The 60,948-nt window shown below is 34.3% G+C and overlaps 3 protein-coding genes and 1 long non-coding RNA gene across 6 annotated transcripts; 3 read left to right on the top strand and 1 right to left on the bottom strand.

Annotated features, from left to right (window-relative positions):
• Positions 1-8,696: 8,696 nt before the first annotated feature.
• On the top strand, positions 8,697-9,362 carry LOC148194022 (uncharacterized). Its single transcript, XM_088097092.1, has one exon. The coding sequence runs from the start codon at positions 8,697-8,699 to the stop codon at positions 9,360-9,362; it is 666 nt and encodes a 221-aa protein (XP_087953218.1).
• Positions 9,363-34,520: 25,158 nt separating this feature from the next.
• On the top strand, positions 34,521-35,590 carry LOC148194021 (uncharacterized). Its single transcript, XR_015781362.1, has 2 exons — positions 34,521-34,962; positions 35,118-35,590. It is a non-coding gene; the product is annotated as an uncharacterized LOC148194021 (long non-coding RNA).
• Positions 35,591-41,167: 5,577 nt separating this feature from the next.
• LOC124831328 (uncharacterized) lies at positions 41,168-42,741 on the top strand. The gene is made up of 3 exons (XM_047305284.2): positions 41,168-41,379; positions 41,535-42,121; positions 42,206-42,741. Exons 2-3 carry the CDS (start codon positions 41,539-41,541, stop codon positions 42,595-42,597), a joined length of 975 nt encoding a protein of 324 aa, XP_047161240.1. The 5' UTR covers positions 41,168-41,379; positions 41,535-41,538; the 3' UTR covers positions 42,598-42,741.
• A 2,454-nt stretch (positions 42,742-45,195) lies between these two features.
• On the bottom strand, positions 45,196-48,147 carry LOC124831323 (histone-lysine N-methyltransferase, H3 lysine-9 specific SUVH5-like). 3 transcript variants are annotated; one of them, XM_047305278.2, is made up of 3 exons: positions 48,035-48,147; positions 45,907-47,250; positions 45,196-45,833 (listed from the first exon to the last, which is right to left on the bottom strand). In XM_047305278.2, the coding sequence occupies exons 2-3, from the start codon at positions 47,246-47,248 to the stop codon at positions 45,562-45,564; spliced, it is 1,614 nt and encodes a 537-aa protein (XP_047161234.2). In that variant the 5' UTR covers positions 47,249-47,250; positions 48,035-48,147; the 3' UTR covers positions 45,196-45,561. The 3 variants fall into 3 exon arrangements, with proteins under 3 accessions (XP_047161234.2, XP_087952295.1, XP_087952296.1); XM_088096169.1 differs by lacking the exon at positions 48,035-48,147 and adding an exon at positions 47,914-47,999; XM_088096170.1 differs by lacking the exon at positions 48,035-48,147 and adding an exon at positions 47,956-47,999.
• Between the last annotated feature and the right edge of the window lie 12,801 nt (positions 48,148-60,948).

Below are 60,948 nucleotides of genomic sequence, written 5' to 3'. Positions count from 1 at the left end.
CCACCTACTTTTAGTGGGAGGACAAGTCCGGACGAGCCTGATCTATGGATAAGAAATATGGAAAAGATTTTTGATGCGAAAAATTGTTCATAAGAAACTAGGTTGGCATACTCCGAGTATCAGGTGTGTGGAGAAGTAGTACACTGGTAGGACAACATGAAGCTAGTATTAAAGGAAGGTGGTGAGATTATTACCTGGGAAGTTTTTAAGAATAAGTTTTATGCTGAGTACTTTTCGGACAGTGTAAGATATGCAAAAGAGGTGGAGTTCTTGCAGCTCGTGCAAGGTAACAAGTCGGTAGCTGAGTATGCAGACAAGTTCAAACATTTGAGACGTTTCTACACCCAACCAGCAAATGAAGAATGGAGGTGTAGGAAATTTAAAAATTGATTGAGAGCAGACATACAATTAGTCGTGAACCCTTTAGCTATTAAAGAGTTTTCTGCTTTAGTGGAACATGCCAAAGTTGCGGAAAGGTTAACGAGTGAGATTGAAGTTCAGTAGAAGTCATAAAGGGTGGGAGGACCATCTGGGTCACGACTTGGACAGAATGTAAGGATCCGACCTTATGAAAGATCGCAACCTCAGAGGAATTCTCATCAGCAACAACCCCAACAGAAAATAATCCGATGTTACGTTTGCGGAGGACCTCATCTGAAGAGCGTTTGTCCACAAGTTACTATGCGGAACAAATGTTTTCTTTGCGGAGCAGAAGGACATTTTGCTAGAGATTGTCCCTCTAACAGAAGAGAAACAACTCAACCTCAACAACCGCCTCAGTAGGGAAGGACTGACAATAGGCCACAAGCGACTGGAAGAGTCTATGCTTTAACGGGAGCAGAAGCTTCCAAATCAGGTAACCTCATCATTGGATGTTGTATTATAGCTGGTAGAGACTTGAATGTGTTGTTTGATTCTGGAGCGACACACTCCTTTTTGTTTGAAACTCTTATTCAAGAGTTGAACCTACCCGTGAAAGAGCTGCAGTATGATCTTATAGTATCTACACCGGCCTCTAAATTGATAAAAACATCGAGGATGTGTCCTCAATGTCCAATAGTTGTAGAAGGACGTAGGTTCAAAGTACATCTTATATCTTTATCTCTACAAGGTTTAGATGTAATCTTAGGAATGGATTGATTATCTGCCAATCATATCCTTATAGACTGTAACAAGAAGGAGTTGATTTTCCCTGATCCTGAAGAATCAGAGTTGTTGTCATTACAACAAGTGTTAAAAGAAGTAAAAGAAGGGTCTTCGTGTTTCATTATCTTGACTCATGTGGAAGTTGAGAAAAATGAACAAACTCTTGATATTCCCATAGTTAATGAGTTTAGTGATGTGTTCCCAGAAGAAGTACCAGCATTGCCACCTCAACGAGAAGTGGAATTCTCCATCGATTTAATACCTGGAGCTGGACCAGTATCGATAGCTCCATATCGAATGGCCCCAGCAGAGTTGGCAGAGCTAAAGAAGCAAATTGAAGAGCTGTTAGAAAAACAATTCATCCGACCAATCGTATCACCATGGGGGGCACCGGTACTGCTAGTGAAGAAGAAAGATGGTAGTTCTAGATTGTGTGTCGACTACAGGCAGTTGAACAAGCTAACTATCAAGTACCCTTTGCCTATGATTGACGATTTGATGGATCAGTTGAATGGAGCTCAAGTATTTTCAAAGATAGATCTAAGGTCTGGATATCATCAAATTTTGGTTAAAGCTGAAGATGTACAGAAGACTGCTTTTAGATCGAGATACGGGCATTACGAGTATGTAGTTATGTCATTCGGGGTAACTAATGCTCCAGCTTTGTTCATGGATTACATGAACAGAATCTTTCGCCCCTTCTTATATAAGTTTGTCGTAGTCTTTATAGATGAACTTGAGATTTAAAACAAAGAAAAAAAGGTTCTAAAGGGCTTAGAAGACCCTTCTCAGTTCTATTATTTATATAGATAAAAATCCGATACAATAGATAGATGGAAGATGAAGAGATTGCACTAGACTGCTAGGAACAATCATTATAGATAATCCAACACACAACTACCTACTTTAGGCCCTGTTATACTAATCATAGGTAGACTTAATAATTATTCTAACACTCCCCCTCAAGCTGGAGCATACAGATTGTATGTACCAAGCTTGGAACAAATAAATTCAATTCGAGGTCCCCTTAATGACTTAGTCAACACATCTGCGAGTTGGTCATTTGATCCAACAAACTCAGTACATATTTCTTTTGACAATAATTTTTCCCGAACAAAATGACAATCAATTTCTATATGTTTGGTTCTCTCGTGAAACACTGTATTTGATGCAATGTGAAGAGCATCTTGGTTATCACAATACATCTTCATACTTTGGATGTCACAGAAGTTAAGCTCTTGAAGGAACTGCTTCACCCATATAAGTTCGCATGTTAATGAAGCCATTGCCCTATATTCAGCTTCAACTGTTGATCGAGCCACTACATTTTGTTTCTTACTTTTCCATGAGATAATGTTTCCTCCAAGGAAAACACAATATCCAATACTAGATCGTCTATCAATAGGAGAACCTGCCCAATCAGCATCACAATATCCTGATACCTGACGACTTTCTTTTTCTTCATATAACAGCCCTTGCCCGGGAGCTTTTTTCACATAGCTTAGAATGCGAATGATAGCATTCCAATGGCCAACACATGGAGCTTGCATAAACTGACTAACCACTCCAACTGCAAAAGATAGATCTGACCTCGTAATAGTGAGATGGATTAGTTTTCCAACTAGCCTCCTATATCTCTCCGGGTCGGAGAATAATTCACCTTCTTCTGTTGTTAATTTTTGATTTGGATCCATAGGGCTATCAACCGGTCTGCAATCAATCATGCCTGTTTCTTGCAAAATATCCAGAGCATACTTCCTTTGGGAGATTACAACTCCATCTTTTGACTAAGCTACTTCAATGCGTAGGAAGTATTTGAGGCTCCCAAGATCCTTGGTTTGGAAATGTCTACACAAGTACTCCTACAATTGAGATATTCCAACAATATCATTTCCTGTAATAACTATATCATCAACATATACTATAAGTAAACACATTTCCCGGGAGACAAATGATAATAAAAGACTGAATGATCTGTTTCACGGCGTTTTAGCCCAAATTTTTGAACAATGGAGCTAAACTTTCCAAACCAAGCACGTGGTGATTGCTTGAGCCCATATAGAGATCGGTTCAATTTACAAACCATACCAGACTCCCCCTGAGCAACAAACCCTAAAGGTTGCTCCATATAAACTTCTTCCTCAAGATCACCATGGAGAAAGGCATTTTTGATATCCAACTGATGAAGTGGCCAATGACGAATGGCTGCCATTGGCCACGAGAGAAAAGGTGTCACAATAATCAAGACCATAAACCTGAGCGTACCCTTTTGAAACCAGCTGGGCTTTGAGCCTATCAATGTCACCATTAGGGCTGACTTTAATTGCATATACCCATCGACAACCAACAGTCTTTTTGCCCGGGGGAAGTGGCACAAGCTCCCAAGTATGACTGTGGTCAAGAACCTGCATTTCTTCAATCATGGCTTGTCGCCATCCAGGATGATCAAGTGCTTCTTTCACATTTTTAGGAATAACCACAGGAGATACTGAGGATAAAAGGGAAAAAAAGGAGGGCGACACTTTGTGATAACTAAGAAAATTATAAATGGGATCCATGAGGCGTGACAGGAGATGGTGACGGAGAAGAATCTGAAGGAGGAGATCCACCATTTTTTGGAAGAGGATTACTCACCGGGGTACTATGTCAAAGGATATTAGTATGTGGAGAGGAAGGTTTGGGAGGACCTTGGGCATGACTTGGATTGACTGAGGCATTGGAGATATTAGACTCAACCACTGGAAGAGGAAGGATTTGGTGGAGGATATGAACATCTTGAACAGAGGGAGAGAAGAAAGGTGTATGTTCAAAGAAGGTAACATTGGTAGACATGTAGTACTTTTTGGTTTCAAGAGAGTAACACCGATACCCTTTTTGAAGCCGAGAATAGCCCAAAAAGACACATTTGATCGCACGAGCAGAGAGCTTGTCGAGCCCCAGAGACATGTCGTGAACAAAACAAACACAACCAAAGACTCGAGGAGAGGTGTGAAATAGAGGATCATTGGGAAAGAGAATGGAGAAAGGGACTTTATTATTGTGAGAGGAGGAGGCCATCCTATTAATAAGAAAACATGCAGTTAAGATGACATCCCCCTAGTGATGAACAGAAATATGAGCACCAAGCAAAAGGGTACGAGCCGTTTCAACCAAGTGTCTATTTTTTCTTTCGGCTATACCATTTTGCTGGGGTGTATGAGGATAAGTGGACTGATGCAAAATACCATGGGAGCTAAGAAGTGAAGAAAAAGTTGATGAGAAATACTCTTTAGCATTATCACTTCTTAAGACTTTAATTACGTGACCAAATTGGTTCTTGATTTCATTAAAAAAGGATGTGAAAATGGGTAAAACTTGTTGAAGAATTTCTTTGGCAAGTGCACCAAATCGTTCTAAGTAATAAACCGGTAAGACCGGATGTCGTATCCTAAGGAACTCGTATAATACTCTACAATTGTATACTTATTTAACTAATTTAGACTAAAGAATATTCCTTTTTGATATGGTTTTAGTACAACAAAATTTAACTTCATATATACGTGATAATTTGAACTTCTTGGGGACAAAACAATTGAAAGTGGATTAATGAAAGATGATATAATATGGATTAGAGATGTTGGAGAATGACTGTAATTACTACACTCTCATGCAAATGCACATTACTACTTCTACAATTAATTGCTCATGTTAACCTGCCGACAATACTCAAACCCAATCCCTTGGTAGAAAGAGCCTAAACTCACTCGTTCAGTTCCAATCCCTTGGTAACCTAGAAAGTTCATCTGCATTAAGAATAGGGGTTTAAGACAACAAAAGGGTCAAGCTCTATCCCTAGAAACAATTTCCTTTTGGTGTTTATTCCAGTTCAAGATTCACATAATACTTCCCAATATCAAGCAAACCTAAGATTCATGCTATGGTTGATCAATCCACAACAAGCTTTAAGAGAAGGAAATAAACACTCACAATAAGTGAAAGAAGCTTAAATTCAATGAACACAAGTGCATTTACATGAAAGTTTCATAGTTACATCATTCCCCAACAAATTGAATTTAGCTCTCCGTAGTCATGGAGAGCTTGAGCTTACAATGGAGAAAAATGGAAGAGATGGAGACCCAAGGAAGAAGAATGGAGAGTTCCCACTGCCCAAAACCAGCTCCCAGAGGTCCAAGAATGGTCTTTCTAGCTTCAGCCGCCAAGAAGATCCACCCTCAGTTCACGAATGCCTTAAATAGGTCTAGCCCCCCCTTCCTCAGGGGCGCCTAGGCGCGAAACTCTCGCATAAAGTTGCGCCCGGCGCCCTCTCTGTTGCGCCCGGGCATGAGCCTCTCGTAGAAAGTGGCGCTCCACGCCCTGTATGTGGCGCCCGGGCGCGGGGTACCTTCCCTGCTCCTTTAGACTCCTGCTTTTGTACATTTTCCTTGGCTCCCACTCTTGGTAGTTACAATACTTCTCCAACGCACGCAAATTTCCTACAAATTTGAGGAATTAATGCTGAAAACTTGTATGTAAAGCTTAAGCTAAACTTCTTCTCAAACTTAGATAAAAAGAGAGGATTAAACATGTTTCAAGCTTCAAAAGGGTCGATTTGGTACGAAAATTGGTTCAAAGATAATGGTAAGAATTACTGTTATCACAACCCCAAACTTAAAACCTTGCTTGTCCTCAAGCAGAAAAAATGAAATGGCTCGAACAAATAACTCAAATCTAATGATTCAACACCCAAGAAGAGTATAATTCAATCATGTTTGCTCATCATATAAGACTTGATTTTTGAGAGCATGATTTTTTTTTACATGAGAAGTAAAGCCATCAATCATGGTACTCACAGAATTACATAACATCTGCTATGTTCTATGAGGGACCAACAAACATGGAAAAAGTATTCTCTTTACTTACATGGAACCTTTCCTCTGCAAAGAAACTGTTTCTCTCACTTTCAAAGGTGTATAAGGATGTGCGTATCTCACTCAATCATCACAAAATCACACAATTCAACTTTGCCTTTCATTTCTCCTACAATGAACATATTTATCTATACATTTGCATTACAAGGACTTTCAAGGCTTGTATTTTGGCTGGGTTAAGACAGAGTTTTGGTTTTTCTAAATAAAAAGTACCTTTAATTAAGAGAGCATTCTCTTCAGCACAAGATAACGAGGTCGTCTCTTATACTTGAATCGATTGTACCCAAATCTCAATTCTTTTTCACTTTGTCATATTTTGATTCTTGTTCTTGTTCCTTTTTCTTTTCATTTTTCTTTTCACTCTTCTTGTCATTTTTCTCTTCCCTCAATCACCCCAAACTTGAACCATTTTCTTGTACCAAATTTGAATGCTCAACTTAACTCAAGGTAGAGGGGTTACAGATTTTTCACATTGATTTTAAGGTTCATGGATGGGCTTCATATGATTACAATAGGCATTGGGTTCAAAAACTCAAGACAAGATGGGAGAACAATACAACCTTGATCAGTGTAGTATGCAAGCAAATGATTCAAATAGAGAAAATCAGGCAAAACTCAACTGTGCTTCTAAAGTGATCTCATTCAACAAGAATTCTGGGGCACAACATCTCATTAGGTTACTCAAAGTTCCATATTTGTTTTCGAACACAATGCCATGCAACCACACTAACTTCACATCTCAATCTTATTTTCTCAATATCTCACGAAGAAAGAGCAAACACAAAAGACTTCTAATCACATACAATCGATGTCAAAACATTTTCATCAACTTATTTATTCAGCAAAATTCAAAATTTAAACAGAGTTAACTAGAAATTAAAAACTGAAATTAAAGCATAAAAGAAAAAGTAGAAACTATAGTTCCCCAATTTGTAATGTCCTCGTCAAGAATCACTATCGTCTGTTTCCTCATCCTCAGCTTCCTCCTCTTCTTCTTCATCATCGGATTGATCTTCCTCCATTGCCTGATTCCTCAAGAATCACTATCGTCCGTTTCCTCATCCTCAGCTTCCTCCTCTTCTTCTTCATCATCGGATTGATCTTCCTCCATTGCCTGATTCCTCAAGAATCAGTATCGTCCGTTTCCTCATCCTCAGCTTCCTCCTCTTCTTCTTCATCATCGGATTGATCTTCTTCCATTGCCTGATTCCTCAAGAATCACTATCGTCTGTTTCCTCATCCTCAGCTTCCTCCTCTTCTTCTTCATCATCGGATTGATCTTCCTCCATTGCCTGATTTCCGAAAGATGTGCCTTCACCTCCACTGTAGTGGGTCTGGTCCCTAGGCCAAGCTACTCTAGCAGTGTACTCTTCTAGAGTCATGAAGCCGCCTGGATGGGAGGATGCATATAAGGCTATAAGGCTCAGCCTGTTCCCATTCTCCTTGGGAGGTAATGCTAATATGTGGTTGAATTCTTTCCCTGAAAAATAGTTTCACTGCTTGGGAGGATGTGGTGACCAAATTCCTCAACAAATTCTTCCCTCAGTCCAAAGTAAACAAAGGGAAACAGGAGATCTCATCTTTTCAGCAGGATGTCAATGAGACTTTGAGTAAAGTCTGGGATAGATTCAAAGGACTATTGACAAAGACACCCACTCACGGGTTTAATGAACCTACAGTTCTAAATATGTTTTTGGGAGGATTGAGATCCCAGACCAAATTGATGCTGGATGCCTCGGCTGGAGGAAATATCCGATGGAAGACACCAGAAGAAGCCCATGAGCTAATAGAAAACATGGCTGCAAATGGCAGTAAATTGCAGAATGAAAGGGCTCAACAAAAAGGTGTTTTTCAATTGCAATCTTAGGACGCCTTGTTAGCTCAAAACAAGATAATGACTCAACAGCTTGAAGCTCTCATGAAACAACTCTCACAGTTGCCAAAAGTGCTCCAGAATGTGTCACATGCCCAACATCGAGGTTGTGAGTTGTGTGGTGGAGAACATGCAAATGGTCAGTGTGCTATGCAGGTCAATACCCATGAAGATGTGAATTATATGAGCAATCAGAACAGGCAAAGTCATTATAACCAAGGTTGGAGACCACACCCAAGCATGGGACAAGGACAAGCTGGACCCTCAATCAGATCACCACAACAACAATACCAACCACACCCCTCTCTATCAGACAGGACATCTAATTTGGAGGACACTCTCCAACAATTCATGCAAGTGTCCATCTCCAACCACAAAAGCACCGAATCCTCCATCAGAAATTTAGAAATTCAAGTTGGACAACTGGCAAAGAAACTAGAAGAAAAGTCCGAAAAGAGTTTTGGAGCCAACACGGAGGCTAACCCAAAGGAAGAATGTAAGGTGATCACCACAAGAAGTGGTAAGTTGTTGGTGAGTGGAGAGAAAAAAGAACTTAGAAGAGGATGTTGAAAGTGAAAATGAAAATGAGAAAAAAATTGAGAATGAGAAAAAAAAAAGAATGAGGAAAAAAAAAAGATAGTGTCGGAGAAGAGAAAAAGAAAGATGAGGAGGATGAGAGAAGAAAAAGAAAAGAAAAAGAAGTTGAGAAGCCTCTTCCCTATCCACAAATATACTCAAGAAAGGAGAAGGAGAAGCAATATGGGCGGTTCATGGATATCTTCAAGCAATTGGAGATAAAAATACCCTTCTCAGAAGCACTACAACAAATGTCGGCCTATGCAAAATTCATGAAGGAACTCCTCACTAAAAAGAGGAAATACATTGAGGAAGAGACCATTGAAGTACAAGGCAACTGCAGTGCCATTATTAAGAAGATCCTCCCCCCTAAATTCAAGGATCCGGGTAGCTTCACCATTTCCTGCACTATAGGGAAGCTAGCTATTGGTAAAGCTTTGATTGACTTGGGCGCTAGCATCAATTTAATGCCTCTTTCTTTATTTAAAAATATAGGAGAGCTAGAACTCAAACCCACTCAAATGACTCTACAATTGGTTGACAGATCCATCAATTATCCACTTGGTGTGGTGAAGGATGTTTTAGTTAGAGTGGATAAATTTGTTTTCCCGGTGGATTTTGTTATCATGGAAATGGAAGCGGATGTGGATGTACCCCTTATTCTTGGAAGGCCGTTTATGAAGACAGCTAGAGTGCTTATTGATGTTGATGATGGTAAGCTCAAGGTGAGGGTACAAGATGAAGAGGCAAATTTTAATGTTTTTGAAGCCATGTCCCATCTCACTGATGAGGGAGCTTGCTTTCAAGTTGATGTGCTGGATGAAGCTTCCATGAATGTGGAAAAGGAAATACATGTATAATTCCCTCTTATAAAGACCCTCATTGATGCACGTGAGTCTCTCAATGAAGAAGAAGAGAGAATGATTGAAGAACGTTTAACAGATTTGGATGTGCTGAAGGAGATTCCATCTCATGAGGTGAAGATTGAAGATATGAAGACTGATGCCATTATAGAAGAGAAGAAATTGGAACTGAAGATGTTACCCTCTCATTTAAAGTATGTTTTTCTAGAAGAAGGCGGCAACAAACCTGTGATTATCAGCAGCTCCTTATCCTCTTTTGAAGACAAGAACTTAATGGCAGTTTTAAGAAGTAACAAAAGAGCTGTATGATGGTCTATTTTTGATCTAAAGGGGATAAGTCCCACTTATTGCATGCACCGAATATTCATGGAGGAAGACTTTAAACCAGAAGCCCAACCTCAAAGAAGACTCAATCACGTCATGAAAGAGGAGGTGAGAAAAGAGGTTCTCAAGCTTCTTGAGGCAGGGATCATTTATCCTATCTCTGATAGCACTTGGGTGAGTCCTGTGCAAGTGGTGCCCAAGAAGGGTGGCATGACAGTGATATGTAATGAGAAGAATGAGTTTATCCCTACACGAACTGTCACCGGTTGGAGAATGTGCATTGACTACCGGAAGCTAAATAAGGCCACTAGAAAAGATCATTTCCCTCTCCCCTTCATGGATCAAATGCTAGAGATATTGGCAAGGAAAGCCTTCTACTGCTTCTTGGACGGTTACTCTGGTTATAATCAAATAGCTGTAGATCCAAAAGATCAAGAGAAGACCGCATTCACATGCCCCTTCGGTATATTTGCCTATAGAAAGATGCCTTTTGGGCTTTGCAACGCCCCAACCACTCTTCAAAGATGTATGCAAGCCATATTCTCTGACCTTGTCGAGAAATGTATGGAAGTCTTCATGGACGACTTCTCAGTGTTTGGGAGCTCATTTGATCTATGTCTGGCAAATTTGGAAACAGTGTTGAAGAGATGCATCCAAACCAACCTTATCCTTAATTGGAAGAAATGTCACTTCATGGTGACGGAAGGTATTGTCTTAGGACATAAAATTTCATCTAAGGGAATTGAAGTGGACAAAGCTAAAGTTGAGGTTATTGAAAAGCTTCCACCGCCGACCAATGTAAAGGGAATTCGAAGTTTTCTTGGTCATGCTGGTTTTTACAAAAGATTCATTTAGGACTTTTCCAAGATTGCTAAGCCTTTAAGCAACCTCCTTGTAAAGGATACACCGTTTGAAATGAATGACGAATGTTTGAAGGCATTTGATATTCTGAAAACCAAGCTAATTTCTGCTCTAGTGATTATAGCCCCTAATTGGAATAAAGACTTCGAACTAATGTGTGACGCAAGTGACTATGCCATAGGTGCAGTCCTTGGGCAGAGAAGAGAGAAAGTGTTTCACACAATCTACTATGCAAGCAAAGTCTTGAATGGAGCCCAACTAAATTATGCCACTACAGAAAAGGAGTTTCTTGCTATATTGTATGCTTTGGAGAAATTTAGGCCCTATCTCATTAGGTCTAAGGTGATTATATATACTGACCATGCTGCCATCAAGTACTTGCTAACCAAGCTTGATTCCAAACCGCGCTTGATCATATGGGTGCTCTTGCTACAGGAATTTGATGTGCAGATTCATGACAAGAAAGGCAGTGAGAATGTAATTGCTGACCATCTATCCCGGCTCATCAACGATGAAGTCACAAGCAAAGAAGAAGAGATCTGGGAATCCTTTTCAGACGAGGCTCTTTTGCACATTCAACAGAGGCCATGGTTTGCTGACATGGCTAATTTCAAGGCAGCAGGAGTTATCCTAGAAAACCTATCTTGGTATCAGAAAAAGAAGTTTTTTCATGAGGCAAAACAATTTATCTGGGATGATCCTTTCTTATTCAAGATTGGGGCTGACAACCTTTTGAGGCACTCTGTAACTAATGAAGAAGCAGCAGGAATCCTTTGGCATTGTCATAACTCACCATATGGAGGACACTTCAATGGAGAAAGAACAACTGCAAAAGTCCTTCAGTCTGGATTCTATTGGCCCACTTTGTTTAAGGATGCGCACAATCATGACAAAAGCTGTGATAAATGTCAGAGGACTGGGAGCATCTCAAGAAGGCATGAAATGCCACTTCAAGCCATATTGGAGGTTGAAGTCTTTGACTGCTGGGGCATAGACTTTGTTGGCCCCCTTCCTCCATCTTTCAACAATGAGTATATTTTGGTGGCTGTTGATTATTTGAGTAAATGGGTGGAAGCAGCAACATGCTAGAAAAATGACGCCAAAACTGTCATTAAATTTCTGAAAAGGAATATTTTCTCAAGGTTTGGGGTGCCTAGAATTCTTATCAGTGATGGAGGATCTCATTTCTGCAACTCTTAGCTAGAAAAGATTCTAAACCACTATGAAGTGAGGCACAAGGTCGCATCCCCATACCATCCTCAGACCAATGGCCAAACCGAGGTTTCAAACAGAGAAATTAAGAGGATTCTTGACAAAACAATCTCTTCTTCAAAGAAAGACTGGTCGACAAAGTTAGATGATTCCTTATGGGCCTACAGAACTGCATTGAAGACACCTGTGGGAATGACGCCATTCCAACTAGTTTATGGAAAAGCCTGTCATCTGCAAGTGGAGATGGAACATAAAGCTTATTGGGCTTTAAAGTTCCTAAATTTTAATCCTGCCTTGTCTGCAGAGAAGAGGAAGCTGCAACTGCAAGAGTTGGAAGAGATAAGACTAACAGCTTATAACAACTCCAAGAAATACAAAGAGAAGGTCAAGCTGTACCATGACAAGATGCTTCTAAATAGAGAATTTCAACCTGGTCAACAAGTTTTACTCTTCAATTCTCGATTCAAAATCTTTCAAGGCAAGTTGAAGTCAAAGTGGTATGGACCGTTCACCATCAAAGAGGTAAAGCCTCACGGAGCCATTGAATTAGTAGACCCTACCTCAAATGATCCAAAGAGAAGCTGGATGGTGAATGGACAGCGATTAAAACATTATTTGGGTGGTTACATTCAACGTCTCACCACAATTATTCATCTCTTTGACCCTTGAGCACAATGTTGTCAAGCTAATGACATTAAACAAGCGCTTACTGGGAGGCAACCCAGCTTTCAAACCTTTTCTTAGTGTTATTTTGTTGTTTGAGTGTGATTTTGAACATCTTAATTTTGCTTTATACTATGTTAGTAATTTGGTTTTTGAAGCATGCTAGTATGTGTTATAGTTTATGTGAGGATACTAGTGTGTTAGGGTAATGTCTAGTGTTGTGATTGCTTGTTTTGGAGAATTTTGAACGCTTTGGAATTGTGCACCTAAGTTTTCATTCTTGAATTGAATTTCACTTATTGGGGATTTGAGCAAGTTTGTTTAGTGAAAACAATGTGTTCTGGGCTGTTTTGAGAGCCAACAAACATCAAAATCAGAAAATCTTAGAGTGAGTTGTGAAATTTTGCACTCTGCTTTAATCTGGAGAGCTCACGCCCAGCCCCCCTGACCAGGGGCGCTCAAGCGCGACTTAACTTAACGCTGCGCTGGGCCGAAAAAATCGTGAAGAACCTGAAAACCCTAGAGGGTTTTCTTAAAGGGGAGCTTCTGGACACACCAAAGTAAGATTTTTAGGGTCAAAACGGACAGAGGAGCAGAGGGCGACAACTGTGGAGGTGACGCGGTGACTTTCCGATGAGCAGAGGGCGACACGTGGACAGCACGCGCCTGTTTGCAGCGCACAACGAGGCTGCGCGTGGCGGAGCGTAGAGGAGAATCAGGCGAGCCCACCGGTGGGGTTGGCTGTCGCGTGAAGAGGCGAACCAGATTCAGTGGTCGCCGGATGGAACAATGACGGCGACCGGCGACGGACAGCGGTGGATAGATGCGAGATGGCGGACAACCAAATTGAAGAAATTCAAACTGCAGTTGAAAGCTATAAATAGTGGCGAGACGGTCGCGGACAACGACAAACGACACCAGACAGGTGCAAACAACAGTGACTGTGCTGGTGGACAACCCAGGACGGAAACCAGAGCAGGATGAACCTGCTCTGATACCAACTTGAGATTTAAAATAGAGACAGAAAGGTTCTAAAGGGCTTAGAAGACCCTTCTCAGTTCTATTATTTATATAGATAAAAATCTGATACAATAGATAGATGGAAGATGAAGAGATTATACTAGACTGCTAGGAACAATCATTATAGATAACCCAACACACAACTACCTACTTTAGGCCCTGTTATACTAATCATAGGTAGACTTAATAATTATTGTAACAGATGACATACTCATTTATTCCAAAAGTAGAGAAGAACATGGTGGGCATTTAAGAATTGTGCTTGGGATCTTGAGAGAAAAGAAACTATATGCAAAGTTGTCAAAGTGTGAGTTCTGGATACAGAAGGTGCAATTCTTGGGACATGTTATATCAGCTCAAGGCATAGCGGTGGATCCAACCAAAGTGGAAGCAGTGCTATGGTGGGAGAGACCAAAGACTATAACGGAAATACGGAGCTTTATGGGCTTAGCCAGATACTATAGAAGATTTATAGAAGGTTTTTCTAAAATAGTGGCGCCTTTAACACAACTAACTCGCAAAGATCAACCGTTTGTTTGGACGAATAAATGTGAGAAAAGCTTCCTGGAATTGAAGCAAAGGTTGACAAGTGCACCAATATTGATTATCCCAAATCCAAGTAAGTCTTTTGAGATTTATTGTGATGCTTCACACCAGGGGTTAGGTTGTGTGCTCATGCAAGAAAAGAAGGTAGTGGCTTATGCTTCAAGACAATTAAAGGTTCATGAGAAGAATTATCCTACTCATGATCTAAAATTGATAGCAGTGGTGTTTTCTCTGAAGATTTGGCGACACTATCTTTATGGTGTCCAATTTCAAGTATTCAGCAATCACAAAAGTTTGAAGTACTTATTTGACCAGAAAGAGCTAAATATGAGGCAAAGGCGGTGGATGGAATTTTTAAAGGATTATGACTTTGAACTTTTGTATCATCCGGAAAAGGCGAATGTAGTAGTTGATGCTTTGAGTAGGAAGACGATACATGTTTCCTATATGATGATCAAAGAATTATATTTCATTAGATGTAGTAGTCTGACTATATCTAGTGACTTTCTAAGTTTAATCAAGGAGAAACAATTGGTGGACTCTAACCTGAAAAAGATAGCAGAATTAATCGAAACAAAACCAACTAAAGAATTTAGGTTAGGACCTGATGGTGTATTAAAATTTAGAAGTAGAGTGTGTACCAGACAATGCAGAGATAAAAAGATTAATCCTTGAAGAAGGACACAAGAGTCGTTTTAGCATGCATCTCGGCATGACTAAAATGTATCAAGATCTTAAGGAGTCCTTTTGGTGGCCTGGAATGAAGAAGGAAGTAACGCAGTTTGTAGCGGCTTGTTTAACTTGTCAAAAGGAAAAAGTGGACCACCAAAGGCCTGGAGGAATGTTACAACAGTTAGACATACCAGAGTGGAAATGGGATAACATTGCTATGGATTTTGTTACCCATTTACCACGAACAATGAGAGGTAATGATGTCGTCTGGGTCATCATTGATCGATTGACAAAAAGTGCTCACTTCTTAGCAATAAATCTGAGAATGTCAATGACTAAGTTGACATAATTGTACATAAAAGAAACAGTGAGATTGCACGGCGTACCTTCTAGCATTGTGTTAGATAGAGACCCAATATTTACTTCTAGATTCTGGAAAACCCTACAGGAAGCTATGGGCAGCAAATTACGAATGAGTTCCGCGTATCATCCCCAAACTGATGGACAATCTGAAAGAACTATCCAGTCATTAGAAGACCTATTGAGAACTTGTGTATTATATCATCTTGGTAATTGGGATGAAATACTTCCTCTTGTGGAATTTACCTATAACAATAGTTTCCAAGCAAGCATAGGTATGACACCTTATGAGGCTCTGTATGGCAGACAATGTCAAACTCCGTTGTGTTGGTATCAGGATGGTGAATCCGTTTTAATAGGACCTGAGCTACTACAACAAACCACCAATAAAGTAAAATTGATACGGGAAAGGAGACAAAAATCATATGCAGATAAAAGGAGGAGACCGTTAGAGTTTGCGGTTGGGAATCATGTTTTCCTGCGAGTAACTTCAACCACGGGTGTTGGAAGAGCCCTTCGCTCGAGGAAACTTTCTCCTAAGTTCATTGGTCCATACCAAATTTTGAGACGAATTGGGCCAGTCGCTTACGAGATTGCGTTACCCCCTAAGTTGGACAATCTTCATTCAGTTTTTCATGTTTCCCAACTAAGAAAGTATGTACCTGATCCTTCTCACATTTTAGAAATAGAGGAGATTCAAATCCGAGAGGATCTCTCAGTGGAAGTACAACCTATTTGTATAGAAGACACTAAAACAAAGGAACTTAGAGGAAAAACTATCAATTTAGTCAGGGTGATTTAGGATAAGAGAACAGGTGACTCTACATGGGAACTAGAGGAAGAAATGAAGCAATTATACCCTCAACTATTTTCTTGAAGTATAGAATTTTCGAGGTCGAAAATTTTTGTTGTTGGGGGAGAATGTAAGACCCATGAAAAATATCTACAAGAGTAAATTTTAGCATTTTATTAGTAATAATAATTTTAATGGATTGAAAATATAATAAAATAGAAAATTATGGTAGAAAAATTAAAATTTTTGATATAAAATTATAGTAATTTCAGAAACAAGGGTTCGAAGTTTTGAGAACCTATTTTAGAAGGCTTTGTTAAAAAAAAATTAAAAAAAAATAGTGATAATGGATAAGCACTCAACATTTGAAGTCATTTATTGAGGGATCAAATATGTCATTAATATAATAATATTAAAATAATAAATAATATTAAAAAATTGTTAAATAATAAAATTTTTGGACTATAAATAGCCATGAGAGGGAAGGTTATTCTGCACAAAGAGAGGAAGAATCAAGTGAGAAATCTAGAGAAATAGAGAAGAAAGAGTTAGGAAGAAATTTTTAGTTGCAAGAAGAATATAAGTTCTTGAGGGTTTTCGGGGAAACAAATTCTGAGCAAGAGATTAAGTCTGGAATAAAGGTAGGGAAGCTAACCTTTCTAAGCTTTTATATTATGATTTAGTATTGTTTTATTACTATTCATGTCTTGAAATTCTGTGTAAATATTGTTAATGAAAAACATAGGTGTTTGTTGTATTGAATTTCTGTGTCAATATTATATGTTGTTGTTTTGAATCTGTAAATAAGAAATTTGTTAAAAACTAGTTGATGAACACTTTGGCTAAGGAAAGACTTCGTACTTAACTTGTCCATTGTGACACACCTCTCTTTCCTGGAAGTCTACTCGACAAGTTTTTAACTTAAATCTTATTGAACAGATTATGTACTGTTAAATTATTGTGCAATATATCTTGTTGGAATGAAAATTTCTGATGAATTCATGTTATTGTAGTGGATATGGAATTATGAATTTGAGCATGGTATGAGTTGATGAATATGAACATGACATGAGTCTCGTGGAGAGATTCCGTAATGATATGGTATTAGTGTATATGTTGATGTTGAGGGTCCTGTTGTTGGAGGTTATCCTGATACTCTAACAATCATCCATTCTCAAGTAGAGAAGGATGAATAATGTTGTGAGAGGGGCAGGAGGTCCTGGTCTATGTGCTGGTTTTTGACATAGTGTTGAGGACTAACCTTGTGGATGATATGGAGTATTTTGGAAGTGTATTTGTAAGAAGAAGTAGAAGTCATCATAAGTGCATAACCTCCCGTGACCGCTCATCAACGTATCATCCGAATGAGTGTCTATTGGGTATTGTGGAATGAGTGTCTATTGGGTATTGTGGAATGAGTGTCTATTGAGTATTATGGGATGAGTGTTTATTGGGTATTGTGGGATGAGTGTCTATTAGGAATTGTGGTATGATGGGATGAGTATCTATGGTGCGATTGTTATATGATGGTATGAGGGTGTCTGACAAAATTATTATATGATGTTTGTTGAGTGTATCAAAGTAATTATGCATGTTTTATAAATGATTTGTTGCATGTTAGCTCACCCTACATGTTTGTGTTTGTGTTTGTGCGATGATCGTATAATTCGTTATACGGGAGCAGATGAATGAATGTCGTCTGATTCAGTGCCAATGAAGAAAGATATAGATGAATAAATTAGAAGAATTCGAGTTATATTTATGAGTTTGTAGTTGAAATCTGAGTTTAAAACATATATACATATCAACTATGAATTATCAAGTGTGAGATTATGGGATGTTACCTTAAATGTAATGCTACAATATATCAATTATGAATTATCAAGTGTGAGATTATGAGATGTTACAATGAACGTGTAAGCACTGAGCGTATGATAAACAATATCAATTACTAAGTTAAAGAGCTATAAAATATGTTTATCACATATCTAACTTAAACCTTTTGCACTTGAAAGTAAAATCTAACATGATAATACAATGAATGAAATATAATAGTAAATGAGATAAAATTATAAATGAAGTATGACAAAAATTAAAGAATAAAGTGTTGGATGATCTTTTGTACTAAAATTTCAATTTGGTTATTATATTTTAAGTAGTTTCAATTGGGTTTTGTTTTTGAAAATATGATGTAATTTGATATTTTTGGTTAATACACTACTAACTCAATACCATGTGTCATTCTTATTTTTATTGTTTTTTAATTTATTTTCAATTCTTGTTTTTTTTTAAAAAACTGTCATGTGTTAAATGAGAATCCTGGCATCTAGTAGAGATAGTTTGACTTGACAATGAAAATTCACTAGTAATGGCAACTAGTCGGGTTAGGTATGGATAGTGCCTACCGGCTATCCGATCCGCAAAAAAAAAATTCATCCACTACTAGTGCAGATACTCGTCTAAAAAATATCTACAAGTATTTTAAAATCCACGAATGTCCGTTAATATCCACAAATATTTAAAAAAGTATATTTTATAATATTTTAAAGGCTTTTAATATCATTGTTAGTACCAATTTTTGTCAACTTTGTTCGAAATGATCCTCATTTTTTTTAGAATGATCAATGTAGTCTCTTATATCGTAATTTATGTTGAATTTAGTCATTTTGACAAACGATATTTAAATCGTTAATGACATTGTGTCAAAGTCAACAATAAGTAAATGATGTAATCTATTTTATCTAAGGTGACTGCATTTCGTCATTTTCATCCTAACCACTTCATCATCTTCCATATTTTAGAATCTGGGAACCTTGGCTCAATATCATTATACAACTACATAAAAGTTAAATTTGATCTAAATTTGGTGAGAGATGGAATTGTTTCAACTTTAAAAAAAATCAGGACTGAATTAAAACAAAATACAAATAAAAAGACTAAATTAAAAATTTTCACTTGACAACTTTCTCAAAAGTGACACGTGATACTATTATTGTTACTTCACACTATTTACGTCACATGATAATATTCTCATTCACGTGACAATTTTTTTTAATTAAAAAATAATTTTTAAAAAAAACAAAAAAAAACCACAAACTCACACATGACACTAGGTTAACATCGGTAGTACTGACTGACCAAACTGCATCGTCTAAAAATAATAGACAAAAATTACTACAACAATGCAAACCTTATCCAATATTAAACAATTTGAAGCTAAATTTAAAGATACGAGGATTTTGAAAATGGTATAAGCAATTGGATGTAACCTCTTTTTAGAGTAAAAGGTGTAAATTTATGTATTTTCTTCTTGCTCATTCTCTTTTATCTTTTGTTATACTTGTAAATTATATTTACTGTTTTAAAGTATAATGAATACTAATTAAGTATTGCAAAAATAAAAATGTTTGGACTACTCCTTGGTTTAATTGATTCATAGAAAAATGTTTATTCTTTTTTGGTTAAAAAATTCCACTTTGGGTAGAACAGAGCCTTAGATTCTTTTTTTTAGCAACTCTACACTAAGTCATCTATTAAGAATATGAAACATACATCCGATCTTTTATAAGTCTTCATCACAAAAGTAAGTACATTTTACTCTTTAAACATCTTTACTAATATAGGAAAGTCTTCGGTTAAAAAAAATGTTTTTTTTGCCACTTTCAGAATAGATATTGATGTAGATGATATATAAAGTTTTTAGTTTCTAGAAATTTGTTTAGACTACAAATATTATGTACTTGAATTGCACAGTTTGAAATATATATTTTATTATGAAAATTTTGTTATATTTCAGATTTTGATTTCATGATTAAAAAATTAAAATTAAAAAAAATAATAAATTTAATTCGTTCATTTTTATTTATAAATATATAAAGGTCTAAGTGTGTTGGATAAAAAGATTTAAAATTTAAGTCTTATGATCAACAACACATTTAAAATTTAAATCTGTTGATTAATAACAGATTTAAAATTTACTATTCTCGAATCTAAGTCTTTTGTAAAACAGATTTAAAAAGTTTCAAATAACATATTTTTTAAGTCTATTTTGTACTAGTGTTTATATTGATTCTAAAATTTATATAAAAACTTTGCACTATTTTATGATGGTTCTAAACTCGATAGAGAAAATCCACTTAGGTAGAGAAAAATATGTAATAAAAATGACCTTTTTATTATAAAAAGTAAAACCCAGATCCCAGTTTCATGCAAGGAAGCAATAGATAAATATAGAAACATAAGAGGTGAAAGTGAGATTGCCTCAGCTTTCTGTGAGGGTGGTAGGTTCACGTATCCTTTTTGAGGCCAAAATAGTTTTCCTATGTTCATTGTCAACATCCAACACCAATCTTTAACTCAAACACAGATAAATAAGTAAATAAGTACAAACAAATAAAAAACATATTTGCATTTTATCTTATTAGATTAAATAAATTTTGTTCATTCACATAATTTAGATCAAACAAAATTAAACTCAATAATTCCTTTTAAACAACTCAATTACAATGAAATTAGGTAAACTATAAAGGTAAATTACACAAAGTAAAATTAGCCACAAACAAAATCAGAAAAATACAATAGTAATTGTGTTGTATAATGAAGCAAACATTCAAAGCTAACCGTCAGACAAATAACGTCTTAATCAAGTGTTTTATTTAAACAAAGAATAGGGCATAAAAAATAGAGATTGAGGCTTAAAGCTGACTTACTATGTCGGTTTTAGGTGTAACTTGTATAAAAAATATTTTAATTTATTAAAAATTGTTATCGCTCTAATATTTTATATCAATTCTGGACACGAAGTAGAAAATCTTTTAATTAATTACCAAAATGTTATTTACCTACTTTTTTATATTAATTTTAATAATAATCAGTATAGAAATTCTTTAATATAATTACACTGTACCACATATCACTTATTATATTATTTATATATATATATATTAATTATAATTGACATAATAAATCATAATAAAATTATAAAGTTAAACATATCCTAAAACTTTATTTTAAACTCAAATAAATTGTTAGATATACCTTCTTTTTATTCAAGTAAAGCACATATCCTAAATCTAAGTTATTAAACTGTGATAGTTGCAAAATCAGCACACAAATATTGTGATTTTGAGTAATGGACGATAATTGTAGTCGTGGTTTTCTTAGGATGATATTTTATATATTTATAAAACTTTCGCATATATTAATTAGTAATTAAAATTCTGACGTCTGTGAAGGAGGATTAAAAATTGTAAGTGTAATTTCATACTATAATTAATTTGTTTCTCAGTAATAAAAAATAATATTTTGATCATGTGGCTGATTTTTAGTTAAGGACCTAAAAGCTTTTGAAAAATCAAGTGTTTAAAACTAGTGAGAAGAAATATTTCTTGACATTATTATAGCTAAGACTATAAAATCAATTTGCAGTACAAATTATACTGCAATAAACACAAATAGGACACTGAAAATGAGTGAGTATATATATACAAAGAGTTACTCGCTCTTGAAAGAATATCGAAAACTATAAAAAGAGTTTGCATTTATTGGCTAATTACAATGATCACTGGCGAGCTTCCAGTGGTGTGAGGAACTATAGTATCTGCAAATATAAAAATAAATGTTAGTTTTCATTTAGGGAAAACAATATTTCTTAAAAGACATTAACTACAATATTTAATTATTAAACAAAAATATTATTAAACAATGTTTTTAGATATTATTTAGAACTACTTTTGATAGTTAAGCCTTTTTTTTAGTAAAAAATGTTCAAAATTTTAGTTTGGTATGAAAGCTTCAAAATAAAATTTAGTTTATTACTAACTATTTAACCAACCTTTTCCTAATAATTAAGAGGGTATATTTAGTTTCTAGGATTATACATATATATATATATATTAAGAAAACATTTTTCTTGTGAATGAACTTTTGTTTTATTGTACCTTAGATATTACAATGAACCCTAAAACTAGGATGACAATTTTACTCGCGGGTAAAATCCGCGGCGGATAGTAACTATCGGAAGATCTTTATTATCCGCAGGTAACGGGTAGCGGGTATTTTAATACCCGCTTCTAAATGGGTTGGATACGGATAGTATACTATCTGTCCTGCGGGTACCCGTTACCGACAAAAAATTAAAAAATAAATAATTTATATATTTTTTAATTAAATTTAATTAAAAATAAAATAAAATTATATTTTATTAGTTTAAATTTAATTAAAATTAAATTTTAATTTTAATTTAATTTAATTTATATTATATATACATATATTTGTATATACATATATTTGTATATTTTTATTTAAATTTTATTTTTTGCGGGTATCCGCAGATACTTGCGGATGTTTTTTAAACGGATACCCGATGGGTAGCAGATCGGGTAGGGGTTACGATTTTGTTCGGCAGGTCAGATTGCGGATAAACACTACCCGTGCCCGACCCGTTGCCATCCCTACCTAAAACCCTAATTGGGTTAACATACAAAAATAGTATAACAATAGCGATGAAAAGAAAAAAGCAAAATGAATGTAAATTAAATACAATAAAACTTTAAAAGAAACTAAAGAAATCGAAATTTAAGAAGTTGAAATATGTTAAGAAAAAAAGAGATGAAAGAAAAAGTGTAAACCTGTGATGTGATTCCTCTTGTGTACGTATGTTAAAAGTATAGCAAAATGAAGTCAGAAGGTATATATACGAAAATGTGGTTTTGGAATTAAATTTTTGAGAGCGAAAGAAGTTTTGAAGCTGCATCTTCTTCCTGCCATATCCATGAACATAGAGACAGTAAAAAAGTGCAGAAAAAAGAGAGATGCAGTGTGAAAAAGAAGAGAAATTTAGGGTAAAAACGAACGAGTGGAATGTCAAAGAGGCTTCTTCTGCGTTTTCTTGTCTCAAAAGCACTTATTCTGAGAAAGTACTTTTGTGCATGACTTGCAACTTGTGTTGGAGTCTTTGTTCTCACATAGTTCTTTGAGATCTCTTTCCAATTCCCTTTTCCAACATTCTTCAAACCACACAAGAAGTATCTGTGCTCTTGCTCCGTCCATGGTTTCCCTTAAATAACAAATCACGGGATAAAATAATTATATATGCAATTCTTTTTGTTATAAAATAATTTAGTATCTTATTTATACGGATAAAACTTAACACAATCTATTCTTTTAAACTATATTAAAATGAAATTTACTTGATAATTATTTTATTAAAATTCCAATAGATGTAATTTGATATTTTCTTTATATATATAGAAATAGATTTTATCTGTACACATTTTGTTTTAATTTACGTTTTAGTATTTTTTAAATTAAATAATTATTTAACTTATCTTTTTGAAATTTAACTGTTTTTTTTTCAATTTGATTATTTTATTCTAAAATTTTAACTATCTTTTTTCAAATAAAAATAACTATTTATAATAAAAAATTATCTACCATACAATTATAAAAAAAATATTTAAATCTATTTTTATAATTATAATAATAATAATTTTAATATTTTCATTATCACAAAAAAATAACACGCATACGTTTTCATATATTTATCTATTTATAATATATATATATATATATATATATATATATATATATATATATAATATTTGAAATCAAAATTCAATAAAAGAAATATATATATATATATATATATATATATATATATATATATATATATATATATATATATATATATATAAGAATCTTATTTGAGATAAATTCTAAACAAATAGAATTTACAAAAGTTATGAATAAATTTATATACAAGAAGTTTAGTTATTGATAAATGGTAAGATTGTGAAGATATTGATTTGTGTTTGTGATGTGAAAAAATAAAGAAGAAACATAATGAAAAATGCACCTTTGTTCTTCTTATCAGAGAAGGATTGTCGTCGTTGAAGAAACATATCAGACCGATATCCACCTTTGCATGTTTCTTTCAATGACCAATTCAACATCGATTCTCTTCGTGCATCAAATTTTATCGGTTCATCCATCATCATAGTATTTCGACCAACATTTATGTTTGATCTTATAATTTCAGGATGATTCCTTAAATAATCAATATAAAAATCTTTATGATTTTTGCTGTTTTCATAGTTCTCTTTCTCTTCATAATTCAAGTTTACCATTGTTGAAAATTGGAAATCACCAACTCTTGGAGTTTTTCCTGAAAAATCACACACTTCATAATTTCAATTATCATTATGCAAATATCAAAATATAAACTTCAAACGTGAAATTGGATTTATTAAATATAGTAGTATAATTGTTCAACAAAAATCATAAAAGTTTAACTTATTCTTTTTTTTCTTAAATAAGTCTTTATTTGATCTAAAATAAGTTAATGTATTACATTTTTTTTTAAAATTTGTTAACAAAATTTAAAATAAGTTAATGTGTTAATTTTTTTTTTTGAAATTATATTAACAAAATTTAGAAGATGATCACATGTGAGTAAATTTAGAATTTTCCAATTCTTTACTCTCTCTTCACAGTTGTTTCTGAAAAGAATAAAATATAGTGAATAAAAACAAAAAAGAGTAAAATCTTAAAAAAAATCAGAGTCTTAAACAAAAAATCATTTAAACCTAAAAATAAACATAATACACAAATATAAACAAAAAAATAAATATAACCATAAACAATAATCACAACGTAATATTTAAAATCCTACAATTTTGTAACATAATACTCAAACTGAAACATAATGTCTACTAAAAGACTTTTATATTATACATAAAGATGAATTCTCAATATAACAATCAAAGAACTAATCAACACGTAAGGAGTTTCTTATTTAAACTAGTAATATAAGATAAGTTTATGCATAGGATGTGTTAAACTTAAACTCAATTTACTAGTAACAACCATGATAACATTACTCAATATTTATAAAACATATGCATTGTGTTGTTAATAGAAGAAATCAATATGCAAAAATGTAATTACATACCTATAGTATTGTTGTGATCAAGTTCTTCATACAAGTCTTCATCTTTGGAAAAAATGTCTTTATTATGAATGTTGTTCTCTTGGTGGCAATAACTTAGAGATTGAGGATCAGAAGTAATAGGTTTCCTTGGAAGAATGTTGACACCAAACAACCTCAAACAAGTAATAGGTTTCATTGGTTGTTCATTCACCATCCTTTTTTCTCTATCAAAAACCTCTTCACTTGCAAAACCTCTCTGCCTCTGTCTCTATATATAAACCTTTTGGATTTTATCTTTTTACTGTTTCCCTTTTTCTAGATTGGTGGGATGAAAAAGTCCATTTTATGAAACAATGCTTTTATTTCCTAATTCTCAATCTTTTTTTATCTATTATCCTGGGCAAATATTTGGTCAACAATCTAATTATGGCATCAAATTTCATAATTTATTTCACTCATTTATTGTTTCTTTTATTCATGTAACTGAAATTTCACTTTTTCTGGATTTCGTTCGTTTTCACTTCAGAGGATTTCTGGGATCTGATTTATTTTAGATTTGTAATAAGGTAATCTTTGATATAAACTATATATATATATATATACATATCGGAATCAAATTTTGTGAAAATAAAGTTCAAAGTTTATTAAGTACTTATATTTTCTTTATTTTTTAATTTCTTAAAGATAAATATATTACAAGAAAAAACGGATATGATAACATTAATTTGATGTTATTATTATTAAAAAGTGAAACGAAAAGGAAACAAATTAACATTATCTTTTGATAGAATATATATTTTACTAACACGTGTGTTAGTAATACTTGTCTTATTTTAATAAATGTTGCTATAAAATATATATGTTTTTATTTTATATTGTAATCTCACTTATTTGATGAACAATTAATTAGAAAAGAAACAGTAAAAAACGATACCAATCTCTACATTTAAGATTTGTAACCTTATCTTAATATATCTAAATTTACCATACTGTATTCTTTAGGAGATTTTCTCTCTCTTGTATTCTATCTTTAATTAATAATTAAAGATAAGTTTTTTATAATTATTTTTATGGCATATTTTTATTTTCTTATTTATTATGATATGTTAAGATTCTTTTTGAGAAAAATAATGTTCATAATCATACTAATAATATACTAATATATAATATCACATAAATTAAATATTTTAAATAATATTTTAGATTTCAATATATAATACATTTACATTTTTAAAAATTCTAAGAGAAAAATTTATAACATACAAATTGTAACAACCGATAATTTATAAAGAAAATTGGGGAAAGACAAGTATATGCACTGGATTCGACCAATCGGTTTTGTAAGTGGTATATAAATGAAAGTTTCAAATTTTGTTCCATTCTCTGCATGCACTATCTCTCTCCAAAATTCTGATATTCTATTTTCTCCTCTTTCTCTCTAAAAATCTCTCATCTTACTTCATCTGATTTCCAATGAGACCAAGTTTAAAGTAATTTTGAAGTCAAAAACATCCTTTTCTACCGATCAAAGTCTTGTTTAGAGCTGGTAAGTCTCGATTCCTTGAGCTCTTGTGAGATTCCAAAACTTTTTGACACATGCAAGTCAAGTTTCTGGTTGCATATGTTGATCAACTTCCTCTCCCCATTTCTAATCATATATCTGGTCTTTTGGTGGGTCTATTCTTATCAATTGGTGAATTTTAGGTTCTTAGGAACTTCTGGTGGTGAGCGAATTCTGCAGTGGTTGAGAGTTCGGTTCGGTCAAAGAGGTAAGGGAAGCTAGTTAATTTAATTGCTTGGTTTATGATGAACGAAAATGTTGTTTGATGATGATGCATGTGTGTGAAACTGAATGATTGTGTGTTTGATATTGTTACTGAAGATTATTAAGTGCTGAATTCATGTTGATTGTGATCTCGCATACTTTTGGTTCAATGGTCGAGTGAATTGTGAGGAAGTGTGATGGTGAAATTGGAAAATTTGTTTTCGGTGTGAGTTTGGTTTGTATAGAAAATTTGGGCAAGTTATTTAGGACTCGTTGAGATTCTTAAGTCACTCAAAATTGTACTAAAACACAGAAATCTGGTTCTCGGTCCTTGAGTTCATGATTCTGCAAAATTGACTCTCAAATCTGAGATGAAACTCTTTAAATAATATGAGGAATGTTTAGATGTTCTTAGAGAAGTGTATAGGTCTGTATAATATAAATTGGAAGGATTAGAAGTTGGGAAGAATGAAGGAAATTGGTAAAAATTGCCTATTTAATTAAACACGAAGGTTGGCGTTAAGCATCAAGGCCCTAACACTGAGTAATGACGTGTTGATGTATCAAAAATTACTTATTTAATTAACTTCTCTCGAAGGAAACCAAGTTTTTGATGATTTGGAAGTATGTTTCACTCAGAAGAGAGCTGAGAGGTCTCTTAGGGTTCATTGGAACACTCCTTTTTGCCGCTTGGCTTCTCCATCTTTTTTCATGGTCATTTTGTAAGTTTGAGAATCTCCATGCTAAACCCATATTATTAGGGACATTTGTAGTCAGTAAAAACTCTCTTGTACCTTATTATGTTTATATTCCACATTGCATGACTATAAGTAAAATTTGATCAGGTTCACACGATGAACTCACAAAGGATTCCGAAGAAGCCTATAGCAAGCTCACCAGACTACAAGAAATTAAGAAGAATAGAACACATAAGATAGATAAAAACGAAAGTGTATATCACAGTCTGAACTACATTAACGTAAAAGGTCTCCTTTGTTATGATTTATAAGCTTAGAGTCATTGGAAGTTGGAAACTGTGGTCATTGTTCACTCTCAGCATCATTTGGTGTGCACATATCTGTCTGTTGGCTTTATAGAACCCGTGGTGCTCTCATGATACTTTTTGTACATATATGCTATGAATGATTATTTGTCCCATGGCATAGTTTTGAACTAGTCTTCCTTTTCTTTATGCTTTTTAGTCAGTCATGTATTTGATCTCCTGTAGCCTTTATTATTGAAGTAATTGAACATTGAGAGTATACAAATGTTGTGAATTTTTATATACATTAATATATTTTGTTGAATGCTAAAGGAAATATTTTAAAAATTAAAATTTATTGTTATCCTTCAATTTAAATTAAACATCTATCTATTAAGGGAGGGATTGAAAAGTCTCAATTGTTAACTTTTACTGTTTACAAAGAAATTGGGTCATCTCCTCTCTATTGGTTTGATTTGTATCAATTACATATGAATATATATCCGTCGTAATCACGAACATATTTATTTGTAAATAATTATCTACAAATTTATTCAGAAATAATTAAATATGAATTTAATTTCGAATTTATCTGTTTGTAATTATCTAGGATTTATTTATATGTAATTACTTACAAATATTTATATATAATTTATCTAAAAATAAATCTATAAGGAACTTTTTCTACAACTATTTTATCAATTTTTATAACTTTTTTAGATTATTTATGGATTTTAGCTTTAAAAGATGGACTTTTCCTTGTAATAGTTTCCACTATCTTTGAATATGACATCAATCCAATTTTCTAAGGTAGCACCAAACCAGTCATTTGACTGTTCATGAACTATGTATGTTGATTAGAAACTCTTAGTAGCCAAACAGTTTAATTTAATAAATCTATAAGAAACGTGTTTATGATAAATTCAAATTTCCGAAAAAACAAAGATTCAGCATGAATATATGTTACTTGGATTTCTTAATTGATTGTAACACACACACACACACACACTATATATATATATATATATATATATATATATATATATATATATATATATATATATATATATATATATATATATATATATATATAATATAATATAAAATAAAAGATAAGATAAGAAAAATGATAAAAGTGATTAAATAATTTATCAGAAAAAAAGAAAATAAATGAATTATTCGTCTGTCGGGGTTTAAATTTAAACCTTAATTTTTTCAGGGAAAAGATGGGAAGATATATTGTGAAGAGGTGAAGAAATTGAACAGAGTTGATGATGGCAATGATTGAGGGCTACCTCCACATTCTCACTATAGTTGCTTAACCATTTTGTACAAAGCCTTCCCTAATGGATTTGGAAGATGGAACATGGAAGGCGATTCCACAAAAATATAATCTTATTTTTATATTATATTTTTTCAAAACTTATTAATAGTCTTAAATTCCTGCCTTTTTGATATGTTTTATTTCTACAAGGTTAAAAATAAAAATAATAAAAGTATCTAAAATTAGATTATAATATGATTTTATAACAAAATAAATAAATTATTTAAGAAAATTATTCAATTAATAATTATATTTAATTTTTAAAATAATTATTACTTTTAATTTTATTACATTATAAATATTAATTTTTATATTACATTTGTAAATAATATACTTTTATGTTCATAAGATATATTTAAAAAAGGTAAATACATTTGTTTATTTTATATTATATTATATCATAAAATATACACGTCTACAATTTTATATGTAAAATATAAAACAACATAATTTACAATATGCAATAAAATAAAAAGCATTATATTCTTTAATATTATTTTAAAGGACATGAAAAATTGATATTTGCTTCAAATTTATATAAATTCAATATTAAACATGAAAAATATGCAGAGGTGAATGAAATAGGTAACAATCATAAACCTTAGGTAATTTACAAAATGGTACAGAAATAATTGACATTATTAGTTTCATAAATATTCTAAAGGCATATATATATATATATATATATATATATATATATATATATATATATATATATATATATATATATATATATATATATATATATATATATATATATATATATTCAAGGAGATGTAAGAAATGCCATCGCAATCCAAAGGACACTGGAAGATAATTTTTTTCACAACTTTATTCCTCCTCTACTGGGTAAGTTCTATACCTCAAAATGTTAATCCTTTTTGTTAAATAAGAGCAGAAAAGAAAAAAAAAAGAGAAGAAAGAAAGAAGAAACTTTCGTTAGGATTTTCTCCAGCTTCGTTGGTACATATTTCTTTGAATATTTCTATTCTTTTCTAATATGATTATATTCTATTTCTTTGTTTCTGGAATATTTTCCGGTGTGTCTTTGTTGTTTCCAAATTTCTGGGACGCTTGTTTCTCCTCAATTGTTGTCATTCGTGCTCTTTCAACTCGTAGTACTCATCTACTTTCGCCAACGGAGGGGGATGTACCTGCGAAGATACTCCGGCGTTCAAGTCAGACGTGAGTTATGGAGCCTCAGCTCTCAAGAAAGTGATTATATTATCACTGTAGAATATTATCTAGAGTCCATCTGGCGTAAGGGGAACCTACCTAGCGTTTAACTCTGTCGTTGTATTTATAAGTGTAAAATAAAAACAACCTTACCTGAAAATCTGGTTAGTTACTCATAAATATCTTAACCGCTTAAAATATCTAAGATATTTTATCCAATAAATATCTTACTATACATAATGCCCCCCAAGTCCAAGTTAACCGTTCGGTTTTATGGACGGCTTAACTATAGGACTTGTGAGTTTGAGGGAGGCTATATTCGCTGTGTTAGGGAGCGTGTTTTCGGTCGTTGCTCATCTGTGGACTGAACGACGGGCTTTATGGGTTTTGTCTTTGCCATAGGCCAAGCGGTTGAACGTTTTAACACCTGAGGCCAAGGATGACTGAGCGGTGGAGGTCGAAGGACCAAAAACATGTGAGGTCGAAGGCCAAAAGCTGGAAAGCTTGAGGCCGCAAAAGGCCGAACGGTTGAAAGTTTGAACACATGAGGCCATGTATGGCCGAGCGGTAGAGGCCGAGTGGCTGAATGCTAGAACGCTTGAGGCCACGGGTGGCCGAGCGGTAGAGGCCGAGTGGCCGAATGCTGTAATGCTTGTGGCCATGGATGGCCGAACGGTGGAGCCAAAGGGCGAATACCTTTAAGGTCAAACGGCTGAATGCTTGAACACTTGAAGCCATGGATGACCGAGCAGTTGAAGCCAAAGGGCGAATACCTTTGAGGTCGAACGACCGAATGCTTGGACACTTGAGGCCATGGATGGCCGAGCGGTTGAAGCCAAAGGGCGAATACCTTTAAGGTCGAACGACCGAATGCTTGGACACTTGAGGCACCGAAAGACCGAACGATTGAGGCCGAAGGACCGACAACATGTGAGGCCGAACGGCCAAGTGCTGGAACGCTTGTGGTCATGGATGGTCGAGCGGTAGAGGCCGAGTGGCCGAATGCTAGAACGCTTGTGGCCATGGATGGCCGAACGGTGGAGCCAAAGGGCAAATACCTTTGAGGCTAAACGGCGAATGCTTGAACACTTGAGGTCATGGATGGCCGAGCGGTTGAAGCCAAAGGGCGAATACCTTTGAGGTTGAACGGCCGAATGCTTGGACACTTGAGGCCAGGGATGGTCGAGCGGTTGAAGCCAAAGGGCGAATACCTTTGAGGTCGAACGGCCGAATGCTTGGTCACTTGAGGCCCCGAAAGGCCGAACAATTGAGGCCGAAGGACCGACAACATGTGAGGCCGAACGGTCGAGTGCTGGAACGCTTGTGGTCACGGATGGCCGAGCGGTAGAGGCCGAGTGGCCGAACGTCAATGAGGCCGAATGGCCGAATGCTGGAACGCTTGTGGCGATCAATGGCCGAACGGTGGAGCCAAAGGGAAAATACCTTTGAGGCCGAACGACCGAATGCTTGAACACTTGAGGCCATGGATGGCTAAGCGGTTGAAGCCAAAGGGCGAATACCTTTGAGGTCGAACGACCGAATGCTTGGACACTTGAGGCCATGAATGGCCGAGCGGTTGAAGCCAAAGGGCGAATATCTTTGAGGTCGAACGGCCGAATGCTTGGACACTTGAGGCCCCGAAAGGTCGAACGATTGAGGCCGAAGGACCGACAACATGTGAGGCTGAACGGCTGAGTGCTGGAACGCTTGTGGTTATGGAAGGCCGGAGAATTGAGGGCGAGTTGACGAAAACCTACCAAGTTCCATAATAGGTAGATTGCCTTTATACTGGCGTGCGCTAGGTGTTCTTGGGCGAACATAACCTAGGCTAGGGGATGGTCCACTAAGTTTGATGTTCTTGTTGTTCTAGGGCGAACATTTACCAGAGAGAGTGTATCCCTATACGCAATAAGTTGGGTGTTCTAGGACGAACAGCTACCAGGTATGGGAGTGTTTCGCCGATTTTGAGTTCTTTAGCATGAACAGCTCTTTGGCGTTCGTCTTTGTATACAAGATGTGCTTATCTGTACTTTAGAATAAGAAAAAAAGTAGCCAAACAAACTAATATATTTACAATATTTAGACAATTAATATTAAAAATAGACTATGTTATAAGACCGATCGATTCAGAAAGTAAGACTCTGGAGTAAGACTGGTTGATCTTCGATTAATTATCTGGAGACCAAAATTTGAAATTCATGATGAACTCGTATTTACTTTAGCGCCTTGTGATAATATCAAAAATCGAGACCAGACGTAACTTCTTTAAACTTTTGTGACCATTCTGACTATTTGACGTGTAGATGTCAAGATCTTAACTAAAGACACTCAATAGAAGAAAATCTTTCCTTCAAACGTGCTTTTGAGTCCAAACCTGTATTTGAATGCATATATAATAATATAATGTCGAATATATGGTAATTTTCGAATGGAAAATGTTATTTGGACAACAAAAGTTTGACACAATTTTGACAACGGCGACGTGGCAGCTGTGCATTGGCTCAGTGAATTGAAAACAAACCAGAAAAAACCCAAAATACCCCTCACCCCGGTTCACTGAGCCAATGCACAGCTGCCACGTCGCCGTTGTCAAAATTGTGTCAAACTTTTGTTGTCCAAATAACATTTTCCTTTTCGAATACATATGAATGCGTGTATATTATGGAATGGTAATTTCCAAAGCGCTGTAGCTTTGTGACTTTGTACTAAAAGTATTATATATGTTAATGGAAATGGTAAGGACACTTGTCACCCGACATTTAGAATTGATCTTAAAGGGTAACACGCTATCCACGGCACCTGGGGACATTCCCCTACAAAGCCCCAAGCAAGCTGACGGACGGCGCGGCAGATGACGCGGAACGGCTGTATTGATCAAGAATCGTGACACTGTTGCTGGGACATTCACCGGCAACGCTTGTTGTGTCCGGAGTGAGGCATATGAGCCAAACGCGAGCACAATTACAGCCTCGCTCTCGCGAGGCCACCACGGCTTGACCCTATATTCCTGCATTAAAAACATTAACTTTGTCTGATAGTGAAATCTTCACTACTTCGCAATAGAAGACCCTGCTCTTGTCGACGAAGAAACTGAGGTTTCCAGCGAGGAAGCCTTGACGGCCCAGATGTGTGGTGGCTGGCGAGAAGGGAACCGTATCTTCAAACCTGCTTTTTCTTTTGGCGCCGTCTGTGGGGACAGAGACTCTGCTTTGCGATGGTTCACCGGTGAGGCAGAGCGACAATCTTTGGCGGCGTCAGAACACGCCGGAGTGCTTCGACTTGCACCGTTCGTTGTTGCCCTGTGTTTCTTCTCCGCCCTCAATCTTGAGTAACATGATATTGGGCCAAAGAAATCGCGGCGTGAGCGATATTGAGTTCAAAAACTTGTTCACAGCGGGTTCGAAGGCGAGGGCGGTGGAGATGAAACCACTTAACGGTTCTTTCGAGATTGAGATTCATAGCGTTGTCGTAACCGTTGTCGGCTTGGCACTGATTGAGCATGAAGTCGGTGCTGGGTAAAGCCAGCCTTGAAGCGGGAACGGAGAAGCCGCTAGTGATGTTGTAGGTGGCCTGAACGCCTATTTTAATTATGGGAAGCGCGAACTCGTCAATCGGAGAAAACCCATTGACTGCTGTGCTGCTCCTGATGAGCCCTGATTGTGGAGGACGGGTACGCCATCTCCCCGGGAGCGGTGGAGAAATGAACATAGTAGTGGTGATCGTTGGGCTTGCAGGAGATCCCACCCACCAGTCGTCTTTTTCTTTTTCGCTATTTCCCCAATCTTGATGAGGCTTGGTAGTACTGCACTATAAGAAATGAGATAAAATGTACGTTAATTGTGAAATAAAATAAAAGCTTCGGACTTTTTTATGGCATATCAATGAAACAATGCTCTTGCGTCCCATTATATTGTTTCGTCAGGGGTTCAAGTAATTCTTTTTGATCCTGACGATTGAACGAAGCCTTCTCTGATGTATCACTCTAAGAAATCTCAATAATAATATAAACAGTTGGCATTTTATCCGATATGCATTAGTCACGGATGCATTTATATGTTGAGATGATAATAGTATTCCAAATAGTTTATAAAGATTATAAAATAAATAATAAAATGAATAGTTATCTCTAAAGCCGCAGAAATTGGTTGATGTTGATGGTATTAATCCGAATTAGCGAGACCGAACGTTCGTCTTGGCTCCTTGTAGTATCAATGGGATGACGTTCGATCGCACGGTGGGTGTCAAAATGTTTCGGTACGAATGTTTTCCAGTCAAACGTGATTTATGAACCTTAACATTCAAGAAAGTGATTATATTATCATTGTAAAATATTATATAGAGTCCATCGTAAGGGAAAACTACCTGCGTTTGATTCTGCGTTGTATTTATAAATGTAAAATAAAACAACTTTAAAAATCTAGTTAGTTACTCGTAAATATCTTAATCGCTTAAAATATCTAAGATATTTTATCCAATAAATATCTTACTATACATTTTGATTCTGTTCTATTTCTTTGTTTCTAAACAGTAATGTTTCCTTTTCTTGAATGTTTTCTTTCTGCAGTTGTTTGAGGAACGGCATGTTCAACCAGTTTATACAATTCCATGGTGTATGATTTTATATATAGTGCAGAGGCAGTTCCAAGATGCAAGAAACTCGTGTGGCTTGCATTCAAGGAGAAACTACCCGTGAGATCTTTGTTGTTTGCAAAAGAGATTGTCAAAAACGACAAGTGTCCATGTTGCGGCAAAGACAGTGAGACAGCCATGCATGCTTTGCTGCAGTGTGAGGAAGCGAAGTGCGTTTGGTTTGGGTTGTGCGACGGCCTGCTCCATGTTCTTTCCAGATGAATGGATTCCACCTCCTTATCCCCATGTTAAGGCCAATTTTTCTGCTTCTGTTCTAGACAGAGTTGGAACTGCAATGGTAGTAGTTTTTAGAAACTCTGCCGGTGTACCTCAAGCATCTGGTACAAATTTTCTTTCTCTTTTTTCTTCTGTATTCAACATATTGAAATGAAAACATGTTAGTTATATATGTGTAATGCAGATGCCCTAATAAGTGAAAAGAACAAATTTTGATCACTGGGTATAGTACTTAACATGTTTTGGATGAATACTGCAGCTACAAAATTGATGGAAGAGTGTTTTGAGGAGGAGATTGCTGAGGCAATGTGCTATAGGTGGGCTTTAGAGCGAGCACGGGAGCTATGTTTTTCTGATGTTATTTTCGAAACTGATTGCCAACAGTTATAGGAACCGATTGATACGAGAAAAAGTGAACACTGATGATTGCTTCCTTGATTCACTTCTAAAAGATTGCAGAACGATGCTTGGGAGAACGAGATTGTGTCTCACATTGGTGGGTCGTGGAGGCAACAAAGTGGCGCGGTGTAGAGCTTCGAAAGCTTTTGTTTATGGTGAACGAGTTTGGACTGAGAAGGCCATGGATGAAGCAACCCAGTTTGTACTTCATGATGTTCTTGCTCCGTCTCGTTCGGATTATTCTAATTTTGCTTCTTTTGATGATTTTTGAGACAAGAAAATAAAGTTCTGGGAGTTTTTAAGTATAAATGAATTGTTGTATAATTCTTTTAATTTCTTTCTTATAATTTGGCTCAGGAAAAAAGAATTGGTCAAACAAGAAAAATATTACATTTTCTTAAAGGATCCACCATTCACTAAATTGTGGTCATGATTATTCTTATATTCATTCTTTGTTGGGATTTTTAGATTTTCCATGTTCTGTTATTATGTATGGGGATTAGAATTTGGTTGATGCTCTGTTGCAAATGTTGTGTATCCTTAATATCTCAAAAAAGTGTTTGAGAAAATGTCTTTAACCAAAACTAACGTGTTAAAAGAACTCATTTTTAATCTTTATTATTAGTTATTACTTTTTAAGTTTTGTTTTTGCAAAAATAATAATTGAATTTCTTTATGGGTTCTGTAATACATTACTTGCATTTTAATTCTTATTTTTATGTTCTACGGTTGACACAAAAGTATTTGGTGCCATGTGTATGTTATTAACAAGATTTACATTGTCTTTCATTAATATAAGAACATAGAAGCTAATTTTTACTTAAATTGTCTACTCACAGTTTCCTACCCTCACATACGCACAACAAATTTAAAAGAGTCCGAATATATATAAATCAGTTTCGGTTTAAGTTTAATTATTTTTGAGGTCTTGCAAAAACGTCTCAAAAATGGGTCCTTTTATTATTCATTGTCTGAATTATGTTTCTATTCGTGTAAAATTGATTCAATTGCACTCTTGTAATCAATTTGAGTAAACGACGTTAAGATTGCATTCACGTAGCAAACTCACTTTGCAAATCTGAACCATGTGGCAGAGTTAGGTCGCATTACGTGGCATAATACGTTTTATTTGGTGACATTATTTGAGTTTAGTTATTTTAAGTTTTAAAAACCTAAAATTTGATTAAAATAAAATATTTTATGCTAAATTAGGGATTATTTAGGGATTTTTTTTTTTGCATAGAATCAAGTAACGAAAGAAGGGTTTGATGGAGGATTTTATCGTCATCTATCAAATGTTGTTCACTAGAATCGCGAAGTTGTTGGAGGTAAATCATGTGAAAGGTTAGTAAATGCGGTTTTGATTGGAAACAAATTGACGGCGTAATTAAAGGAAACGTGATTTGCTTCGATTGAGTCTTGTACATGCTTACGACACTACCCAAATCGCAAAGCTGCCGGAGAGCATCGCTGCAATTCACCCAACCTTCATGAAATCGCGAGAAATCGCACAAGCAACCACACCTCCAACCACATATCGTCATCTTTGCGTCTACACAGCCAAATACTCGGGGAGATGTATGAAAGAAAGGATCATTAGGAAATAGAATGGAGAAAGAGACTTTGTTATCAAGAGAGGAGGAGGGCATCCTATTAATAAGATAACATACAGTTAAGATGACATCCCTAGTGATGGACAAAAATATGGGCACCAAGGAAAAGGGTACGAGCAGTTTCAACAAGTGTCTATTTTTTCATTCTACTATACTATTTTGCTGCGGTGTATAAGGACAAGTAGACTGATGTAAGATACCATGAGAGCTTAAGATGGTAGAAAAGAAGGATGAGAAATACTCTTTTGAATTATCACTTCTTAATATTTTGATTACTTGACCAAATTGATTCTTGATTTCATTCAAAAAGGATGTAAAGATAGCTAACAATTCAAAACGATTTTTCATAAAATAAACCCAAGTACATCTTGAATATTCATCAATGAAGGTAACAAAATATCTAAAACCAAAGGAGGAAATACGACTTGGTCCCCATATATCATAATGGATGATGGAAAAACTAGAATTACATATTGATTGACACCTTTTAAGAAAGGAAGATTTAACATGTTTTTCTTATTGACATGACTCACATTCTATAAGATTTGGACGAGATCCAAAATGGTATAATCTTCCAGTTTCATATCATTCTCCAATCTGTCTCCCCGAACCACATTCTTGTATAACAAAAGATTTACGATCAAATTTTATTGAACAATTTAACATTTTGGTCAATTGGCTTAAGGAAATTAAATTAAAAGGACAATTAGGGACAAAAAGGACATAGTTGAGATTGAGAAAGGGAGACAAGGAAACATGACCGACTCCTTTGGAAGAAGTTTTAGATCCATTTGCAAGGATTATGAAATGAGGTTTTTCTCAAAAGGAAATAGATGAGAACAAATAGGTACTGTGATCAGAAACACCTGAGTCAATTAGCCATGAATTTTGACCTTCCATGGATTGAGAAATGCAAGTTGTTGATGTACTTGGAGATTGAGATGGTTGTGCCAAGTTGTTAGCCTTAACCTTAGATACTCTTGATATTCATCTTCAGTGAACTTAGAAATGGAAGTTTCAGTCTTCGAAGTGAAAGTTTTAGTCTTTGAAATATTGGCGGTTTTGGAAGGGAACCATGTAAGGAGTAGAAATTCTCTTGAGTGTGATCTATCCTTTTACATTATGTGCATTGAGGAAATCCTCGATCTCCTCATCCTCCTCCTCTAGTGCCACGTCCTCTTCCTCGTGTGGCAACCATGACAGATGGCTCCACTAGGTCAATAGCTTCCTTAGTTTGAGGTACTGGGACAAGTAGAAGGCAAGCAATCAATGTTTCCATGGAGGAGACCTCGTGACTAATTAGAAATTTATCTCTAAGATGATCAAAATCAAGATGTAGGGCATGAAGAATCAACACCGTGTAAAATTTGTCTAATTTCTTCTTAATATCCTCTAATGGGTCCACTTCCAAAAACATCTTGAGTTCTTCAATAGTAGATTGGGCTTCAACCATGAACGAAACTCTATGCAAGCTTGTTTACAGTGTTAGAGAGACGTTGAATATCGTTAGCATAGATGCTTTGAGCTTCTTCAAAAAGGAGTGACAAGTTTTGAAAGCCCTCAGAGATATAAAAAGTTTGGGTTCTACTGATTGTTATAAGAGGGCACACAACTGGAAATCTGCTTGTTTCCATTGGTAAGCTTTTTCAGCAAGCACATGACTTTCATCTCGCTTAAGGTGGTCATAATGCCCTTGGCCAAGGAATTACATTTCAATGGCAGCAGACCAAGATAGATAATTTTTTCCATTTAGCTTCTTGGAGGAAATTGATAGACTTCCGGAGAAGGAAAAGGTACTGTCAAACGCCATCTTTGAATAAGACGAATCACATCAGCGAGGAACAAGAAAACCCTAAGGGTTTAAACGGACGAAATTGTGACGACGACCGACGATGAACTATGGCATGCAGCGGCAGCGGGCAACGGGCGTCGGGCGTCGTTGTACAGATGATACGAGATAGAAACCAAAGCTGGATCGACACGCTTTGATACCAAGTTGAATATAGTGAAAACTACATATGAGATTAATCTCTCTATGTTGAATATACACATAGGGTCCTATATTTATGATAGAAGAAATATGGGCTAAGCCCAAAATACAAATAAGAAATAATAACAAACTAACTAAAGATAAAAGATAAATATAAAATAAAGATAATATATCTAACAATTTTTAATTAAAAAAAGTGAGATTTAAGAGGACTTTAAGCCTAACTCAACGCCACAAAAGTGACTTGTAAGGTGAGGTTTGCATTCACCTATATATTCTTAATCGACCTTATCTCTAATTGATGTGGGACTTCCAACACACCACCTCACGCCGAGATATATACATCTCGAGCGTGAGACTAGATATTAATGGGTTGTCCAATATCGAACCAATAGTAGGTGGAATAATATGCCCAACAAACAAAAAATATCGCTAGGATAGGTTCTAACCTGACTCTAATACCATGTTAATAAATGGACTTTAAGCCTAACTCAACTCCACAAAAATGGCTTGTAAGGCGAGGTTTGCAGTCACTTATATACTCTTAATTGGCCTTATCTCTAGTCGATGTGAGACTTCCAACAGTTGTAAACTAGAAAACTCATCTTGGTCATTTCCTATAACAATCATGTCATCTACATATATAATCAAACCTATAATTTTTCCTTTTTCTCTCTTCAAAAATAAAGTGTCATCAGAGTTACTTAATAATTATAGCCAAAAACCTTCATAAACTTGGTAAACCTTCCAAACCATGCTCTTCGGAATTGTTTTAATTCATATAGAGCCTTTTTTAATTTGCAAACATTCATTCCAATTGAATCTGTCATGCCTAATGGAGAATCTATATAAATTTCTTCTAAGAAAATTTCATGTAGGAAAACATTTTTCACATCAAATTGTAGAAGAGGTCAATCTTGGTTTACTGCCAACAACAGAAGTATTATCATAGTGTTGAGTTTGACTACTAGTGTGAACGTCTCTTCGTAATTTACACCGTAAGTATATTTCTCAATAGTTCCATCAGTTTTATGCTTATTCGAATTAGACGTCGGGGGTCGTCTAATTGCAATAAAAATATTAATTTTGCCACTTAGAAATAGGCTTTTTCGAACCTCCATGGTGTCTGTATTAGACGTCGGGGTGGGGATAGCCGCCATATAAATACAATAAAATAATAACTTTTCAGTTCTACATGTAGATTATTTAATGTTGGACCATTGGTAACTGACGTCTATAATTATATTTGACGTCTCGAACTCTTTAGCCAAAGTTTATAATGACGTTTTATTTACAAAATTGTCACTGATAATTTTTTATATTAGTTTTTTGTTAGATGTTAAACATATAACATTAAACGTTATTTCTACACTAATGAACCGTTTTCATAAAACTCACTAAGTTTTCTATTATTTTAAAAAAAAAACATACCCACCGAAACAGATAAAAAATAATTTTAAAAATTAAAAGTGTTATAGTAGAGATTCATGTGACCATTGTTGTGAAATGCTTAAATTTTTCTTAACTTTAATAATAATTTTATAGTTTTTAATTTTTAGAAAAAGTTAACTTGTATGGATCATAATATTACATTTTGGTCAACACTATTCTTTGAATTTACATGAAATTCTATCGTGTCTGAGTCCCGCTAAATATTGTCGTATGTTAACCGTTTCCATAAAACTCACTAAATTTTCTATTATTTTGCTAGTTTTTTATTTTTAGAAAAAGTTAACCTTTTATGGATAGTTAAAATCAATTTAACCTAATAATTTTACATTTTTTTCAACAGCATTCTTTCAATTTACATGAAATTCTTTCGCGTCTTAGTCTCGCTAACTATTTTCGTATAGTAACCGTTTCTATAAAATTCGTGTATTTTTCCTATTCTTTTGTAAAAAAAAAAATTGTATTATGTGAAACAGTCCATCATGGAAACACATCAAAATTAATAGTAAAAATTAGAATGATCATTGTAGGGATTCATGTGAATGAATTAATGTGAAATGCTTAAACTTTTATTAAATTTAATATAATAATTTTATAGTTTTTAATTGTTTGAAAATGTTAACCTTATACGCATGGATAAAATGAATTTAACCTAATAATATACATTTTCACTAAAATAATAACTGTCTCCATAAAAGTCAAGAAAAATCCGTATTATGTGGAATGATAGTACCAAATGAAAGACAGTAAAAAATAGAAGTGTCATAATCATCATCCTAATACATAGATGAAGTGCTTAAACTTGTATTAAATTTAATTAAGTCACTGATGAGATCTAATCACTATCATAAATTTTCAGTTTCAACCGAACTCTATCTAACTAACCAGTTAAAAGCACATTCACACGCTCATTCCTAATGCTTAACATCCGTCTATTTAACCACCCGCAGAAAGATTATTCTCTGTGATTTTTATCTTATTCAGCTTTCTCATCGTTTCTGAAGCTGTTTCCATATCTTTTCATTCCTCCTCTTTCGGCATAGTCTTCCACTACCTTCTACAATTCACAGGTTATATGTTCTTCCTATTCTTAATCACTTATCAAGTTCCCTAATTAGGTTAAAAGAAGTCGGCAAAAATGTATTCTTGTTCTTTTGTTTTTTCTTGATTTCAAATTTTTGGAGCAGTTCAAGATTCACAAGTTGTTGATTTTGTTTGGTTGCAGAAAAATGGTGTATTCGAAGAGTGTTTTGGACGCAAAGTCAAAGGTGTGGAGGGGTATATGGTACGCAGAGGCGCCTTCAAGGTGCAAGAGCGTGGCGTGGCGAGCGTGCAATGAGGAACTGTTGGTGAAATCTTTGTTGGTAGAAAAACGCATTCTGAACGACGCCACGTGTCCGTCCTGCGGCAAGGCCGCCGAGACGACGGTGCACGCTTTGTTGCAGTGCGAAGAGATTAAGCGCGTCTGGTTCGCATCGCCGCTGGGGCTGAAAGTAGAATTGCTGGGCGAAGTGACGAGTTTTTCGCAATTGCTCGAACAGTTTGCGCGCGTTTTGGACGAGAAAGGCATGGGTTTGGTGTGCGCCATCATTTGGTCATTGTGGCAGAGACGCAATGTGAGGGTTTTCGAAAACAAGAAACTGGATTGCAAGCACGTTATGGCGAAAGCCTGGTCCATGATCGCTCTTCAGAAATGGGTCCCACCACCGGTTCAGTATGTTAAAGTCAATTTTGCTGCTCTTGTGATAGACAATCTTGGTACTGGAATGGGAGTTGTATTTAGAAACTCTTCCGGGGTAACTTTAGCATCAGGTAAAATATTTTTCATATCTTTTCAGTGATTATTGTATGTTCTGTTTGGAATGAAAATTTGTGTGCATGAATGAAATGCTGCAGGCACAAATCTTCTGGAAGAAGAGATTTATGATCCTAAAATTGGTGCTGCATTGTGTTTCAAATGGGCTGCAGAGCAATCAGGGGAACTGGGTTTTTCGAATGTTATTTTCGAAACTGATTGTAAAATTTTGCACACTCATTGGAACCTAATATGTGAAGGACAAGGTATGAGTGAGATTTCGTACCTTGATTCTGTTCTGGAAGATGTCAAAGTTATGATCGAGGGGACAGGATCATCTTTCTCACTGGTGCGTCCCACGGCCAACAAAGTGGCACAACGTTTGGCCGAATCAGCTTTTGGTTATGGTGAGAAAATTTGGATGGATGTCGTTCCCGAAGAGGCGTCACTGAATTTAAGGTCTGATATGGCAGCCATTGCTGCTGATAAATAAAACTGCTAGACTCTCCTACGTTGTTACAGTCTGAATTTACAGTATCTGCTATGAATTTTCTATATATTTCCATGCGCTGGAAAATTTAAACCTGTGATGCTTTTAAATTCCTTTTAGCTTATTCAATAGTAATCCTAATCCTAACTAGCAGTAATATAATTTTACTCTACAAAATCAAATTGACCAAGTAAGATTTGGATACTCTGTCAAGCATTTGGAATCAAATTGTCAATACTAGTAATTAATTTGATTATAGTGAAACTTTAGAACCAAATTTTGGTATATTGGCCAGAATTTTTTTTTTTATTGTTTTTCAAGCATGTAGATAATCTTCATTTTCACAATATCCATGATTATCTTTCTTCAATTTATTTCTCACTATTTTCGACTTTTGTTTTTCGTGTCCCTCATCATCTTTTTCTTTTGATAGGCAAATATTTATTATTAAATTTTGTTAATAAAAAAATTAAATTCATAATTTCTCTTATCTTCTCTTCTAACTTTAATCATTAAACCAATTTTAAAACTTATTGTACTTTACCATTATTGTTATAATTATTAACAGTACTTTTTACTAATAGTAAAAATATTAAAATACTTTTCTCCATTAAACCATGCTTTGTTACCTATATACTTTTCTCTGCTTGTACTCTTTGAAAAAACGAGGAAGAAGATAAAGGAGAACTAAAACAATAGAAAAATTGTTTGTTCTGAAATGCTTATTTTTAACGTTTTGGAAAACTTGTTCTAAAAAGCTTCTAGTGAAAAATTCATTCAAAAAAACACACATGTAGAAAGCTTATTTTTAAAAAAAAATCTCAGTTTTTTCCTTCGCTTATAATTGTTTGATTTATTCTTCACAAAATTAACTAACAATTTCAAGATTCCAATATATTTTATACCTTATCACAATCTTAATCACACGATTCACATGATATATTATTAATTTCAATTAAACAAATATTTTTTGTGACCTACATTTGATTATTTCTATAGTATTTTTACTTTTGTTCACATAAAAATATTTAATTATCTTAATTTCAAGTGTTCAATATTTAGTTTTAGTTTTGTTTGTAAAATTTTTTATTTCAATAAACAATTTTTATTATCTTTCAATTGTTCAATTAATTCGACAGGTAAAAAGTTTTCTCATATCTTCAAAGTAGTCACTATCTTATCATATTTTTGTTTACACATTTTTTTTCTATGTAATTTCGGTTAATGATATATTGTTTTTAAGACACATTTGATCATTATTATCTTTTAAATATTTTTATTTGTTATATTTTATGTGGAACATCTTTTAATAATATTTTATATAATTATTTTTATTTTCTAATTAATTTATTTTCATAAATATAATTTTATCATGATAATTTTATAAAGACCTTTCATTTACATACTTGGAATTAAAATAGAAAAAATAATTTTAGAGTTTTAGAAGAATATCTCTCAGTTTTATTTATCTCAAGTTGACTTGACTCGACCTTTTCTCTAAACAAACTCAACTCGACATACTAACTCAACTTGACCTTCAACCTAAACTGGTTTAACTTATTGCACGAGTCTATTAAGCCTTTTACTTAAACTAACTCAAATTGACCTTTTGTCTAGGCTGACTCAACTTAACCCTCAACTACAGCCAACTCGACTTGATCTTTAGGCTTGTCCAACTCAATTTTATGTTTGAGCTCAACCAACTTGATTTTATATCTAGGCTTGACAAACTCTGCTTGACAAACTCTGCTTGACATTCAGGCCCAATAGATTCAACTTGATTTTTGTCCTAAGTTGACTTGATCTTCAACCTAAGTCGACTCAGTTCAACCTTTAACCTAAGTTAGCTCAACTCAATTATTCAACCCAAACCTACTCAACTTCATCTTAGGCATAAGTCAACTTAACTCAACCTTCATCTTAGATCGACTTGTCTCAGGTTTTTTATTGAGTCAACTTGACTTGTCATAAAGTGTATCCAACTCAACTTGAATTCTATCAATCTTAACTTGGACCAACCTGAACAATTTACTGAACTTGGTTCTGACCGAACTTCCTATTTTGACCTATGATCGAACTCAAACAGATTGAACCATGAGTTGATCATAACCCATAAGACTTTTGTTGCTATTTTAATCATGAGTTTGTTTACATGGACTTTTTTACCCTATAAGCTTTTTAGTCCTAGAGACATTTTTTACTTAGACCATGTGGGATAACTCTACTTAAATGTGACAATAACAAAAACAAGTTTACTAAAATTCAACTATAAGCTTCCAAATTCCAATTTCATCCGTGTGCCTAGCTTTTCATTTTGTTGCACTGAAAAACAATTACGATAAAGTGCAAGCATCAAGGCAACTTTTTTCAATGCAAGGATGACGTGCAAAGACACGTTAAGAATAAAAAAGAAAAAAAAACATAAACTAACTAAATTCAAACATATGATTCTTATTTCTAAGTAACTCAGCATATTACTGTGGGAAGTGAATATGGGAGAATATAAAAGCTAGCAAGACACCCTTTGATTCACATCCTAGCCGTAAAATCTTCAAACACGATCTATCTGCTCTTCCAAGAAGAATAACAGAAAAAACACGGTAGTCAAAACCAAGAATTTACTCGTATCATCTTACGCTCTAAATCATGATTTTGATAACCATGCTTCTACCAATAGAGCAGAAATCATCAACCACATTTTCCCAGATGACGTGTAAGTGTCAAGACAATTCAACATGAATATTACTATAAGAGATTCAATGACAACTTTATGAAAAAAGTCATCAACCAGACTTCTCCTTTTTCAAGTTCCCTTAGTAGACACGACACTACATTAAACATACGTGCATCCTTGACATACTGAGCACCACCTTATACATATGAAATAATGATGCCAGTATATGTAATGTATGCATATCAACAGTGCCATAAAAAGCAGAACTAAAAGACAGTTTAAAATTTACACCTTCAAATGTAGATCCGTCCATTGCATTCCGGTGTTCCACAGCAGCAGCTATTATTCCTACACTTGATAAATTTTCCATTGAAGGAATTATAGTCATAAGTCAGCTCTCTACCAGCAGGAATGTCCTTTAAAGCAAACAGCATTTTGTGAGGAAGATTCTTGTCACTGTGATCATACATAACATCTTTGATACGGAGATTTGGAGCACAACTATGATTTATGAATCTTCCAACGTTTCCAAATTTGCTTGCATTGATGAAGACCTTTCCAACACCTGCAAAAGTAGAGACAGAAACTGTTACATTAAATCCAAACACAACAAAAGAAAGCATCCATCATGAACATACCCATGTGAAATATATAGTCATTATCTAGCCTCCATCTAGCCTTCATATAGTCACTGACTTCTCCAATATACTCACATACAAAGCTTCCAGAGGGAATGAAAGAGCGTGTTCTAACACCCCAACCTTTCTGTTCTGTCCTGAAGATTTCTAGCTGAAACCGAATACCATTCTGAGTTACTCGGTTGATGCAAGAAGAGGAACACTTGCAAGATGGCCCACACTCATATATAAGCGATGATTCCATCTCAGAAGCAAGTCTTTTATTACAACCATTTGGCATTTTGCTACCCTTTGTCTTCCTGAAGCAGACACAATTTTCTTTGTCAACACACCCATCAGCACAATCACAGCCACAAAGAATTGCCTGCTCGAACTTCTTTGAGTAAATGTTACTTACAACATAATCAAAGGATGTGGGTAGCTGAACACAATCAATTGGAGCCACCACCCTAACAGTAAACTTCTCCCGACCATTTGAAAGATCTTTAACTCGAATAACCTCCTTTTCGGCAACACAGACTTTTGGCTTGAGTTTCTTCCTAGGACTAAAATTTGCAAGTTGCCTTGAATTTTCGCCATGGTCCTTAAGGGAAACGCAAGTTTCAGGTTGTCCTAAAATTCTATGCAGTCCAAACTTGAATACAAGCTTTCCATATCTCCCTCTTTCTATGTTCATTGTATCCACCAAATACAAACCATCATAAACATATGAGTAATGAGAATTACTGCTACTGTAACTGAATGCACCATCAAACTTTCCACAAACTTTGAATATAACTCTCACTGGACTTCTAGCTTGCATGCTATTTTTCAGCGCCAAATTTCCTCCTTCCAGTTTTTGATCACGAAGTGAAACTTTTTTCCCAAAGGTGGGATTTCCTCCTTGACCTTCATAAACCAAGGTACCATTAGATCTTCTAGAATTATCATAGCGATCTGTTACCACAATGCTAGTGGCCAAAGTGCTGTTGTCCATTATCTTATAATCAATTCCATTCCAAAACTGCCTATGGAGACCAATGACATTGAGTTCAAGCCAGTACTGAAAAATATCACCCACATCGATTCCTGGTATATGTCCCACGCACTTTTGAGTGTTCTCCCATTGATGTTCTCTTCTCATTGTCATTGTTGCTTCCATCAGAGCTTTACTCTTAACCCTAGGATTCTCAGGTTCGTACACTTTGTACTGATGCATTAGCTTGTCGACCAAGTTCCTGAATGTCACCAATGCTCGATTCACCTTCCTGCGTTTCACAACCACTTCGCTCAATTCTTTGCCAGAGGAAGAGCCACGGGAGCAACCTTCATGTCTTTTCCCAAAGGACTTTGAAGCATTCATTTCTACACACCAAATTTAAAAGAAAGAGACTTTGCATCAGAAATATCCATCAATGGTACCACAACATACCCACTGTAACAAAAATCCACATACCCACTGTTTAAAACAAATATAAATAAATAAATATATATATATATATATATATATATATATATGAAGAAAAAAAATTAATCCATGACTAATGAGAATGCAAATGCTGAAAGCTTTTTTTCAATAATGGAAGGGTTCAAATGTAGAAAATTAAATAATAATGGGGGTTCGAGTGCAAAATAATACTGATGCAAAATGAAAATTGAGAATTCGTGCAAAAAAAAAAACTTCATACCTGTTTAGAGTGATGAAAAGTTAGTTTTTCAGAAAGTGAGAAGAAACTGAACTTGAAAAATCACAGAAACAAAAACTTCTAAGAGAACACTTGAAACAAGAACGGCTTGAGAAGTATGACCAGTAAAGTTGAAAAGACAAACAGCAGAAAAATAATTCATACAGAGTAAACATATTTAAAGGAACTAACTTTCCAGCAACAAGGACATGCAAACCACAAAACAGAGAAACAAGGATGCAGAACTCATAAACCAAGTGAAGAAAAAGCAAAACTTTGGGGGAAACACGAAAGAAACCACCCCCATGAAAACCAAGAAAAACAAGCAAAGAAAGAAGCTGACCAAAGAAGAAAAAATGAAGTAAAGCATCCCTGAAATCACCACCTTTTGCTATTTGTTGATGAATTAAAGACAGAGAAAATGGAAATGAAAACTTCGAAAGCATAAAGAAAAGACTCGTTACCCTTCTTAAATGCTTGAAAGAAACGAGCAGGACGATGAGAGAAGCTACTGTCACGTCTCAGCTTGTGCAGTTAATTATTAAATATAAAATTGTTAAGAGTTTGAATGAGTGCGAGTTAAGGATGACAGAGATTTATATTATTGATGCATTTAAATTAAATTATTTTGTTTTTGTTAACTTTTTTTTTTAAATCACAAAATTTCATGAGTTCTAAGTCATTAAATTTAAGCTATAGAAGTTTCTTAAAATATTTTTTAATTACTCTATATGTATCAAATATATTTTTAGTAAATAGTAATTTCTATATATAGAATTAGAAGACGAGTTCAATAAGTTTCTAAAAAGGTTAAGAGAATCAAAACAAATCAATTAAGATCGAAGAACATCACGTGGCCAGGAAATTCAATAAATGCTTGAAACAAAAGTTTTAACTTTATCCTAAATTAGGTAATTACATAGACTAACTTAAAGTATTAAGTAACTAACTTAATTTATGTCTCTTAACTACTCAATTATAAAATATTTAGGTTCATCTATAATTTCTAAAACATTTTTTTTAGGATTGATAACATTTTTTTAAAATGATGACACTTAGTTATTTTAATATTAAATATTTAATCATAAATAGAAATTTATATAACGAGTTTTAATGTTTTAAAACACATTATAGAAAATTATTTTTTAGAATTTTTTAACTTCTTTATTTCCTTTCTTACTATATGTTTGTTTGATTGAATAATCAGACAAACTCTTCAATTTAAACTAACTAATTTCTTAGTTTGGATAAGTTTAGTCTCAATTTTTTTTAACCTATTTTTGTTTTCTGTTATATATGAGTATTCTTTTGTTTACATATGTCTTTTTAATCGTCAATATGAGTTTCTACTAATCAATAATAATAATGGTACGGTCTAATCATAATTGTAATATTTTTATGTGTAGATAGAGCATCTTGTGGAATTAAAGGCATTTTGGTATATTTTGAACCTTTAGAGTTGTTTTACAAGTAAAGGAAGTTAGTTATTTAAATATATGTTGTGCTCGATATATAACTATGATGAAATTGTGATTTAGTTCAATTGAATTTATTTTATGGTTTGAATTGGCTGGTTAAACTTTATATGTGGTGCTTGGTCAAATCGATCATGTTATTCGAGTGGTATGTGTTCAAGCATAATTTGTTAGTGTGATTGGTCTCAGTAATTGGTAAACTAGACTTAATAGATTTTAAAATGGTGAAATAGTTCGATATTGAACTTGTAGTGATAATTTTGTAAAGTGTTTATTGTTGTAAGATTTAATTAAAGATACATGAGTTTGATTCAATTAGTATTAAAGAGTGTGTATTGTTCTTATAGAACATTGGTTTTGTTGTTGATAGGAATTCCTCTATGAGACTTTTCATTGATCAAATTTGATACTTCTTGAACTAAGATATAGTTATACTATAATTTTATAAAATTATTTAAGTGGGGAATAGCTTAGGATGAATCAAATTGCACAATTAAAACTTATAGAGAAATATTCAGCTTCTGGTGCAATACCAGGCATCTTGTAGTGCCTCTGGGCACCAATCATGCAATGGCCACTGACTTTACTTGCATTAGACGAAACATAAGTATAGTTAGGCGTTGCAAAGTTAGTGAGTTCACTAACTTGTTGGCATTGGGCACAACTCTCGAGTTAAAATCTTGAAAAAATTTAGGTGATTGACGTTGGACACTAGGTGTGGGGCGTTGGGTGCCACGCTATTCCAAGCATCTAATCATTTTGGAAAATTTGTGATTCCTGCTTTGTTAATGGTCAGATCAAGTTGAAATTTTGATAGTTGGTTCTAGATACATGATTATTTATTTTGATCCTTGAAATATTTGATTTTAGGTTTATAATTCGAGTAATGTTTTTCACCATTTTAATGTACGTAATGAAAATATTACATGTGAATATTAAGTTGATTGATGATATAACAAATAAATGATATATGATTAATCTTTTAATTGAATCAAATAATTAAATAATTAGAACACATTGAAAACAATCTACTAATAATTTTTAAAACGTACCAAAATCTTCTTAGGGTGTGTAAAGAATAGATGTGTGAATATGCATGGAATAATGTAGTATCACATGTGGCATGATGTTTGGGTTTTAAGAATGTAGTATGATCATTATAAGTGTGGATTTAGTGATGAAAACCTTACGGTGTTAAGAAATTCTCCAATTGCATTAAAGAAAACACATTTGTCTATTGTGTACGGTTTAACGATAGTTATTCGGCATTGGACAATAACTTTATGACGTTTTTCCATGTTAGGTGGTTTATCACCTTTTAAATGGTTTTCTTTGTATGTTACATTTATAATTATGATTAAATTACCATATGTTTGAAAATGACATATGTTAACTTAGAATGAGTTTAAGTGTATTGAAGGGAGCTTGACTATCTTGACTTTACTAGTATTTAACTTATAGATGAAAATTAGGTGGTGAGAGTCCAAGAAAACCTCCCATAACATGTATTATGATATGAAAGAAGATCATGCTTAAGGAACTAGTAAAGTTTCAATACTAATTGAAATATATAATGTTCTACTTGAGTTATCCTGTAGAGAAAGAAGAGAAGAAAATAATATAAAAAGTCTTATGAATCTAGATTTTATACTATACAATTATATTAAGTTTTATTTTATTGTTTATATATAATTGTATATAATGGAATTGTGTTTTATATATATTAGTTGAGCACAAATTCGTATACTCCTTATATTCACAATTAATAATTAACAATGATACGCTTTTTTAATATATATATATATATATATATATATATATATATATATATATATATATATATATATATACCTTTATTTCTTTAGTTTTTTAACATTTTTATTGGTTTAATGATCTGTCAGAAAATTACTCACTATAAGTATTGAAAAAACGGATATAATTATTTTATGTAAATACTTTTGTTATAAATTTAATATTTTTATTTTAATAATTATTATAATATTTATTATTATAGGATAAGAAGTGAACATTTATGGACATGTGTTTTCTTTCTGCTGTTTTAAAATAATTGAAGATTATTTTTTCCTTCTATTTTTAAGACACCAATCAAATAAAAATAATAGAGAAAGAATATAAATATAAATCACATTCAAATCAATATGTCAACCTAGAAGATTCAGTTAAAATTCTTAATTAAAAAATTTAGACATAATCACAGACTGCAAATCCATATCCCAAATTGCTACCATTATTATCACCTCTTGCCAGCACAGACATCCACAGGACTCCCAACGTTTAGGAGTCCGCCACGTTGGACGGCAATGCGTGTCAGTCCAAGAAGACACAGATTGGATCCTTCAACATGACGTTTGCACGTGAGTGGCTTGGCCTCCTGTATCTAGAATCTGACTTTGAAATTTCATGGAGAAGGATGGTGAAGGACATTTCCTTCAACCCTGTTGTCGCTCAACCGGAACGGTGAACCGAGGTTTTATCTTCAGCTAGTGAAGAAAGACGGGAAGTTGGAGTTGACTGAAGTGAGAAAAGAGCAAAGGGTGGCCGGAGATTCTGCACGTGTGGTGAACGGGACACGTGGTGTGGGGCTTTGATTATGTACTGAGGGAATGATTTGAACATTGGGATTTCCAATGCGGATGGCAGAAGAAAGGTTGGACCTGTATACAGAGAAAACACGCCTGCATGCGGTGGTGTTTGGTTTCACGTAAACGACACTACCAATAGGTCCATACAATTACTTTAACTTTAACGGCGTTTTGTATTCTTAGACAGAGAGAATGTTGGACACGATTTTTGGAGTGATTGTACTGTATTTACCAAATTTTGAAGATTATGTTAGATGCCAAAAACAATTCATTAACATATTTCTTCAGTTTTTAAGTCTTTAACCATAATCATAATCAATATCTCAACATAGAAATTTTCTTTTTTAGGTCTTTTGTTAAAATATAATTCTTGCTACTTTATTTTGTTGGTATAGTTAATTTTCTTCATCTTGAGGTTATAATGTTGTTACTTATGCTATACTATTTATTTTTGTGCCTTATTTTTTTTTTACTTTAAAGAATTGTGATTAAAAACACAAATTATCATTTGTGTGCAAAAATTATTCATATTTATATATGAAAAACAGTTTTTTAATTGCAATGAAAAAATTAATAGTATGAAAGGGTTATAAATAGAGCATCATTTATGTAAATTGTTATTGGTGTGTAAAAGTGTATAAGCTAAAAGGATATTTTTCTTAGTGCAATGTCTTCGGTATTCTCATTCTCAAATCTTTTAAACTTATATTTAATTAAATTTAGATTAAATATATATTAAAAGATGAAAATAAATAAATATTATGAAAATTTTAATTAAGTTAATAATAGATTTATTATTGTCCTTAGGTAACAATTTTTATATTTTCATATATCGCAAATATCATCTTTGTAAAAGATATGATATATTCAAATTAGAATTTATTTTTATAAATATTAGTTTAGCCTTTATTTTGGTGTGTCCTAGGTTTTCTTTATATATAGTATTATAATAATGATGGATTTAGTTTTTAGAAAACTATATTAAGTCTCAAATTTATATCTAGAAGTATTTACTTGTTTTCTTCAGTCTAAATACTTACTAAATGTTTGTCTATAAAATTGTTACACTCAATATCTATTTTCAATCCTTTTATTTTTAAAAGAGGTATTAGATTTTTAGTTTTTTTTTTAAATGTTTGATTTTAGACTAATTGTTAAGATACAAAATACTATTATTTAATGTTATATTAAGTTCTATTTTTTTTTGTTTATATATAATTATATATAATGGAATTGTGTTTTATATCTATTAGTTGAGCACAAATTCGTATACTTTTTTATATTCTTATATTCACAATTAATAATTAATAATTAATAATGATACGGTTTTTTAATTTATATATATATATATATATATATATATATATATATATATATATATATATATACTTTTATTTCTTTAGCTTTTTAACATTTTTATTGGTTTAATGATCTGTCAGAAAATTACTCACTATAAGTATTGGAAAAAAAGATATAATTATTTTATGTAAATACTTTTGTTATAAATTAATATTTTTAATTTAATAATTATTATAATATTTATTATTATAGGATAAGAAGTGAACATCTATGCACATGTTTTTCCTTTCTGCTGTTTTAAAATACTGGAAGATTATTTTTCCTTAGATTTTTAAGAAACCAATCAAATAAAAATAATAGAGAAAAAATATAAATATAAATCAGATTCAACTTAGAAGATTCAGTTAAAATTATTAATTTAAAAATTGAAAGACATAATCACATATATCTCTAACTATTGTCATCATTACTATCAGGGTTCGCCAGCACAGAGATCGACATTACTCCCAACGTTTAAGAGTGAACCACGTTGAGCCCAACAGCAATGCGCATCGGCCAAGAAGACACAGATTGGATCCCTCAACAATGAAGTTTGCGTGTCAGTACCAAAAATCTGACTTCGAGATATGTGATTGCTGGCGAAGAGATTTCATGGAGGAGGACGGTAAACCGAGTTTTAATCTTCCACCAGTAAAAAAGAGTGGCTGAAAGAAAGGTAGATGCACTGAATGAATGATTTGAACGTTGGAATTTGCACTGCCGAAATCGGCAGAAGAAAGGTTGGATGTCTATACAGAAAAATCACGCATGCATGCGGTGATTTTTGGTTGTACGTAAACGACACTGCCGATACGTCCATACACTCTGATTACTTTTAACTTTAACCGCATTTTGTACTCTTAGGTAAAGAGAATGTTCGACACGGGGAGAGATTGTACTGTATTTACCAAATTTTGAAGATTTGTTAGATGCCAAAAACAGTTCCTCAACATATTATCTTCAGCTTTTAGGTCTTTAACCATAATCATAATCAGTATCTTAACATATAAATTTTCTTTTTGGGTATTTTGTTAAAATATAATTCTTGCTATTTTATTTTGTTCGTATAGTTAATTTTCTTCATCTTGAGATTATAATGTTATTATGATGTGCTATTTATTTTTGTACTATATATATTCTTTTTAACTTTGCAGAATTGTGATTAAAAATACAAATTATCATTTGTGTGCATAAATTATTGATATTCATATATGAACAATAATTCTTTTAATTGCAATGAAAAGAAATTAATATTACCAAAGGTTATAATTTAAATAGAGCATAATGGCTTATGTAAATTGATATTTGTCCTATAACAGTAAGCCAGAAGGATATTCTTCTCATTGAGTCTTCAATGTCCTCAGTATTCTCGTTCCTAAATCTTTCTATCTACACTTATATTTAATTAAGTTTTGGAGTAAAAAGTGTAATTTTAGATTTTTGGTTTATATATATATATATATATATATATATATATATATATATATATATATAAAGATCAAAATAAATAAATCACTAGTAAAAAAAACTTTTTTAACACGTTATATACGCCTCGGTTTTACTGAAACTGAAATGTATAAAAGTGTGGTGGCATTTTCGTAGTTTTAGGGAAGTTATATGCATCAGTTCAAAAGGAACTGAAGCGTGATAGATATACTGTCTCGGTTAAGTCAGCAACCGAGGCATAAAGCACTAGTAAAAAAGGGGTTAATAAGGCGTTATATATGCTTCGATTTTTATATGACTCGGTTCAAGGGGATCTGAAGCATAAGGGGTATATTGTCTCGGTTAAGTAAATAACCAAGGCATATAACCATGTTGAGAGCACATCTCCTTTCTGCAAAGTAGACTGTGCACCTGATGCCTTTTTTCAAAAATGCTTACTACCTCGATTTCCTAGTCAACCGAGGTATAAAAGCTTGCCCTACCAAAATAATCTTCTCACGTGAACAATGTTTTTTCTTCCTTCTCGAGCGAAGAGGGCTTTCTTCTTCCTCCTCCACGAGCTTTCATCTTCCTCCACAGCACAAACAAGTTTTATTTTTTTTTATTTTCTGATTTCAAGTTGGCAGGTTTTAATTTTTTTTATTTTCTGATTTCAAGTTGGCTTGTATCAGATAACCAAAATTAAGGGTTCATCCCTTGTTTCTTTTTTTTTCCTTGAACCAAAATATAATCTTCTTCCTCTTCTCTGTCCTGCGTCGCGAAAGGGGTGTTTATCCTTTTCCTCTTCTTTGTTTGACACAGGAACCCTTCTTCCCTGTTTGGATCCGCGTCGTCGTCTCCGAGAGGATTCTTCGTGCATCCAACCCTTCCATCCTCTTCTCTGTTCTGATTCGTCTAGGGTTCTTCGTGCATCCAACCCAGCCTAGGGTTCTCCGTCTCGCGCGGACAACCAACCTGGAGGGATCATCAATGGCGTGACAGAGACACGACAGAGGCGCGGCGGAGACACGACGAAGACACTGTGGGGCCGCAAGGGCGCAGTGGCGTTATTGTTCTTGTAGCGAAGGCGCAAGGGCGCGACAATCAAATAGGTTTTATTTTTTTTTATTTTCTAAGTTTATTAATGGAGTTTCTGCTTGTTCCCTATTTCTGAATGGAATAATAGGTGAAGTGTTTTTGCATAATCGTTCCTATTTGGTTGATCATGGGAGGAGGTATTTTGATTTTATGAAGAGTTGATCTTTTTTTTATATGTCACTGTCATCAAGGAAAACATGCTCCCTAACGACATCATGGTTGTCGATGGCCTCAGCAACCTCGTTTCGTCGCCGAGCTCGGCACTTCGTGTTAGCTTCTTGAAATTGAAGGAGGACGCAACTAGAGAAGAGGTTTTGGGTGTGGTTAGAGGAATTCCTGAGAATTTCAAGCAGATTAGTTAGTTCAGTTTTGGGGAGAATTTTTCGCTGGGGAAAGCCAAGGGTTTCTAGATTGCTTCGCTCGCGGTTTTCGCAGGACCGACCGAGTTCGAGGCTGTGGATTCGAATAAGGAGATGGTGAATTACCAGAAGGAGTTAGAGATCAGATCGACAGTGTGGTCGTTGTTGATTATGTGGTTCCGCCACCTCCTCCTGCCCAGAGTGTGAGCCTTTGATGAGAGGTTATTGCTTTGCTCTGCAATGTAACTGTCAATTATGTTTATTTGCCTGAATAATGAGTGTTGATGATTCACTGAATTTGTCACATTGTTTTTGAGTTTAGATTGTAATTTTTACCTACTTTTTCTTTTGTTGCTTTTTGCTTTAACTAGTTTATGCTTGTAAATGTGGTTATATGATTCTTACATAAAAAGAAAACAAACTGTTTGAGGTGTCTTAGACACTGGATTAAACAGTATAATGCATTACATTTGAATGATTGATCTTCTTGGAAGGGTTGAGTTGATATAGGAGGCTTTCGGTTTGGGCGGTTCTGCTTGGAGCTTGCACTATCACAGCTGAATGTGTTGTAAAAAAGAAAAAAGACCCTCTATTGCCACGGTTGGATTTGAACCGAGGCAAAAGCACACACACCTCTACTGCCTCGGTTTTGGATTTGAACCGAGGAAAAATCCGACCCCTTTTCGCCTCGATTCATAACCGAGGCAAAAAGCCTAACCTTTTTGCCTCGCTTGTATATGCCTTGGTTGCGGAACCACTGCGTATAAGCGAAAATAACCGTTGTCGTTTCCCCTAATGAATATTATGAAAATTTTAATTAAGTTAATAATAGACTTATTATTATTCACATCACATAGAAAGTTGTGAAGGATGTAACAAACTAACACAATGTCTATTATTATATCCAAAACGTAATGAAGTTTACTTCCACTAGTGATCATGGAGAATCTTTTTCCAAAACATTGAATATTCTTTCAATGACATTTCTCAATGATGAATGACGAGGATTAAATACTTCGTGTGAATATGTGACCTATTTGTGCGAACTCTTTAAAGTGATATCTTACACTTCTATATGGAGTATTCTTCTTTTGAGCATAAATTCAACATTTCTAAATAATATTTTCCTATAATATTGTACATATAAGATTAATCAATGACTCACAACCTACAAATAAAAACCCAAATAATGCACTAACTTTCAGGTATAACTAACACATCATCTCATACAAGAGCATCTTTCAAAATTCTTGAATCAGATATTGTCCCTTCCAAACCAGCTAAAACATATGTAAATTTCATATCGAAATCACATACTCCGAACATATTTTGAGTTGGCCAGTTCTTTTTTCCTCGAAACTTAGGAGCATCTTATTATGGGACTCTTACAACTATATGAGTTTCATCTATGACTCCTAAACAATCCTATTTCATAGAAATAACAATTGTAAATAAAGGTTGACAACATTCTTGTGTTTTAATAAAATAAGAAAATAAATATTCACACTTTTACCTTAAAGTATAGGTAAAATTTTACAAATTCGAATGAACTTGTGATTATGATGGCTGAATTAAAAGTTTTTACTCTAAACATACAATTGAATCTTAGACATTATAAAAGTGTTTGCTAACAGTTGACCCATATCAATGGAAGAAAAATGTCACACTTTGATTCTTCACATAATGCCTAATTATGTAAAGAAATTTAACAACTTGTTCCTCCATTGTGGATCATATTACATCCTTGACTAATCCAGCTGCTCTTAGCCACTAACATAGGTTAATAAATGTCTATGGTCTCATTCGAATAATTTCATGACATCGACTAATATGCATAAGGTAAGACATTAGCTGCTCTTTATATACAAATAAAAATGGAGCTATATTGATTGATAGTGTAACATAATTTTTGTTTTATTCTTTTGGGGAAAAAATTTAATTTCAATACATATACCTAACATGACAAGTTCATGAATATGTACAATGAACAACATAATTTCAATAAAATAATACATAATACACTTACTATATAATTATTAAGTAAATAATACATACTTCTAAATAATACATATAATAATTAATAATGCATATTATAAATATTATCTCTTGAAAACTTGTACATCAATGAAACGAGCAAAGAACCACGAACTGAACACACTACAACCATGAACCGAACACATAACAATCAGGAACTAAGTATAGAACAACCACCAATTGAGCACCAAACAAGCACACAATACCAACCACCACGACAACTCCAACACCTACACAAACCACCACATATCAAACAAAACCAAATGAAAAACAATTTCACCTCTAGGAATCACCAACTAACCTCCACCAACTTCACTAATTAATAACCATGTCATCTGCCTCCTACATAAGCCACAAATTGATATCCACCACAAGGTCAGCACCACTACGGGAACCCAGCTTCACAACATGCATGTATCAACTCCAACTTTCCCTTCCACCATGGATCTCCTACAACACAAAGAAGAAGTATTGGAATGGGTTAGAACACCTTAGAATCCATTACAACCTTCCTATAATGGGTAACAACGCCTTAAGGAATTAATTCAAACTCTTGGAATTGATTACGCTTTCAAGAATCGGTTACGAGCTTTACTAGAATCGATTCCATATTTTGTCTTGGTGCATGGTGGAATCGATTACATGAGAAAGGAAATTAATTCCTTTCCTTCATCTTCAACCTCATCTCCATCTTCACCACCATGGAAGCTATCAATGATACAATATTAATAGCATAGTTGGGAAGCTCGGCAACAAGCTTGACAACGCATTAAAAGCTCGACAACACACCTTAGCAGCTCAACATCACTCCTTAACAACTCGACAACATGCCTTAATATCTCGGTAGCACACCTTAACAGCTAGATAGCATGCCTTAATAGCTTAACATCATGCCTTAACACCTCCGCATTACACATCATAGCTTGCCAGCACTCCTTTTATCAATGAACATGGACCTATGACCTATGAACCATGTACACACACAGATAACTCACCTAAAAAAAATCTTTAAACATCACCCTATCTACTACGGCAGAAAAAAAGAGAGATGAACTCAAGTTATCAACGTCCCAAAACTTATACACTCACCAACCACCTATATTAACCACCTTGTCCATATTTAATGGCTCAATGAATGGTGTCGTAAAATTTTTCAAAAGGAAAGTATGTGCTCATTCGTGTAAAGAATCTCACTGTGGCTTGTGGGTCTATGGATTCTCTACCTAGCTAGAGTAAAGAAGCACGTGAACAAAAAAAAATACAAGGATAAACAACTTAATAATATTAATATTATTATTACGTAATATTTTTTAGACTTAAATGTTTACTTTGTCCCCATGTTAAGAGGTGAATTTCTGTTTAGTACCCGGTTTTAAAAATGAAGACATTGGGTCCCTATGTTATGAAAAGTCTATGACTTCGGTCCTATCCGTTTAACGGCGTTAAAATTGATAACATTGAATTGACTGTGGATGTGAGGTGTGCAAGAAATGTTGTCGTGGCAGCCAGATTTCTTTTCCCATCCAGGAACAGGGAAAACTCGGGGTTCCCTCTTCATCGCAGCAACCATCTGCCTCTGCCCCGAACAAGATCAACGCACTCCTCCTGGCTGGCCAAGCACGTCATTAGCATTGACAACGCCAACGTTGGAAGCGTAGCCGCCCTTCACGACCCTTCTCCTTTGGCTCGTTCTCTTTCACGCATGGGAGAGAAACACCGCCAACGAGAGGCATCGCTCGTTGCGCTGCTCATACCTATGTTGCTCGTCGTCGTAGCGACCAAGACTGACGACGTCGCCGACGTTGTCAACGTCGTTCTCTTCCTGCGTTGGATTTCTTCCATCCTCTTCAAACTTCGCAACGCTCATCAAGAGCGATGGAGGCGCTGTCGCAGTCCATTCCAAACAGTCTCGCCACCTATGGCACATGGAGCAACTAGGGGTGTTGTCAACGTCAGCGCCTTCTTCTTCGATCCGCACAGCTCACCACAACTTCAACCCCAAAATCGCGTTGTTGTGCATCACATCGCCGCCAGAGCTTGATCTCCGTTGAGTTCTCTCCACCACCATCGCGCTGTCGCCATTGGCGCCTCTAGTCGCCACCCATGGCCACCATCGTGAATGGAGCAGGTGTTGGCGAGACCACCTCCCTTCCTCTCTTAACTTTGTTCTGATTAGATATTGACAATGAAGATGGTGGTGACGGGTGGCTATGGGTTGTCGGTGTTGATAGAGAATGGAGGGACCGGAAGAGATGAAGTTATCTTTGTTTCTGTTTTTCGAAACGGTGATGGATAGTAGGGATGTGGGAGAAGAATTGGTGCAGGAAGGGTAAAGTTATGGTCCGTGATTGATGGGATGACTAGGGTGAACCCAATCAAGGTTATTGGTGATGATTCCGAAAAGGTGAAATTGAAATTGAGTAGGTCTTTTCTAGAACTCTTTCTTTTTGGTTCAATTTTGCAGGTGAAAGATGATAGACGGTTAAAGGAAATGTGTGGAAAAAATCTGATGCATTTGTGAAGGGTGTGAAAAATGAAGATGATTGTGTGTGTCGGTGTGTTTCTATGATGCGCGTGATGGAGAAATTGGTTTCGAAGCAGAGGGGTAGAGTACAAAAGGGGAGTAATTTACGAATTTCTATTGGCTGCCATGTCAACTAATTTAGGCCAACTCATTGCCACAACAACATTTCTTGCACACCTTATATCTACAGTAACTTCAACGTTATTAATTTTAACGCTGTTAAACAGATAGGACTAGAGTCATACACTTTTCATAACATAGGAACCCAATGTCTTCATTTTTAAAACCGGATACTAAACAGAAATTCAACGAAGTAAGCATTTAATCTTACTTTTTATTATTATTTCTATTATTATTAATAAAAAGTAAAACCAAAACATAATCTTCTCTTTCTTTCACTGGAATTGATTTCAAGGTTATGAGAATGGATTCTCTTTTTCTTTTGCAATGTCCTGAAATCGATTACAACGTTATGAGAATCAATTTCCTTCTTCTTTTGGCGACTCCATCAACAACGAACAA

The sequence above is a fragment of the Vigna umbellata genome, chromosome 8 (genome assembly GCF_029865625.1).
Source record: "Vigna umbellata cultivar VRB3 chromosome 8, Vumbellata_1.0, whole genome shotgun sequence".
NCBI classification, from domain to species: domain Eukaryota; kingdom Viridiplantae; phylum Streptophyta; class Magnoliopsida; order Fabales; family Fabaceae; genus Vigna; species Vigna umbellata.
The sequence above is the reverse complement of the archived record's forward strand: the minus strand, read 5'-3'. Positions and strand labels throughout refer to the sequence as shown.

Bases quoted from the DNA above. Each gene is read 5' to 3' on its own strand.
- LOC148194022 (XM_088097092.1), top strand. From the start codon at position 8,697: ATGGATATCTTCAAGCAATTGGAGATAAAAATACCCTTCTCAGAAGCA.
- LOC124831328 (XM_047305284.2), top strand. From the start codon at position 41,539: ATGGTGTATTCGAAGAGTGTTTTGGACGCAAAGTCAAAGGTGTGGAGG. The intron at 42,122-42,205 runs GTAAAATATTTT...GAAATGCTGCAG, and splicing joins CGGGGTAACTTTAGCATCAG to GCACAAATCTTCTGGAAGAA.
- LOC124831323 (XM_047305278.2), bottom strand. From the start codon at position 47,248: ATGAATGCTTCAAAGTCCTTTGGGAAAAGACATGAAGGTTGCTCCCGT. The intron at 45,834-45,906 runs GTATGTTCATGA...CTACTTTTGCAG, and splicing joins TGACTATATATTTCACATGG to GTGTTGGAAAGGTCTTCATC.